Source organism: Vicia villosa, unplaced genomic scaffold (genome assembly GCF_029867415.1).
Source record: "Vicia villosa cultivar HV-30 ecotype Madison, WI unplaced genomic scaffold, Vvil1.0 ctg.000163F_1_1, whole genome shotgun sequence".
Classification (NCBI taxonomy): Eukaryota; Viridiplantae; Streptophyta; class Magnoliopsida; order Fabales; family Fabaceae; genus Vicia; species Vicia villosa.
Window position 1 is genome coordinate 50624 of NW_026705046.1, and position 72089 is coordinate 122712.

A 72089-nucleotide genomic window follows, 5' to 3' on the forward strand; every position below is an offset into this window, starting at 1 on the left:
TCAAATCAATATGGAGGAAGGTATCTTTGGTGTTGAATTCATGTCACATATTGCAATAGATGACTTGGAAGAGATTTTTACGCAAGAACAACTAGGCGTCGCTAATATGCACTCGTACATCCGGTAATATTCACTCATCCGATATATTATTTAATTAGTCGAACAATTTATTTACACATTATGTTTATTATGTTTTTCACTTATCCGGTAATATACACTAATATGCACTCATACATCCGGTTATTCACTCATCCGCTAATATGTTTATAATGTTTTTATTTAAGGTTGTTGCATGACAGAGTGTTGCGCGGGACTGCATTGTCAAACAGATTCCGTTTCGTGTCTTCCGCCCATTGCAGCGGAATGACAATTGCTTCGGAACCGGAATCAGTTAGACAGCGCTTAGTCGATAGATTCATGTCATCCGGCAATACAGAAAGTCTGATTCTTTGGGCGTATAATACCCGACCAGTAGGGTTAGTTTCTCATTCTTGGTTCATTTAATCTTTGTTTCTTTTGCGTAGCAAAATTTTCATATAACCTATTGTTTTAATTTATAGAGCACACTGGTTGTTGCTTGCTATCAACCCGATAAGAGAAGTTGTATATTTTCTGAATTCGGTAGATGGTGAGTGGAGCAATTATCCGGCTATGAAGGAAATTATTGATTTGTAAGTGGGATCGTTCTAAATATTCTTGTATATTTATATATTTAATTATTTGTGAGATTGATCTAAATATATGCTTTTATATTTTTGTTAGATCAATACAAGTGTTCCGAAGTCAACGAGACGCACAGGTATCCCGGACTAAATCAAACAACATTACTTGGATCAAAGTGCAGGTACATTATTTTTCACAATTTTGCTTATAATATTTATGCTACTTGATAAAACAAGACAACTATAAAATCTTATTTGTTTTCTATGTAGTGTCCGATACAGCGGAACAGTTCAGACTGCGGATACTTTGTTTTGAGGTTTATGAAAGAAATCCTTCAAATGAATCAATTAGAGATTCCAATCACGGTATGGATTTATAACTTAATTAGATAACTTCTTATAATTTATTAAATTTAACTAAATCATTCATATTATGTTTTTATTCTGTAGTACTTTGACGAATTTTGTGCTGCTTCTTACACGAGACTTAAGTTGGAAGAAATCAAAGAGGAATTGTGTCAATTTTATATTCATCAGCTATTCATGTAGTAGGATTTGTGTCGATTTGAAGAGAATATTATAGTACTCTAGGATATATGGTTACTAACTTTGTTCATATTGTTGCCAATTAATATTTGAAGTTTAATATTGTTGATGTTAGAGATTTAGTTTGTTTGACATAATGATGTGTGTGTATATATATATATATATATATATATATATATATATATATATATAATTTTGGATATTATAATGGTATTATATTAGTATATATATAGTCCTACCTATGGTTGAAAATATATTGTCGAAAATATATTACAGGTCGAAAATATTACAGGTTGAAAATATATTACAGGTCGAAAATATTACAGGTCGAACTGGGAGGCTGAAATTACAGGCTACACTTTAAAATATCTCATTTAGCAACGACAGCGCTTTTAAAAAGCGCTCTTAAAGGCCCACATACGAAAGCGCTTTGTTACAAAAAGCGCTGCCAAAGATTAAGAAAAAGAAGAAAAAAAAACGCAACCTACCAAAGCGCTTTTGGAAAAGCGCTCTAATAGGGGGGATACCAGAGCGCTTTTTCCAGCAAAAGCGCTCTTATAGGTGGTCTACCAGAGCGCTTTTTCCAGAAAAAGCGCTCTTATAGGGGGATCTACCAGAGCGCTTTTTCCATAAAAAACGCTCTTATAGGGGGAGTCTACCAGAGCGCTTTTTCTGTAAAAAGCGCTCTTATAGGGGGGTCTACCAGAGCGCTTTTAAAAGCGCTTTCGTTACCTACGCCAGCGCTGGCTTTGGCAGCGCTTTAAAGCGCTGTTAAAGGCCAAAAAAAGCGCTTTTGTATGTCTTCGCTGTTGTAGTGTTCGCAAGGCAGTTTATATGAACGAATCATTCATCATGACATCCCGAACAAAACAAGTGTTTTATGCCACTAATCCTTCTAACAATAAATGGTCAATCATTCTTCAAGAAAAACACATTCCTCCTAGTGATGAAAATTAAGATTTAACTCTTGATATTCTTGAGTTTTTATTATTTATTCAGAATTTTTTGTTTGTTATAATTTCTAAGAATTTTTACATGTGTGCCAACAAGCGTTATTCTAACAAGTATTATTATTTCAAATTATAGACATTTAGAGACAAGATACCAAAAGACGTTTGTTCACGTTGTGCATCTTGTTTCCTTTAGAATAATGACTCAAGTGCACCATAATTTTGTATGTTGGTTGTTTTCTAATTTGATATAACAATGTATAAAATGTATGTCATTTTGTTTTTATGTAATAATATATAGTTTTGGTTCATAATATTTGCGATTTTAGTTTCAGATCACAATTGTTGCTGTATACATTTTATACTCATTTTATACTAACTCATAAAAAATTTCACACGCTTGGTTCTTTCAATTGTGGGGAAACATAATCCCCCTATCTATCACCACCGTTAAAAGCAACAATTTTGTTGGAAACCTACTGATACCTAACCTTTAAATTGTGTCAAAATATTATTATTGGATATCAACTTCATGACAATGCCAATTTTTTATTACAGTTGGATATTCTAACGATAGTAAAAAATGGCGTGTATCTAATTTTTCACCTCGGTCACTTAGTGATGATGAAAAATAGCACACTTTCTATCCCATCCTTCATCACCCACAGACTAACAACAATGGTGAAATTCTTTTCCAAATTTTAATGATAGATACATTTTTTAGTAGTACTGCTTACTCCAAAATCTACACATTCCTTCACTAAACCTTCTCTTCTCTTCTAAGATAAAAACTCTGCTCAACATATTGCAATGAATCGTGACTTTAACGAAACAACTAAACAACTAAACATTTTAATACTAATGACTACATTGTTCATCAACAACTTCAAAATTGTCTTTTTCATCTCCTTCCATTACTTTTTCAAATCAACTAGTATGTTTAGCAAATCTTTGAAACAATTGTCATTTTCTACAACTTTTATTAAGATGGGAATATTAAATATATTTTCTCATTTATTCTCTCCATTTAATCTCTATTAGTTAAATTATTTGAAAGTTCAGAATTATATTTAAAAAATATATAAAAAGAAAAAGTATTAAATTATATTCTTAAATTAATTTTAATAAATACAAACCAAAAAAAATCTTTAATATATGCTCCTCAAATCAAATATTTAATTTATATCCTATATTTTCTTTCCAATAAATCATCTGTAGTTATAATTTTTGTTATAAGTTATATACTTATATATATATATATAATCATCTTTTATCGTCATATTCTCTCCGGTCTTATTTATAAGCAAACAATCATTTTTTAGATTTATTAAATAATGAATGTGTCTGATCTATTATGTAGCCCAAATACATTTATTACTCAATGAATTTAAAAAGGAATCTTTGCCTTATAAATAACCGGAGAGGAGTATACTTCTAGCATTGAAATAGGGCAACTAATTCTCAGGACAAACACTACCTAGTTAAAATTACGTTAGTAAAGTGACAAAGTAACTCTGTCACTACAGAGTCCTATCACGTGGCTCTACATTTACAAGCAATAAAACATGTTTACATATTGCAGTACACACACATGCAAATAAAACAAAAATATGTCACATGAATGATAAGGGTGACAAAGATATAACAGAATCTAAAAACAAAGCAAGTCACATCTGAAAAAAGTGAAAACAAGTGGAAATAACAGTAATAGGTAAGGAAACCAATCATAAATAGAATACGGACCAAAAAGTTCAGAAAATAAGAGGTTGCTAAAAATAGTATAGTTTTGTCCCGAAAATCGTATTCAGAGCAGGCTAGACTATAGTGCAAAGCAAAGATGATATTATCAACTACCAATATCAAAGGAGGTAAGTATAAATAAAGAGGTATTCTATGTTATGTTGACAAAACAAAATGACACAAATACTTACACATACACTTTATACTACAATGAACAATATTTTTTTCTAATATTTTTAAATAAAAAATGAATTATTTAAAATAAAAATATTTTTAAATACAAGTATAAAATTGTGTTATTAATTAACTTTATCATTTAATTATCCACAAAAATACATATTTTTAACCACTTATTTTATCAATAATTAATTTTTTATTTTTTATTATTTTATTAACAAACAAAATACATAATATTAACTACTTTTATACATTAAAGTTATGAAGTGTAATAACTAAACTTTTATATTTTATTAAATAATCCAATTTTACAACTTGAAATTATTTTCTATGTTTGATAAACTATTAATCAATTTATGCATTGTATTAACTAATATGTGATTATTAGCTTATACAAATAGAAAAAGCTTTGTATTTTATTTTGTATAGCAATGTATTTCAGGACAATTAGTTGTATAGTTAGTAAGTTAGTTTAGTTCAACAAACTTTATTTACAGCTGTACTTGTATATATAGTAGTTCATTGCTACCTTTCATTCTTAATGAAAAAACAATTATTTTATATGGATTTTTGACATTAATGCTACCTTTCTGAAAATAAATTTCTACAATGTCACTCTCTCTGAAAATTAAATTTCATAATGCCATTTCTTTTACAGTTTATTAAAAAAAAATAAAAAAACCTTATATTCCATATAACTATTACTAGAAAACTGCATCTTAATGTCGGGTATTTAGCGTCGGCCCCCGACACCAACGCTAATAGCGTTGGATTTGTATCTCTCTTGCAGATGCTAAAAGATTAAAATCTTTCTTAAAATATTTAAATAAATTTTTAATGGCAGTGTCAGTTAAGCCGACACTAATGTTCTTAATTATTTTAATATTCATTTACCTGTTTATTTATATATTTATTGTTTTATGAATTTTGTAATTATTTTTACTTCATGTAAATTAAAGTGTTTTTATCATGACATAAAAGCTATTTTAGCTATTCAAAAAAAAATTATTTGTATGAAAGATAATAGCTCTTATTTATTTTGATTAAAGAAATAAGGTTTATAAAAGACGGTGACCATAACTTAATTTTTGGTGATGGTATATGCCCTTATAAAGTAGGTTTATAAGGTTAGTACAATAATTTTTTTTAATTTGTGAGAATGTTTGATTATTATAAATTGCTTTGTTGTTGCCTGTCACATCTTTTCTACATAATCAGTTTTTTTCTCCCGTCACTAAAAGTCTTTTTGTAAAGCATGTATTTTACATGATCTGTCACTAAAGATCTTTTCTGCAAAATTTGTTTTACTATTGTCTGTCACTAAACCTTATTTTATGTATAACTTAGAATCTGTAGTTTGTTACTAACGGTTATTTTCTCTGTAATATCTAATATGTTATTTGTCACTAAAAGTTATTTTCTGCATTATCTCTTTTTATTGTCTGTCACTAAAAGTGGTTTTCTGTACTATCCCTTCTTTATTGTCTGTCACTAAAAGAGGTGTTATTATATGTTAAACCTGTTGTTTTTATCCGTAAGTTGGTTGTCTTAAATCTTTCCGTAGTTTATGTGTGTTGTAGTCTCTATTACTGTTATTTATATATTTAAATTATCTATTCTTTTATGATGTTGACACTAAATATATTTTAAAATAGACTGATATACAATGTTTATGGATCTAAGATAGTTAAATGAATTTGTTTTGTATTAAATAAAATATCATGTGACTTGTTTGGAAGAAAGTGAAAATATCATGACTAGGTGTGATTGAGTACTGCGGATTGAGTTTATTCCAACGTGCTTAAAGAAAATAGTTGGAAATATGAATTGAGGTATAAGTGGTTGTATTCTACGTCGTGTACATCTTTCTTATTGCTTGATGGTTTCATTATTTGACCTCTCTATGTATTTTTCAAATATATGGTTATTTGAGATCAAATTTAACTTTTGGAACATCCAAAGTTAAGAATAAATTGTTAAATCTTTCTAACTCAACTAAGTTGTAAGATATGGATAACTCGACATTCATTCTTAAGGGTTGGTGTATGCTTTAGGTACAAGTAAGTGAAACATTTATATTAACTATGATAAGTCATGTTATTTTGGGAGCGTGAATCAAATATGTTAAAGACTAATGGAAAACTCAGCAGACTCTGAGTGTAAGTTGTGGCGAACATTATGATTGTTGGGCTATGATTGTCTATATCATCATTGTGATTTTGGCTAATTGTTGACAACTTGAAGAATTGATCCACCTCAATCTCTTGTTGATATTAGATAAGATTATAATGAGTGAAATAGATCAACCTTGGCAAATGTTGGAGCATACAAAGTCAATAGAAAATCCTAAGCACATGAGTAGGCGATCAACGGTTCAATTTAACTATTCACTTTTAGTTTTAATTTTAAAACTCCTTGTGATTTATAATATACCATAAATATTTATATTTTACGTTATTTAATATTTATGTTAAATATATTTTCTCTATCTTTTATAGCGTTGCTTTATTTTTTCATGATTTTGTTTAAGAAAAATTTATTTATTTACCTGTGTGATAGTTTATTTTAGTAAAGTATTTTATTCTATATTAAATTACTTTATATAGATTTGATATTAAAATATGTTATTATTGTAAATATTTTAATAATTAGGAGTACTCTCGATTTTAATAGTTTTTTTAAACAAAAATTATTTGAGTTATAAATTTAACGCTCATATTCATTTGAGATCAGAGTGCGCATAGGCAGTGCGACATCTTAATATTTTTATTCGTTTGTTATAAACATAAGTGAATAGTTTACATAATTTTATACCTTCCAAAATGAATTGAAAAGAGTTTACAATTGTGAATTTAAATGAAAAGAATTGAATCGTTTTACTTACAAATGTTTTTTTCGATTTGTTATAACTATTTAATTTTGAGGACGAAACTATTTTAAGAGGGTAAGAATGTAACATCCTGGTATTTTAATATATATATATATATATATATATATATATATATATATATATATATATATATATATATATATATATATATATATATATATATATATATATATATATATATATCATTTAAATTCTTTTGGTAAATTTTTATGATCTATTATTTAAACATCAATTTATATTATGTGTTTATTTAATTATTTACAAGTATCATCATATTTTAATTATTTATTTTATAAATAATTATCATAATAAATTAATAATATGAATTTTCTTTAATTGTGTATCATTATATTGCACTAATTTTTTTAAAAAATTTATTATAATTAATAATTGATACTAAACCAAGCACTTGGGCTCCAGTGGTAAAGGAGCTCCCGCAAAGGACGACACTCGGAGAATATCGAGTTCGATGGCCAATGTTCATACCTTAGTTATTTCTCTTCTTCTCCAGTAAAGAAGTGGTAGGCAAAAGCTTTTGCCTGTTACAGAGCATAGCCGCCCGAGGAAGATTATCAATTTTGGTCTCAATCAATTTTTTAAAATAATTTATCTGTTTCGTCTCAAAATTCAGTATGTTGCTTTTATTATTTAGTTAGTGAAAATTTTCATATTTATTTTATTTTTCATCCCTTTGTTTCTATAATTTAAAATATCATTTTTTCCAATTGATTAACACCGTTATTTTGTTCGTATCTCCATCACCGTAACTCTGATTTGCGCAAAACCAACATCGAAACGATTGGGTGAACATAAGTGATATTTTCATCAAATTGAAATTTTGTTTTGGGGTAATTTTATTTTACCTAATTTTGAAATTGGTATTTTTTGTGTATTTTAATATCGTATTTTTAATTTTTATTCATAAACTAGCAAAAACGAATAGGCTAGAGGATGAAGAATCAAGGGAGAGGAAAAAAATCCTAGACCTTAACTCAAATTATTATCTGAAAGCATGATGCATATAGGGTCTTGCTCGGGTTGATCTTTAAATGCAGTTGGGAAGAAAAAGGTATAATTTAAGGGCATTTTCCCATACTAATTATAACAAAACTAATAGTTAGATATTATAGAATAAAATGATATAATTGTCATCCCCCAAAATTTGCCCATTATATTTCAAGATAGTTGGGCTCAGATAGTCTCCACAGGTTCATGCAATCTCTGATTGAAAGCATGATCACTCTCCTCCTAAGCAATAAAGACCAAAACTAGGGTTTTGTCTCTCTCCAAGTAAAATCAGGTTCTGATAGCTCAAGTTGATTTCATGGCCTCTCATATGCTTCAAAGAATCCTCACACCAGGTTTCAAGCTCTGATTCACAAGTTTGCTCAGTCAGAAGCTCGAATGATCAACAGTCGACCATGCTAGGTTAAAAGTCAACTACAGTTAAAATACAGTCAAAACTCTTGAGTTTTGGTCAACATCAAAATTTTGAGGTGATATTCATCATTTGATCAAGGGTTGATCATGATTCATCGAGAAAAGACCAAAGATCATCAAAGGTCCAAGTTTCTAATTTAGGGTTTCTAGGAGAAAGTCAACTAAACTTTGACTGGCCATAATTATCACATGGTTCATCAAAAATTGTCCAACCAAAGCTCATTCTCAAGTAAATTCAATTCTCTACAACTTTTATGTTGGGTCCAAAGTCAAGAAATGCACCATTTGAGAGATATGAGCCAAAACATTACAGGTCCTTCTAGAAGCTCGCAAAAAGCTGTTTTTTGTCAGGAGCTATATTATCAAGATAAAATCTCCAAATGGAAAAAGTGTTCCAAAGTGGCTTGTAGAGGACATCTTTGACTTTCCAAAAAGTCCTATAACACTTCCTTCCCATAAAAAATAAAAGAGATATGCTTGGTATAAGTTGGTCAATTTTCAAGAAAACCATGAAATCCTAATTGATGAAATTAAAGGTTTTGAATAATGGGCTTAGTTTATGGATTATGGACGTGATGGTAAACTCATTGAAGGCCCAAATACCATTTGATATTTATTTTATGGTTTTATTATATTTAGTTTTGGATTTATTTATTTAAATTTAATTTAAATCAAATAAAATAAAAAATAAATCAAATCAAATTATACAAAATCTTCCATTCATTGAATCAAGACAAAATTATCATCCAAGAGTCATGAGAATCGTGAAAAGATGCATAAAATAGGATTAGACCAAACTTGGAAAGTTTTCATAACAAATTTCAAACAAATCTCCATCACTTGAATTTTTTATTTCTTTCCAAATCCTTTTGACCTAATTCATCCCACATATATAAACACAATATGGCAGTCTCTCAAGAGGACGAAAAAACCTTGCCTCAACGAACCCTATAGCCACCAAGAATTGCATCCAAGTTCCAAAAAATCTCAAAGGAAGTTGAATTTTCGTTCTCATACTTGCAGTGGTTACCAAGCCATACAGGCCATTACAATTTACTCACGAGGCGTTAAGAGGTATGTAGGAACCAAAGCACAAGTCCCATGTCACATAAATACTCATGTTATGTTGTTCATAATGATCCGTTTTTTAAACTTTCGTATTACGTGTGTTCATATGTTTTAATGAGATTTGACTGTGTGTTTGAGCTTATGACATGTTTTAATGAGAGTCATTTCCCTTCATTAAGACCATGTCATAACCATTTATGGACGTCATTTGCACTGACCCGATCTATTGGGTATATGTTCAAATTGATTGGACAGTTCAAAAATTGGTCCTAAACATTCTGTCCATTCCTAATTCATCTAACACGACTCTAAAATATGTTTAGATTATTTTCTTTGAGAAATACAAGCTTTAAAACATGTTTTAGTGTGTGTGTGTGATTCATCCATACTAATTTAGTAGAATGCCCTTGTGTTTCTACAAAATACCAATTACTCAAACGCAATTGGGGCGAGCTTTCACACTTCTTTTCTTTCATATTTTGAATTATTAAGATTTTTCCGAATAAACCAATCATATCAGTACCCTATTGAGTCTTCTTGGAGATGAGACTTGAGATATCTTCAAGTTGGATGCCATCATCGGAGGATAAATATCATCTAAACCCTAGTCTATCTGCTTGATTCAGATGAAAAACTTTGAACAAAATTGTCTTGTGACATAATGCTTGCATCTTCACAAGTTATCATTAGTGAAACCAAGATCAAGTTGTCATCATTAAAATAATCCATGACAACCTTTAGCTTGGATCACTTTTTGATGGTCTTTAAAACAATGTTCCACAATCTCTGCCTCTTTTGTTGTCCTTGGTATACTTAGAGAGTTGCCCCTTCTTGATAAGCCATTAAATTACATTCTTAAGTTAGATGAAATCATTGGTGTTGTGGCCATGAAACTTGTGAAAATGATTGTATTTAGACTAATCAGTTAGTGCAGACTCCTTGACCGAATATAGGTTTCTTATCCCAACATCCTTGAACTTTGTGTTGGAACGCTCTTTCAAGATCCTTTCTCCTGAAGTATTTAACGGAGTATTTGCATCAAATCTCAAATGTGGTATGGCCTCACTCATTTCTTTGGATTGCCCAGAGTCTTTCTCAGATGGGCAACTAGATCCCATATTCTGTGAGACCTGACTTCTTGCGTCAGTCAAAAAAATTTCTTCATAGTTATAAGGTTGCACCTTACTTAGAAAATCTTTCAAATTGTGGGCTTCTTTGCCTCCTAACTTTTTCTGAAATGCCTAGTCTAGTCTGAGGCCTTTTCAAAGATTCGCCACTTTAGGCTTTCATTTGAGTCTCTAATAGCTATTGCCACCTTGGTAAATCGGCCAATGTACTTGTACAATGTTTCCTTCTTACCCCGTGTAACTTTTCTTAACACGACCTTGGTGGTTGGTTGACTTTTCATGGCGGTAAAATGGATAATGAAAGCCTCGCACATACAAAACAAGAATTAATGCTTCCGTTCATAAGGGATTTGTACCATACTAGGGCATATTCAGTTAGGATTAATGCAAATACCTCTTGTCCCGTTGTAACTCTGGAGCTTCAAAGGCTACTCTGGTGACTTCAGGATCCTACTGTCTTAGATTCGGGCAGACATGGAGTTCTTCTTCCACAGTTGAATGTGGGCATCTTCTGCATAACTTTTTCTCTTTCTAGGAAGACAAATTTCAAGAGGAGTGTGACTTCTTCTCCTTCCTTTGGGATCAAAGGAAGGAGTACTGTGCCAATGTCATCAACGACTTAGAGACTTCTAGACCTCTTCAGGACCCCTTCTTGGCTCAAGAATGGTAGTTTTGTGTGAGGCTGCCTTTTATACAATGTTGTTCCTTTGATTGGCTTTGTGTAAGATTTCTTCAATTCCAGTCCGCCTCTCTATAAAGAAATGGGAGTTCTGCTATTGTACCATTTGATAGACCAAGTTCAACAGTTCCTTTGCTCCCTGCTAGCCAAGATTGGCCTGTAAGATTATGGGAAATCGAGAATCTGAAGTCGCAAGAATCGAGAAAAGTTAAATTATGGGAAATTGCAAGAGTGACATGTGATGTTTGAATAAGAAAGAATTTGAATACTTGAGAAATGACACGTTCTTTTATTTAAATAAGATATTTAATTAGTAAATGAACATGTGTGATGATGCGTGTTATGAGATCAATCGTCAGATTAACCTAGTCTGGTTGAATTAAGGCACACAAGGAAGATTGCATGTTCAGGAAAAAAGGAGTCAACCTACTTTTTGTTGGACGTTGCGCTGTGTTGTTATTGAGCTTATGTAACTTTAGGTCTTTTGAACAATCCAAAACAATAATTAACATGAAATTAATTTTAGAATGTTACATGTAAGCATTTAAAAAAATAAATTCGTAAATATATTATTTATATAAATATGCACAGTCAAATTAATTATTGACTTAATATTCCTTTTAGTCCTACTAACATCGGACTATTTTGATCATTTAAATTGATCCTTTAAGTATTCAAAACATCATTCTTTTGATCTAACTAATAATAGATAGAAAATTAAAATCGGTACTAAACTCATTGCTAACTAAACCTTAATTATTTTATCTATCATATAAGAAAAAAACATGTTGATTAAAACCCTTAATTGCCCTTATTAGTCCATAAGTAAGCCACGTGGCTAGGTTAACAATTGATCATGTTTTATTATAAAAAAAAATCAATTTTAATTGTTGCCAAAATCCTTGTAACACATTATCCTTTGTGCAGTTTCTCTTCAAACTTCAACAACCGCCTCTCACTCATCACCCACATTCTTTCATTCCATGTCTCATATCCCAACTCCTTCTGTTCTTTCATTCCACAACCTTTCCACGGTTTTTCAAAAACTGTTTCTCTTCCATCTCAAAAATAGTCCTTCTCACGATCGTATCTCTTTCTCTCTCTCCCACATCTTTCTATGCAACTGATTCCTTTCTCTTTCTTCTCTTTTGCCTCTACCTCTTCTTAAAAAATTCTAACAATAGAATATGTCGTAAGAGAACAATGATGAAAAAATTTGAGTATTCAAGCGATTTTAACAATTTCGGCGGAAACGAGTTTGAGTATTCAAGCGATTTCAATGCTTTGAATAATAAACTGATGATGACACTGAACGATAGCTATGTTTGGTTTGGCGGGAGTTTCATAAAATCACTGTAAAAACTTCAAAATCGCGTTTGTAAGGGCTTTAGACGTGTGTTTGGTGGCTGAAATGCCAAACCAAACAGGCACGATAACGATGATGACTATGATATGGATGAAGATGACAACAATGGGGACGAATATAATGATGAAGAATCTGAGGAGGATGGGACTGAGATGGAAAAGAAGGTATAATCTTGATTATTTGAATTGACAAAATCTTAATTAGTTTAATTTACTTATATTTATTTTATAAATTTGAACAATCACTTTTTATACTTTTTATTATAAATTAGTCCATCCTTTACAAATCAGCACGACTTGAATCAGCGGCGAGTAACAAACGAAATCGGTGCTCGTCCGAAAACTGGTTAATACAAAGGTAGGTTATAGAAAATAGTACTATCAATTGTTAAATTCCTTCTATTTTGAAGTGATTTTTGTTTGAAATCTAATTCAGTTTTGATTGTTGTTTAACAGTTTCACCAATAGCAAGTCGCCGGAAGGGGTGTTCCCACCGAAACCGATGAGCACCCGAAGGTTTACTGCATGAAGCTTTGGCCTACCAATGAGGTTCGTGCCAAATCCAAATTCTGGTACGTATCTAATTCACTAACAAATTGGAGTGTTTTTTTATTGTTTTTATAATGATTTAGTGTTAAATGGGGTTATTTGTTTTGTTTAATAATGTTAATAATTGTAGGTATTTTTTGAGGAAGTTGAAGAAGGTCAAGAAAAGCAATGGACAAGTGCTGACCCACAATGAGGTAAGCTCATCATCAATGATCAGTCGTAGTAGTAAATTAAATTGAAATTTGATGGGGTTTAGTAGGGTTGTAGTTAAGATAGATTTCTACTTAGAACTATTTTGTGTGGAGCTTCTGTTATTGAATTGTTAAGTTTAATTGGTTATTGATTGGCTAAAAAAGTGTTATATTCTGCATTAGAGCACCCATGTAATTCTTGAATCACATATGTCAATTTATTTGGTCACAAAAGTTGTCTAAACAATTGACAATTTCTCACCATGAATATATTGAAACTGTTGATAAAATTAGGATTTAAATTTATTGACTCTAATGTTTTACTGCCCGCGTGAGTGACCTACCCAGGGATGTCGGGTTCAAAAAAGTTTGGAATCTAGCTGCTGGACCAGAGTGAATTTAGTAGTTGATAGTCGAGATGTCAGTGCAAGACTACATCTGGGATACTGAATAAGATACTCTCATAAAACACGTCCCTGTTTTTTCCATGGAATTTAATTTGTCCACCAACCGACGATTATGTTATTGTTGATATTTTTACAAGGAATTCATTGACGATCTAACAAAATCAGTGAAAAATGAAGTCATTCCTATGTGTCGAATTGATGATGTTGTGAGAAGAATTTTGCGTGTTATATTCATGATGGGAATTTTTGAGAACCCTTCTGATTATAGTTTGGTTAATCATCTTGGGACTAAGGTTAGCTGTTTTCCTTTAACTACATTATGTTAACTATTAGATATAACTTATAATTTTATAAAGACCACCCTGCAATCATCTCTTCTATGGTTTTATAAATTCTAAACAGGAACATAAAGAACTTGCTAGAGAAGCTGTGAGGAAATTCATGGTCCTTCTCGAAAATGGCAAATCTGATAAAAACCCTTTGCTACTTCTTACTACAAAGGTTCCAAAAATACTCCGTGGCCGGAAGCCATGCAAATAATCTAGGATATCAGTGTGGTGGTTGGACCATTGAATGGCAAGGAGTCGGTGGCAACGATATTCTTGAAGGTATGATTCATTTTGATTGATATGTACGATCACTCTAAAAACGTTTTACAATGTCAATCAGACATATTCGTTAGATCATTAAAAATATTTGATTTTAAACATAACTCATAGTTATCATCTACCCTTCTTATTCTTGTGAAAATTCTTGATATGATCAGGGATTACAATTCTCGATGCTATAAAGAACACGGTTGATCCAGAGACCATAGTGATCTACGAGGACAAAGAAATTGCCAGACCCTGTCGAGAAAGGTGTCAGTCTTTGTAAATGATCAAGGATAATATAGGGAAATATCTAACAAAAATTTGCCTGTCTGTTTACTTTAGTGAGGCTCTCTCCTCCCTGCAAAAGTATTTTGAAGAAATGGAGTATTCATATCTGTTGGAGCAAGCATATGAATGGGGAAAACGGGTAAGTCTGGATTTGGCTGACAGATTTATATTGTTCTGCCATATTAAGGAAAATATTAGCGCTTCATATAAGAAAAATGTTTCATGATTTTTATTGTTTTTTTTACACCTGTTAACCCTTTCAATAATATCATATTAGTGTGATAGATAAAGGAGAAAAGTAACATTATTATTTTAGTAATGTTATATTTTTTCTATTTAATAATACTATTTTATCATTTATGTTTGACTATTACATGATTTTTTTTTCTCTTATTAGTGGAGTGGGATGGACAATGTAAATTTGACGTCGGATGAAAAATTGAAGTCTTATCAACTAAATGATATTCTTACTGATCAAATGGGTATTCAGAATACAATCCAAACTAATGAATTCCTTTCTCATCTTAAATAAAAAAATCGAATATACATGATAACAACTCTTCTACCAACTATTTCTCTCTATCAATTAATCTATTTCATATATGTTTATTTATTTAATTAAATTAAATTATATCACATTTTTTAAATATTTAATAAAAATTTGAGTTACTATACATAAATGTATATCAAAAAATTTATTACACTTCCTTACTCATGTTTATTTAGGTAATTAAATTAAATTTTATCACATTTTTTAAATATTTAATAAAAATATGAGTTACTATACATAAATGTATATCAAAAAATTTATTACACTTCCTTACCCATCTTAAATCAAAAGTATCGAATCTATATGATAATAGCTCCTCTTTCAACTCTCTCTCTCTATCAATTACTCTATTTCTATATATTAGCTCCTCAATCAATTACTCTATTTCTAGATGTTTATTTAGGTGATTAAATTAAAGGGTTTTTTTAACCTATGCAACATTGCATAGGATAAGGGACCATTAATACACCACTTTTTAATTATAAATTATCATATTGATTATTATTTATGTTGATCCATTAATTGAGTGGGAGAGAGAAAATATAAAAGATTACTTTTCTAAAGAAAAATAATTAATATGATAATTTATATGGAAAGAAATAATGTATTAATTGTCCTTATCCTATGCAATGTTGCATAGGTTAGAAAAACCATTAAAAATTAATTACTTAACATTTATTATGTATTTAATAAAAAATTAAATATATATATATATATATATATATATATATATATATATATATATATATATATATATATATATATATATATATATATATAAATTATACAAAAAAAATTAAAAATGGTGTAGACTGTCCTATAGCGAGTTCTTTTATGGTCAAGTTTAAATCATCTACATTCTTGTAAAAAAAAAGAAGAAATATACAACTTTATTTAGGAAAAGATAAATAAGAGTTTAAATTTTGAGAAGGACCAATTATAAATATGAATTATATATCAATAAATATTTTAATTTTAGTTAGTAATAAAAATTAAAAATAGTAATTTTTAAGATAGTTAAAATATGATTGTATGATTTTTTATTTTTTATTTGTTTAAAACACTAATTATGGGACATTATTATAAAATAATAAATGATCTTTATTATAATTTATTTAAACAATTAAAATATTATTTTTAAATATAAAATTTTAAAAAAGAAAGATATATAATATTGAATTTAGTTGAGTACCTGTACATTCATTCAATTAAATGAAGATATTCAATATCATATTAATATTTAATATTATTTTATTGTTAATATTTAAAATTAATTAACATTAAAGAGTACCTAAAAATATGTCTTTATTTTTACAAAATAGGAATGAAAAAAAGTTCATTAGTAATATTTTTTTAACATACAAATTATGAATGAAAAAAAATTCGTTAATATTTTTTAACATCCAAAAATAACTACTTTTTTTTTGGTAATAAAGCCACCTCACTTTTATGTTCCAACTCACTGTCTCATTTCAAATTCACTTAAATTCTTTTTAGAAGTTAATAAAAAATAGAGTAAAAAAATGTTACTTCAAAAACTGTGTATAAATTATGTTTAATTAATTTACATTTATAAATATTTTTCAACATACATTAAATACAAATGTTTCGTACAAAATCATTTTTTATCCGTGCAGACGCCACGGGTATTTAAATTTATAAATAGCCGACGACTGCACGGAATTTGCACGGGTATTTAAATTTGTAAATAGCTGACGACTGCACGAAGTCTGCGCGGGTATTTAAATTTGTAAATAGCTGACGACAACTTAATATACTACACCATTATTCATGCAAACACACTGGTGGTACTGATATGATACGCACATGGTACTAATATTAAGCTATTGATTATACTGTTGATTTAAATATTTTTATACACGAAAGAAATTATAGAAACCGATTTATTATCTCTTTTAAAAATAATAAGCTATTTTAGTTAGAAATAATTAATAAATTATTTAATTTTTCTTTATTTTATCACAATTCTTATTTCTTCAAATTTGAAAATAACCGCCGACAACTTGGCATACCACAGATGTATCCGTGCGAATACACATGTATTGATATGATACTTATATTAATGGAAACATGAACTTAGTGATCATTTTTTTCCATTAATTATGCATTTAAATAACTTATTTCCAATAACTATTAAAAATAGTGACATTATTATAACATAGCACACAACTACTCGTGCGAACACACTGGTAACACATCAGTACTATATAAAAGTATGGGGTAACCATACAAAAATCCGTGCAAACACACGAGTTATTTTATTTTTTGTACAACGTTAAACTTCATTTATTTTTTTTAGATATTATGTTTTTGGACTTTTATGTAAAATTTCTTTTTTATTGATATTCAACTAATTTTAATTTTAAATATTTATTTGTCTAATTTATTAAACTTTATAAACCTTTTTATTATTACAATTCTGACGACTCTAAAAACATTTTTTTCTTCTATTTTTCACAATTGTCTTTTACAAAGTTTTTCTTAACCATAATAGTTTTTAAAAACTTATACAATTATCTTTGGGTTTATTTTTTTTCAATAATATTTTCATATTTTCTAATTTCTTTGAATTTCTATGACAAAATAATGACAAAATATTTTAATATTATATTTAAAATTAAATATATTTTTGAATAATAAGCTATCTATTATTTGATTTTTATTTTTAGTTTTTAGATTAATTTTTGAATTCAAATGGGCGTAACACAGTGGAACCCGTGCAAACGCACGGGTATCCTACTAGTTTTATTCTAAAATATTAATCTTGCCTACCCCAAAAAAAAATTCAGAAAGCTGGGCTAAACAAAACCAACCCTCTTTTCTCATCTTTACATACAACAATCGAATCGATCAACGCACGCATTTCGGATTGATTCTCTTCAATGGCACTCTCGCGCCTTCGCCACCCTCTCCTCTCTCGTTCCCTTCGTATCCTCTCTTCCTCCACCAGATCCATCTCTCGGTACTCTCTTCAATCCTCTTGCGCTATTATCATTCCTTTTTAATAATTCAACACTAAATATTCGACTTTTCTCTGATTTAACGAGGTTCTGAGTTTTCAGCTCATAGGTTAGTTGCTAGGTTGCTCTTGTTTGATGGACTTGGATTCTGTGATTGTGATTTTAAGTTATTAATATTTCTGATGAATTTGAGTATTGCAGTTGAAGTGTTTTTTGTGATGGTTTCCTTTTGAATTCAGTTTGTTAGTTTGTTTTGTACTCGACTAGATGGTGGTTATAGTGCTGCTGAGTCTGGGCTCTTGTTTGATTTCAAATTGGTTCCTTTTCATATTTGGGTATAGCTCTTATGTGAAGTTTAGAAACTTGGTTTCTAGTTTAGGGTTTTATGCTCCATTATTTGGATGAACCCGAAGTTGAAGTGGTGCGATTGACCATGTAGTGATGGCACTCTGGTTGTTATGTTTAGCATTCACGACTCATCCTGAGATGCTTCTAGCTATTGCTTAGTGGTGTGGGCCTTCTCCCATTCATGTTTACTTTTTCTATTTGATGAATTCATCCATGATCCATACTGAGAATATATCATATATACGATCGTTTGATGGCATGACATCCTTTACTTATGACATGCCATTTCTGAATAGCTTTCGTTGCTTTAGAAATAATGGTAGACTTTTTTTTTAATGTTCATAGAATCTTAATTATTGTAATTCTGTTTTGATGCCTTTTTCTTAGAATGCTGCTTCTATGTTTCTAACACACTGTTTTTGGCTATAATCTTGGCACAGAACTCCCAGTTCAAGGATTTATTCTGTCGGCGGTAATGGGAATCTAAGGTTTGCGTCCATTAACCTGTATTTTTTTCTCATAAGCTACAAACTCAGTTTTTTTTTTTGCTGTTTTTGATGTTGTTGTTGTGTCATTATTATTTATGTGATTTGTTTATACTTTGAAGATGGGGCGGAACAGAAAAATAGGGAAATATCTTACTATGTCTATTAGGATAAAAAATTGTCCCCTTTTTTGACCACCAATCACTATTATGCATAAAATGTCTGTTTCTTTAAAGCCATTTTCCTGGTATGAGCATCTGAAATAAAAATCTGACATCATTCTCTAGTCTCTCTAGTTCATCCTCCTTCCTTGTTTTTGTATGATCTAATTGAAAGATTACTAATGGTGATGTTTATCAGGCCTACATCTTGGTCTGGGCTTACTGGAGTTTGTGATAGACCTTTGAAGTCAAAGGTTAGTATTTAAATCAATAAAAATTTTCAATCATTGCTATGATATTCTCTGACAACAGCTGTCAACATTTTTGGCAGTGGATTGGTGTCAAATTCTTCTCGTCTTCAGGTACTTAATGTTTCAGTTGCCTAATTTTAAAAGCTTCTACTTTTTTAGGCTTTTTGTTTTATGGTTTTTCTTTTAAATTTAGTAGATGGTTAATGGAAGCTCCTACTTTTGGTCGAGAGTTATGATATATATTTGTGTTGGATGCCTCATTTTTTTGTGACATATTAAATATGTAATTACCATCCCCATCATAAATCCAAGAGGTAGCATCATGTTTAGCAACTTCCAGCCTTCTCATTTATGCTTTAGCATCTTTACAAAATTTAATACTAGAGAGCCTTATGTTTAGAAAAGTAAAGAGACTACGGTAATTTGTTTTTACAGAATAGATGAATGTTGGATATTTAGTTGGGGTGCAACTGGAAGTTGATTCCACGGGTGTTAGTCATTGCTCCTTCAAGAGAATTACGATCTATGATTTGCAAAGAGATTGGGCAGTCTTGGTATATTATACCTCTAATTTTTTTCCTTACAAGGTTTTAATAAGGTTGTTTAGTGTCTTTTTATCTTGAGTAAAGAACTGGAAAAATTAAAAGGCCTTCTAGGGTTGTCTTAGGAAACCTATATGTTTTTCTGTTTTCCCATTTGATCATATGAATTGCAGCTTTGGATGCAATCCAACCCAAGAAAGTGCATTTTTTTTTTTGCTAGGAATGTATCCTCTTAGATACCTAAATGTGAAAATATGCCTTATTCCAAGGTGTACCCCATTGTAAATGTAAAGGGTACACAAGTGATTCTCTGTCGTTTCGTTACCTTTGATATAATATTTCGGAAAGAATGAATGATTGAAATTAACATTGTTAACTTTTAACGATAACTGTCTGTGGTTTTTTATTATAATCTAATGTCGATATACAAGGACAAGGAACATTGATAATCTCTTTTTCATGGGTGAACAACTTAGATGCTGCCTGTGAAATACCGACGTCTATTCTCTATAACTATTCTTGAATATTTCTTTGGCCTTCATTAAGGTTGTTTTGGAAACCATAGTACCCTGTTTATCTGATTTACCAACAAAGGTTTAAAATCAATCTTTAGGTGTCTATACTATTTGGGGAAATTAAGTCCTTTATTTTGAATGCTTGTAATGACATCCTTAGATTAAAAGTTTGCATTTAGGTCCCTATATTACAAACCGTTAAGATACCCAAATTTAGAATACTTCACTAGATGATTGGAAATACTAGCTTAGATAGAATTGAGAATGGTAGCATTGGAAAGAGCTGAGGTAGAACCTATTATAGAAATATGGTTGAACCTTAACTTGAATGGTTTTGGCTTTTGTAGAGGAGGCGTATAGATTCCATAGTAATTAAGGTAGATCAGGTGATCGGTAGGCGGTAGCTCAATAGAGGCAGAGGAAGGGCACGAAAAGCTATAGGAAGTGAAACTATTGAAAAAACTTAGAGGTCAATGGTTTTGCGATAGGTATGATTTATGGTAGAATACTATGGATCTATGTTGCCGACTCTACTTAGTGGGATAAGGTTTGATTGTTTTGTTGCAATCTTTTTATGGCACTCCTATTTGTTTGGTTCAGCATTTTTGGTGAATGTTTGGTCTGGTGTGCCTGGTACGCAGATCAATTATTGATGGTTAGTTTCATTTCATTAATGCATTTGCATAAGTAAAGACGCCATTTTTTGTGGCAATAGTCAACCTCTTCTTTAGTAAGGAACATTTGGTTGCAGTGCAACTTTCATATTTTAAGGAGAATTATTTGGCACATCACTTAATTTGGAAAAGATAAGTCATTTGTCATCTTTGTGGCAACCTCACGACTTTTTTGATGAAATTTCACTTACTGATATTTGAGGTTTGGGAAGCTTTGATACACTATTTTTTCTCATTTTCTTGATTGTCTTTTTTGGAGAATTTCTTGCCCTCCATTCTCTTTGTAATCCACATTCTTCATATCAATATAAGTCACCTTTTGCATAAAAAGCGGATTGTTAATTTTACCGTCTTAACTTAATGTTATGATTAAAAGAGGTTAACTGCAAATTAAGTTATGTGCATCTAGTTATATTCTGATCATTTTCCTTTCATTTGGTAGACTTTCCGCATGAAGTCCTTAGCATGCCAGCTTTATCTCCTACAATGGTGAGCTTGGGGAAACAGACAGTTTTTTCTCCCTCTTCTAATCTCTTTTCTTTTATGGCTCTCATGGAATTTTGACTTCTTCTTTTGGTTTCAGACCCAAGGTAATATTGCGAAATGGAGGAAAAAAGAAGGGGATAAGGTAGGTCAGTTCGAAATTCTTATGTTTTGATTGTTGCCGATCACAACTCTGTTTGCTTTGATACTTTTATTTTGGAAATTGATATCTTTTAATGAATTAATCATTTTCTCATTGCTACTATTTAATCTTACAGATAGCAGTGGGTGATATACTTTGTGAAATTGAAACTGACAAAGCTACACTTGAATTTGAAAGTCTTGAAGAAGGGTATTTTTTTCTTCCAAAGTTCTGGATGACCTTTAATTTAAAATTTATATACTCCAATTTCTTACTGTTTAAATGGTAAAGCAACTTGAATGTTAGTTCTTTTTAAGTTCAACATATCCGCCAATAAAATATCAGTTCAACATATCCGTCAATAAAAGAAACAGTTCAACTTCTCTCGGCTGGGCATTTTAGCAACTCAAAGGTTGCTCATGATATGCTTATCTTAGGTCTTCTTTGTTGTACAATTGATAATGGTGACATGATTGATTCTTGTCATAGATTATATCTACGGGATTAGGGTTTCTCTGAAGTTGTTTTGAAGTCCAAAAAGAAAAAAATTGAAAAAGCTAGAACACAAAAAAGTTTATAATACTCGTGCCAGCTGGAACTTATTTTCATCTATTTTTAGCTTATAGAAACAAAAAAAGTTTATGGCTAAAGGAAGAGAGTAGAGAGAGAATAAAGACTTTGAATTGTTATAATGTTTTGATATTATGATTCAAAAGACTAAACACTAACACTTATTCATACTAATACTAAACTCCTAGTTGGTAGCATTAGATGAAACTAAAACATTATAGTCGGTGGCGAAAATCAGACTTTAAGATTACATGATAATATATGACCTTCACAATACTCATCTAACAGATAAGAATGACCATGGAGAAAACCATCGGTGAATTGTAGCCATTCATTGTTTTTCCACGCGACCGTCTTCGGTACTTTATATGCAGTAGACATGGATGTGTCTGTTATAGACAAAATAGTGTATCTGATTCTTTCTCTTTTTTGCTTCTCATTGTTATTTGTTATGCCTATGTGGGCCTTCTTTTATATCTGGTTTACTATAATTGAACTAATTTTAACCCTAGAGTTATATCATATAAAACCTACAAGTTTTAGTGCACAGTTAAAATGTGTTATAGTGATTGGATGGTTCATGCAGATTTCTGGCTAAGATATTGGTACCTGATGGTTCAAAGGATGTGCCAGTTGGACAACCGATTGCAATAACAGTAAGCCAAACCACCATTTAGTTCCAACTCTTGTATTGTTATTTGTTAATGTTATATGGACGAAATAATGTTAGCTTCCAACATTATTTGATTCTGCAGATGAAAGTAGCTTTTAAAGACAAAATTAATGTTGTAATTTGTCCATCCTTCAACATTTCTTTCACTCACTGAGTTTATACAATCCCTTTTAACAAAATTGACTCAACAATTCTTTTCACTGTGTGCACCTTTTATGCTTCTTAAGCTGCTAATGAAAACCTCACGATTTATCAGTTGCCCATTTCATCTAAAACACGATTTGCTTTTACTTCTCTGTCTTCTCAAATTTAATAAAATTGTGTCACACGCTCACTTTTACTGGCTTAAATAACAAGCCATTTTTTATAGAATACTTGCAATAGGAAGTTCGTTCCAGCTTCTATTTGTTTAATGGGAAAATGTAAACTTCAAATATTGTTGTTTTGGTAAATATTAAATCTAACAACTTTTTCCCCCTATTTAATTGTTAACTTCATGATGATTCTAACCTACAATTTTTGGAGTTCAAGTGATATTTGTATCCTAAATATTTGATATGTAAGCTCTAACAATGGGCCTTGACAAGGTTGAGGAGGAAAGCGACATTCAAAATGTTTCTGCTACTTCTGTGGGGGGTGAGAGCAAGGTTGAAGAGAAGAAACCAACAACTCAGGATGTTGCGGATGAGGAAAGTAAACCAGAATCAACTTCTACAATTGATACATCAGATCTTCCACCTCACGAAGTTCTCGGAATGCCTGCTTTGTCCCCAACAATGGTAAGATTATTTTGATGCTACTTATAACCATTTCCACCTTAAATTTCTTTCCATCCATGAAATGATTTTCAATTTTTTTCTGCACAGAACCAAGGAAACATTGCTAAATGGAATAAAAAAGAAGGAGACAAGGTTAGTTATGTTTTTAACTCACGGTTTCAAATGAGATTTCCTTTTTAATGTATTTATGAATATTTTAAAATGAGAAGAATGTGAATAAGTCATTAGCATTCATTTTATTTATTGTCTGTCTTGAATTAACATCTAGTCATGGAACAGATTGAAGTGGGTGACATATTATGCGAGATAGAGACAGACAAAGCTACTCTTGAATATGAAAGTCTTGAAGAGGGGTAAATATCTTTCCTTATACTAAAAGGCATTCATTATGTTTGGTATAGTTGCCTCGTATTGCAACGTGTTGTGTTATTAGACATTTTTTAGGCCACACTGCTACATCTTAAATAATGTTTTCACATGTAATATGTATTTTTAATTTATTTGTTGCATGCATGATATCTTATCGAAGTGTTTACAGACTAATCAGCTTCCTTCAAGAAAGTTTGAAAGAAACCTAGGAATGGTATCTCTTTCATTGTTGCAATTTTGGTAGATTGTAATCTATTTCTTTATAATCTGGCTAATTACAATGTCAAATTGCTAACCAGTTTATTAGCACTAAGCTGGCATTCTATTTGATCTAATTTGCAGACAATCATTATTTGTCTGTTTTCTTTCTTCTTCATCTAGCTGACCAATTTATGTCTGACATTGGGGGAGACTAGGTACCTAGCTAAGATAGTTGCACCAGAAGGTACAAAAGAAGTGGCAGTCGGACAGCCTATTGCAGTAACAGTAAGTATGACAGTGCTTTGTAACTTCTTCTTCCAACACATTGTCATGTTTGAGGTCTAACGATCTGGCATCTACTTTTGAAATACAAACTAAGCAAATGTCCAATGATGTTCGATGAATTTATTGGTTGGTTTACCAAATTGTTACCATTTGCTTTTGTCTTGAAAAGTACCGGGTGTATGAAATACTTACGCTGCCTGCCATTTCACTAGGTTGAAGATGCGGGTGACATTGAAGCTGTAAAGAATTCTTTTAGCAGCAGCCCAGTAAACCAAAAGGAAAAGGCCCCCCAATCCAGCACTAAAAGTGAGGTCAAAACCTCCAAAAACAATACCGCACGAATCAGTCCAGCTGCAAAGTTGCTAATTACGGAATATGGTTTGGATGCATCAACATTGAACGCAACTGGTCATCATAGCACCCTACTGAAAAGTGATGTTCTTTCTGCAATTAAATCAGGAAAGTTGTCTCCAAAACCTGCTTCATCTAAAGCAAAGGCACCACCATCTCAAAGTCATCAAGCTGCGGCTTCAGGAGAGTCAAAGTCTGACTTAAAGCAGTCAGATGCTTATGAAGATTTTCCTAATAGTCAAATTCGCAAGGTAGGACCACCAAATATTCTGTTAAATATGAGAGTTATTTTTGGTAATGAGAGTTATTTTTGTCAAATAAGAATATATGAAAGTTCAAAAGGGATTCAGCCATTCAGGGAAGACATTGTTTGGTGTCTATGGTTGGGAGTTGAGTGCTCAAATCTTATAAGGAAAATCTTTGTTGTTGGACCTAATATGGGTCAGAATTGTTTTTATTGCCTCTATATAGTGCATTCAGCACAATGTTTTGATAATACTTGGCCATTGTTGTAGATGTACAGCTTAGTTTAGTGATGTTTTTGTTTGAGCCTTTCTAATTACATCTCTACTGCCTGAATACTTGGGAAAATTGATAATTAATGGACTAAATTTCAAATTCTTCTTCTTTCCACTAATCCCATCAATTTATATGATTTGCCTGTATATATTTTTGACTGTTTTGTAGGTGATTGCCAAGAGATTATTGGAATCTAAAATAAATACGCCACACTTATACTTATCATCAGGTTTTAATTCCGTTATGCCCTACATATTATTGAAAACTACTCTATTTGGTACTAACCAATTCATAATATTTTATTGGAATGTGACAGATGTTACACTGGATCCTCTTCTTTCCCTTAGAAAGGATCTTAAAGGTATGGAGTGATATTAATTTTTTATTGGCACATGTTAGATGGTATGTTTTTGGTCCTTATCCTGGTTTGTTTTTGATTTTTTATTCGCTCCTTGATTGCAGAGCAGTATGACGTAAAAGTTTCAGTGAATGACATTATTATAAAAGTTGTAGCGGCTGCTCTAAAAAATGTACCAGAAGCGAACGGTAAGTAATTTCCTCTTATTGTTCTATCCATTTGTGTAATATTTACCTTAACTATCTTAGGTGGTAGCAGCAGTGACGGACCCAGAAAGTGCAGGGCAACTCACATATAAATTTATAGCTATTAAAAATATATATAACAATTTTTGTAACAAAAATACTACTAAATTATTATATACAATACTATGAATGTTTCCGAGTTGTTGACTTAGATGTTTAGCCTCCAATACCGCACCTGCAAAGTATGTTTCAAGCAGAATCAAGTAGTATAAATTAACCTGGACTCCCTGAGCTTAATAACCATGTGGCCAGAAGGCTGTTGGAGATTAGTCTCTGATGGTAGAAGTAGAACTAGAAAGGGTTACTGCCTGATACTTAAAGCCCCTATAGTTTGGAACAGTCAGAGAACAATTGTAAGATCATATCAGCAGTCAAACTTGAGTACATGCAAGAAGTGGAGAAAATGACAGTTGCTATAGACGAAAAAGTAGGGCGAACACAGATGACACCAAACAACAACACTTCTTATTTTTGAAACTTAATAGAAGAATAAGAGAATCAGGTCATGGGGGAGCTGTACTGGTGAGTGCCATGATGAAATCAGATTTTTTTGAATCCCCCGAAACAGCGAAACATTAACTTTAAGGATTTGCTGGAAAAGGAAGGGATGAAAGAAACATTATGTTTTACTGATAAAATGTTCGTAAGATATAGTAGTAACAAGCATCAAATACAAAGCATTGACATTTATAGTTGTTGGAAGTTTGCCTTAATTGCAGGTCACTTCCAGCCACCTCCAACATTTTATTCGTGCTAGATATGGTCTAAGTGGTGCTTACGGCTTGAGCGTTCCTCATCTTACAAGCTGGTTTTTGAGGGTTATTTAGGTCTTAAGCCTAAATTCTCAGTAAAATAATAAAATAGGCCAGACATAACTAACATGAATAACCTAACCCAAAAAGATTACCAAAACAACTAGCTAACTGAACATGAATTACCTAGTACTCTAACAGGCTAAATTCAGACAGCTATTGCTTGTTTTACCACAGGCTAAATACAAGTTTCAAAATATTGTAAATTAAATATATAACGGAAATCAAGGGCTCAATACTTGATTGTGTTTTATGTCTTGGTTCGTTTTTTAGGGTTCTTTGTCTGTTATTGCTACAATTTCATTGCCTATTCTTAGAACTGAGTTTTTCCCTATAGAAGTCTCTAATGCTTAAACCTAACTTATACTATGGCAGCATACTGGAGTGATGAGAAGGGTGAAGTCATCTTATGCGATTCTGTTGACATTTCAATAGCAGTTGCCACTGAAAAGGTAATAGATGTTGTTTAACAGTCATTATCATTTTACAAAGCGCTCATAATTTTTATGTGGCTATAGGGCTTGATGACCCCAATATTAAAAAATGCCGATCACAAGACAATATCTGCTATCTCTTCAGAGGTAATTTTATGTCATTGTCGTAGGTTCCTAGTTAATGTCTTTTTTAGTACTCCTCCGCTGTTTGTGTTTAGCCATTTTAACTTAAATAAATTAAAATATTGGAAAGTGAGGTTATTCTTTGTTCTTAATCAACTTAAATTAATTATTGGTACTTTAGGTCAAGGAACTGGCTGCAAAAGCACGTGCAGGAAAGTTGAAGCCTCAAGAGTTCCAAGGGGGGACTTTTAGGTGAGTTTAATACAGTATACATAGATTGTCATGCAAGCTAGAAAATTCCTTATTATCATTTTTTTTTTGCCAAAACCAATAACTACGAGCATTGTAAAAAACCTTGCAGCATTTCAAACTTAGGAATGTATCCCGTGGATAAATTCTGTGCAATTATAAACCCTCCACAGGTATTTACAACATCTAGTTTGCTGGAATATCTAGATTTTAAATTGGTTAACTTTTTACTTTGTATTATGTTCCATTTTGCTTATGATCTCAGATAATTCTACTATTCTTTTAATTCCAATGTTTTTTCGATCATTTTTTAAAGATGATATGATAAACCAATTTATATATCCTTTCACTCGGCTATGTACCATTTCAACAAATGAGCTAACTATCTTCTTGGTGAACCAATGATGATTTTCACCTAATTTGATTTTATTTAAAGAAGAAAGGAAATAATAACTGAAAGATTTTGGTTCTTTTTATATCTTAATAGTCACTTAGTCGCAGACCTTTCGTGAAATTATTCCTGTTCTCTGACTTATTTCCTTATTTTGTAATCCTATCTCGAAAGTTGTGTCATTTCAGAATGCCTGTTTTATTAATCTGAGAAACAGTTACCCAATCCGCTTTGGGGCCTGGATTTTAAAACGATCAGTGTGTTCTGTTGCTCTGGATTAATATAGCTCTTTATTAATTTGGATATCATGTGATGCAGGCTTGCATTCTTGCTGTAGGGAGAGGCAACAAAGTTGTGGAACCAGTAATTGATGCTGATGGTATAAATTTATGAACGATCTTTATGCCACTTAATGCTTAAACTTGAAGTTTGTTTTGACATTGGTTTTTATTTGCTACTAGGAATTGAGAAGCCATCAGTTGCTACTAAGTTGAACTTAACATTATCAGCCGATCATCGTGTCTTTGATGGCAAAGTTGGAGGTACGTGTAATTAAATACTTTAATTAGCCAATGGAAAGTATGGTGTTTTTGATTATATGGTTTAACTCAATTTTGCAGGTGCATTTCTCTCTGCTCTGAAGTCAAACTTCAGCGATATTAAACGACTTCTTTTATAATGACATACACCAAACTTTACTGGTGTTTGATTATTGTGCTTCTCATGACAAATCATGTTGATTAACCACAACCTGGCTTGGAGTTGCATAACATAATCATTTTTGTGCATTTTATTTATACCTTCACGGGAAACGGTTTTTTACCTTTGTCGGTTTTTGTAAAATAATATACTGGGTGTCATTACCCATATCTTGAGGAAATACCCACCACCAATGTACCCATCTAACATTAGGCTTCCAACATATGAGATTCCAGCATGTTGGTAATTTTGTTAATTAGGCAGTTTTTTGCCTTTTGATATTTAATAATTTTGTATGAACAGCTTTGTATAGACTGAATAAATATCAACATTGTTTTGATGAATAAAAATTACATTCATGGGCTGCATGCCCTACTTAAGCTGATGTTACTATTTATTTGTTCTTGGCGTTTTAGTGTTCATCTTAGTTGGGTGCTGTTCTTCCCATCCTTAATCTTTAATGGTGAAGAGCCACTTTAATATCCCTTTTAATTTCAGAAGTACATATTTGGACGCATTTATTCCATACCAAAACACTTTTTAAGTGAGACATGCTTTTATTTTTCTAAAAACTAGTATGGAAGTATATTCTCGAACTCACTCATTCAATGATTTTATTAATCTCACAATTTAGTGACAAATACGAAAGTGCAGTTCTGGATTTGTCAAGCGGAAATTTAAAAAAACACCACCTTGCATGTATTTGGCAATTCGGTGAATAGTTTGGAAGTGTATTTTCGAAATTGTCAAACGGAAAATTTAATAAAACACCACCTTGTATGTTTTTTTCACTCACGATCAATCATACCACCATTTCTTCAAATCCTACCAAAACCTCCTTACACACTCAATCAACTTTTTTTACTTCAAAACAACATTTCTCTATTTTTTCACATCAAAAGAAACAAAAGAAGCTGGAATTTAAGGCAATGTGCTTGTATTTCCTTCCTTATTATTTCATATAATTTGGTTTTCTGTCTGAAAAAACAAATGTCGCGGTTGAAAATGTATATTCGGTATTTTTGAATTAGTTCAATGCTGCATTAGGTCCATTTTTCTCTCCTGTTATGACTGGCCTTAGATATGGTGCAACCTGTTGCTATCCTCAAATCCATTGTATCTACGGATTTCAAATCGGTTGATGCCCAGGTAGCTGTTGGTAAACAATTTACAAATGAACACGAGTTTGTAGTGAAAATATACTCCAATGGATGCGCAAGGTGGTGTCAAATTGAGTTTCGGTGTTGTAATCAGAAGGCTAGATAATGCTTTTGATGGAAGATATGCATTTGTGACATTGAGATGCAAAAGAAGTGACAAATACGTAAAGCTTATACGGAAGTTGAAGCAGGATGACACTGGTTCGAGGAGATGTAAGTGTCCTTTTAAGTTGCAAGGGTACCTTAATAATACATGGATATTTAATGTGATTTGTGGCATTCATGATCATGACACGTGTTACAAATTAGTCGGTCATCTCATTGCATGTCTCCCTAAACCTGAAAAAAAATGAACTTATTTATGACATGTCATTGAACTTGGTGTAATCCAAAAACATACTTGCAACTTTAAAATGGAAAAGAGTTTAAAATGTCAAATATTAATCAAGTATACAATGTTCGTACCCAAAACAACAAGGCGATAAGAAGACCAAGAACTGAAATGCAACAATTTTTAAAACTTTTGGAAGAAAACCATTATGTATTACGTTCAAAGTGTACGAGGATGGAGAAACAATTTGAGATATATTTTGGACTCATCCTGATTCCATCAAGTTGTTCAACATATTTCCTACTGCTCATTATTGACTCAACATATAAGACCAACAAATATCGCTTCCACTTTTGAAAATTATTGGTGTTACTTCTATGGAGATGACTTTTTCAGTCAGGTTTGCATTTTTGAAAAGTGAAAAAGAGGACAATGTTACTTAGGCTTTAGACATATACCGGATTATGTGGCTCATGTAGTAGAAGAAGATCCAATAAATTTTTAAGGTGTCTTGTCATCTATGGATGCAGATTTATGGCAAGAAACTATTAAGGATGAGATAAATTCTTTAGAATCTAACCGGATCCAGCACTTTGTAGACTTAACTCCTGGTTGCAAACCAATCAGGTGTAAATGAGTTTTGATAAGTACAAGGCTCAACTTGTAGGAAAAGGTTTTAGGCAACGAGAAAATATATATTTCTTCTATACTTTTTCTTTAGTCACTAGAATTACACCCATTAGAGTTCTGCTTTCAATTGCTTCTATTTGTAACTAAATAGTACATCAAATGGACGTTAAAAACATCTTTTTTAAAAAGTGATTTAGAAGTAGAAATTTATATGGACCAACCAGAAGGATTTGTGATTCAGAGGCAAGAAAACAAGATTTGTAAGTTAGATAGGATTCTGTATAGTCTAAAACAAGCTCCAAAGTAATGGCATGAAAAGTTTGATAACTTAGTAACATCGAATGGGTACAAAGTGGATGAAAGTGACAAATTGTTTATTACAAATATGAAAATAACATTGCACTATCATTTATCTCTATGTAGACAACTTACTCATATTTGAATCAAACATTCAGGTCGTTAATGATGTGAAGTCATTATTGTGCAACAACTTTGATATGAAACACCTCAGAGAAGGCAATGGGATTCTCGAAATCAAGTTCACTAGATCTGAAAAGGAAATATCTTTGGATCAATCTCATAATGTGGAAAATATCTTAAAGAAATATAACTACTTTGATAGTAAACTTTCTTACACACCATACGACCCTAATGTTAAACTATTTTAAAACAATGGTGATATTAGTAAACAAAATGAGTATGTGAGCATCATTGCCAGTCTTAAGTATGCCATCGTTTGTACTAGACCTGATATTGGAAATGTCGTAGGATTGTTGTGCAAGTTTACATGTAAATCAAATAATTAGCATTGGAAAGTTATTGAGAGAGTCATGTGATACCTTAAAAGAATCATGAATCTTGGTCTACATTATGAGATATTTTTTGATGTACTTGCATGATACAACGATGCAAATTAGGGCTCTGTTTGATAAAATTAGCGGTTGAGTGATAAGCTAGTTGTTAGCTTATAGCTTATGACTGATGGCTCATAGTTTATAGCTTATAACTGGTGGCTGATGACTGATAGTTGATAAGCTAATTAAAGTGTTTGGTAAAATAATATAAATAAGTGATTATTTCGATTAAGAAAATAATATAAATAAGTGATTATGAAATAAGCTAATCTACTGTTCGTCCTCTAACATATCATCGATTACATAATTTCTAAGACCTTTCGATTTCCTTTCGATTACAGTAACAATAACAAGCGTGATTAAAACTAATATATGATTTATGTTCCTAAATTTGAATTAAGCAAACAGATAACGAAAGCACGAATTAAGCAAACGCGGTTACGATTAACAAAATATATATTAATCAAAATAAATCAATCATATTTTATAAATATGAACTTGAATTAAGCAAACAAGTACAACTGAATAAAGCAATCAGAATTATAGATAGAATTGAAAAGAAATTGAAATTGCTTGGAAATTATTAAAACCTCAAAGTTAACGGAGATACGATTACTGCAGATCAACCCTTTGGAATTAGTCCTCCATAAGACTCATGCTTAACAATGTATTTTCGTGAATAGTGAATAATAGTACCATAGCGGTGATTTTTGACTTTTATAATACAAGGTAAATCGGGCGATAATGCCATCCGACCCGAAAGCATAAAGTAAACAGCCAAATTCTAATTATTGTAACTAGTCTGAAACTTCAACAAATTATTCAAGGCTTCTTCACTCTGAATCATATTTTAGATTCAACATGAAACTTGTAGCTCTTTCTCTTAACTTTCCAACACATATCAGAACACGCAAAACGATATTCCGTAGCTTAAATTATGGTCTACACAGTAAAAAGGTATCAAATAACTGCTAATGGTGAAAATCAAATACGAAAATAGATTAGATATTAAAATAAACTTAAATCTAAAAACACAATAAAATAGTAAAATTAATAAAACAAACTAAGGAAATGCTTAAGTACAATAGTAGAAGAATGTGCATCAAAATGCCCTAATCAGAGAGCCTTTATTATAATGGTAAAAGACGTCAAATAAGGAGAAATCACAATATTGTTAGAGGTTGTATTTCTAAGGGAGATGTAAGAGTGAATCATGTACGCACTGGTGAAAATTTAATAGATCCTTTGACGAAAGAATTGGTTAGAGAGAAAGTTCATAATAAATCCAAGAAGACGAGACTAATGTCTATAGATAACTGAGTTACTCACAATGGTAAGTCGATGTAAAAGACTAGAAATTCCAATAATTAGATCCAATGGATAATAACAAATTGTGAGTAATATGAGATGATCATCTAATATAAATAAAGAGAAAGGCCAATCGTGAAACCATAAGAGAATGGGATAGTAGAAACGCTTAATGAGATGTATACTATGTATAAGTGGAGTACATAGATACAAGAGTACTCTTGATAGAATCACTTGTGTGATTGTGGAACTTAGGTCGGTTCCTATGAAATTTCGAGACATAACTCCTTGAGTCTTCACTAAATTGGGATATACATGCAGGGTCATTGAAACACGAGCTTTTAAAATATACCCTAAGAAAAGGTTGTGTGCGAGTTTGATGTCCGAGATAAAGTTTAAGACAATTGTGTTGTTATTGTTGAATTAGAACCCTACATGTTATGCAAAAGTTGAATTCATAGACAACTCTATTTAAGCACAATCTTAGAAACGTTTGATGTTACTTTTGAAACTTTTTTTATTTTAAATTCAAATTGGGGATTGTTGAAACATGTCAATATTTCAATATGCGGATGAATTTGAAGAAAAAAATCGGTAGCCCCACATTGTTAGAAAATTATATGTGTTTGTGTGAGTTGAAAAAACTCTAAGTTCCACATTACTTAGAATCGATTTCTTGGTTAACTCATTTCATTATATAAAGAAGACACGTGTTTCATTACAAAACACCAAAAACTTCTTGAATTTTCTCTTGTTCACTCTCTTCTCTACGTTTTTGAATTTTCGAAACGTCAACATCTCCCTTTTCTTTATACTCAAATGAATTTTCTGAGTACTTTCATGAATTATTTTTAGATAATTATTTGAATTTCTCCTTGTTTGAGAATTTTTTTTTGAGTGGCTAAATGATCATTATTAAACTCTCTTTAGAGAATTATTTAAATCTCTTCTCGTTTGAAAAATTATTACGACTGGTCTTTATAACAGATACTATGAGTGGTATTTATATCATATTTGACTGAGTTTTATCATACAGTATAAAACTTAATTGTTTAATCTTGGAGGCATCGTGAATGTTTGTATGTTCTACACAATTTTGGACAGTGTTGTGAGACGTCTTAAAGAGAGCGATCTAATCCGCGACTCGATCCCGTAATTTCTTCCGTGAGACATTTTAAAGAGAGCGACCTAATTCGCGACAGTGTTGTGAGACGTCTTAAAGAGAGCGATCTAATCCGCGACTCGATCCCGTAATTTCTTCCGTGAGACATTTTAAAGAGAGCGACCTAATTCGCGACTCGATCCAATAATTTCTTCTTGGCAATTTTTCAAAATAGTAAACCAAAAAAACCTTAAGTACAAAATTGATTTTTATTATTATTTTAATACAATACCATTATAGTTCAAAACTATAGTTGCCTCTTGAAACAAACAAATAACAAAGGAGAAGGTGCACACTCATTTTATTACTAAACAACTAGTAGAACTCAGTTACATGACTCTAAATCATCAAAATGAGGGAAAACCACTCTAGTGTGTTCACTGAGTTTTATTACACATTCTTGAAATGACACAATTTCTAATCTTCAAGCTCAATAATCTTCACAACTGATGAGTCGCCAACTTTCTGGCAAACAACGACTCGATCATGTGGCTTTATAACGCCAAAGGCCTTGCCATGGTCTAAAGCAATCTTCAAAATCGATTCATTTGTTCCCGCATTAAACTCAGTCTGCATGCAAAAAAAAAAAAAAAACAAACTCACTGAGTTTAACAATTCTAAAGTGAAAGATGACAAACATCACTGTATCAATCAACACTGAAAAATTCTTACGGGGTGTCGAGGATCTGCCAACATAGGGAAAAGACCTCTCACAATAAGCGATTGCCTAGCCTGTGACACAGTCATAAAATGAAACAGATGGAACCAAAAACATGTTAACTTCAATGTCAAGTAATGTTATGCAAGTCAAGCAAAGACGAACTAGTTGATTATATACCTGAAAAGCGCCGGTGAATGTCCATCGTAGTTGATTTGTCTTCAATTGAGGAATGACAACAGATATCACAGGCATGGTGGGCCTGTACTTTGCAAGCAACCTATGTAAATACACAAAAAAACAAGTAATTATATAACACTAAGATATCAAAATCACAACAGAAGAAGGAGATGGAATGAAATAGAACCTTGCAGCCCTTCCAGATGAGGTGAAGCAAATGATAACAGACGCCTTAACCTTGACGGCTGCTCGAACCTGTAATATACTTCAATTAGTACATGGTCCTTTCAGCAAGTTAATAGAATAACGTTGACAGGAAAAATTAGTAATGCAAATAAGATATGTACCGCGGAGGAAGCTATTGATTCTAGGTGGCTCATTGGCTCTCCCACGTATTTGACAGTCTTCTTAAAATACAAGTCTTGATTGTAAACTTTCTCAGCTTCAGCACAAATTTTTCCTACTGTAGAAATGGTTTCCACAGGGTATAATCCAATAAGGGTCTCTGCCCCAAGGAGAATTGCATCACTGCCATCCAACACTGCATTGGCAACATCGGTTGCTTCAGCACGAGTAGGTCTCAGATTGTTAGTCATAGAATCCACCACACGTGTGACAACAACGGGCTTTCCTGCCATGTTACACTTAAAAATAGCAGCTTTTTGGAACAAAAACACCTGCCAAATTAAACAAAATGGAAACATAGGATAACAACTATTATCTCGCTACAAATTTACCATCTATAACATCAGATTTTTCTGATCAGAAGTAAATGCTGACCTTCTCAGGCGGGAGATCTATCCCTAAATTTCCACGAGAGACAATGATGCCATCCGCTTCACTCAATATTTCGTTAAAATGTTTCAATCCCTATACCGATTTTACAGAAGAAAGATTAATTTTACAATCACAATTGAGCAGTCATCGAAAGACTTTGAACTGCCAAATTGGATCAAAGTTTCTTACCTCTATATTTTCAATCTTTGCAAAAATATGTGTCTGCTTGAGGTTTTCGAATTTGGAGATAAATTCACGGGCCTGCAAATGAAAATTAGAGGTGTTTTTTGTGAGGAATACGAAAAAATGAAAATGATTTACTTCATTAACAGTGTTACACAATCTAAGCAAGGTTAAAACCAATCAAGTATATCCCATACATGGCGAACATCTTCAGCGTGCCGAGTGTACAGCGCAAGGAAGTCTATTTTGTTTTGAACACCCCACGTGCGAATTACCTGAGTTAGCGAATATAATGTCAAGCAAGAGATTCATAAAACTACGAGATAATCATCTCTATTCATGTAAGAGTTCTTTTTGTTACCTCTTTATCCTTATCTGTAAGAGTTGGAAGATCAATACGAATCTGAGAGACATGTAGAGTATACAATGAGCCAGAAAGTGTAGCGTCATTTTTTATGAGACAAGTTACATCATCCCCATTCACCTCGCTGACCTGCATTGTGAAACAGATAATATTTATTAAGCTATATATTAACTTGGTAGATTTATAGGATCTAAACTCTAAAGAACAGTTTGGAAAATGAATTCAGTTTCAAATATATATATACATTTACTTGTCGAGTAGGTCAAAGAAATGTATTGCAATAACATAAGCAACTAAATTTATTAAGATAATCACTTAACCAAAATAAACTATTGTGAACGCACTGAAGATTGAACTATTACTACATTACCTCCAGCCATACAGATGTTGTTTCACTTCCGGTAAACAAATATTTACCGATAAAAATGGTATCACCCTTCTTCACAGCCTGCATAATCACGGATACCTTAGTTAAAGGGGGAATCACATTGCAGTAAACATGCAGTCTGAAAAACTCGTGGAATAACAGAAAAAAAACATGGAAAAAGGTATATACTAACCTTTGATAGCCCGCTATAATTTACCGGTAGTAGATTTGAAGTAGCTTCTTTGTCTTGATCTGGAGTTAAGACAAGCAATGTGCCTGCTTCAAGGGTAATTGGACGATCGGTTTTATTCACAACTTGTAACTCTGGACCCGCAGTATCTAGCATAACCTGAAATCGGACCAAAATTAATGTATAATGTTACAATAATTACCCTTCATAATTCTTATGACACAAGTAAAATAACAGCAAACATGTGGCAGGTTTACCGCGCAGAGTTTTTGTGAGGTTTTGATAGCAGCCCTTAAATTTTCCAATGTCTCTTGGTGGTATTCAGAATCACCCCATGAGAAGTCAAACCTTGCAACTAGCATATGACAAAAAAATAAGAATTAAATGACAAAAACAAATGACTCAGAAGCAGACAATAGACAAAGAAGAAAAACTTAACACAGAAGGGAAAATGTGAGATCAATGTGACAAATGGAAATTTACAATTAATTTCTGAACAGACATCGAAAGGCTTTAATGAAATAATACCAGACATTCCTGCATCGAGGCATCGGGTAATTGTCTCAACCGATCGTGAATTTGGACCAAGTGTGCCTACAATTTTAGTCATAGCTGGAAAGAAACTCTGCAGAATGCACATTATAAACCTTGATCAATATCTTGACAAACATTAAAACAACCTAAAACACGAAAAACACAACACTCATAGCAATCAAAAGCAACAGCAAGAACTGGAAGACCAAAAGCAGATATGTTTAAATCAGAATCACAATACTTAAAAGAAGATCAGCAGAATTAAAACACTACTATACAAAACTACAGTATCAAAATTTAAACTTGATCTGCCACACTAGAAATGGGTCAACAAAAATTCTCATAACCCCAATTGTTTACATCAAGACAAGAATAACATAACATGAGAAAAGAGTTGAAATAAATAAATAAATGAAGATAGAGATAGATAGAGAGAGATGCTGACAGGTTTGGATGGCTCTAGGATGGAAGCCATCCTAATAGGTTCCTCAAGAAGCAAAGGGCTTGAATGCATTTTGATGTTTGTTGTAAAGTGTCAACAGCAGCACAAAACCTAAACAAAACCAAAACTAGTGATGATGAAAGAAAATGAGAGTAAATCTAAGAAAATGTGGTAGTAGTTGTTGTTGTTGTACGGTAAAGTGTTAATGATGATGATGATGAAAGGGAAGAAGAATAGTACAATAATTTTTGAAAGGTGAATAATACTAAACCAACAGTGTGATTGAAAAGGAAACTTAAACTAAACTATAGTACTAAAACTAATGAATATATGTGTATATATAACCAACCATGTCGCGAACACTTAATCAAAAAAAAGGACCATAATTTGAAACTATTGACTATCAAAAACTATCTTTACAAAATAGATTTTATTTAAAAATAAATTAAATGGAAAGTGAATTATGTTTGAACATATTAATAGAATAGAATAGAATAGAAAAAGGTAGTGAAGCTGAAAGGAGTAAATATTATATGTTAGGCACACAGCGTGTCGAATACCGGTGGCGACAGAGTTTGCCTTGGATTTTGGTGGGAGTATCTGACCGCTTAACTAAACAACGGCTGTAAAAAATAACAAGGGATGTATCTGGATAAATAACCGCCGGTATTAGAATTAGTACTAGTATGTTATTTATGACCAAAACCACAACACAAACATGCCTTAATATCTATATGTATATTTGTGACAAAACTAAGGTCAACTACGGTCATTTTCTATTTTTTTTAGTATTTTTTAAAATTTTATTTATTTAATTAACAAATAATCAGAATTATAATCATGTAAGGTCAAGTTTATTAGATGGTTTAATAAAGCTTAGTCTATATCTAATTAGTGTCGTGAAAAATCAATAATTCAAGTGTTATAATTGGTTATTGTATTTTGGCAACCGATTGCAGGATGTAGTATATTTGAAAGAATCCACCAAACACCTAGTGTGCAACATGAATTATGTCTCCAATGAAAGAATTTCCGACTATCTACCAATCCTTGATTCGAAGAATTACGACAAATTGTACAAATAAATGAAAGTGTTGTTTGGCTACCAAGATGTTCTTGAAGTGATCAAGAACACTGTGAGTCCTCTTGTCGAAGGTTCAACGGATGCACAACGAGCAACGCATAAGGAAGAAAAGAAAAAAAATTTCAAGACGTTTTTTTTAATCCATCAATGCGTTGAAGTGGATAATTTCAAGTAAGTCATCGAATGTGAAACATCGAAGCAAGCGTAGGAAATCTTGGAGAAGGCATACGCAGGGGCTAACAAGGCAAAGGTTGTGAGGTTACAAACTCACAAACGTCAATTTGAGTTTATTCAAATGGAGGAAAAGGAGACCATCAACTATTCCACGACGAGAATTACTCGGTTGGTGAACCAAGTAAAAGCATATGGAAAAACGATCACAGAGCATATGTTGTTGCAAAAATCGTGCTTTCTTTGACGGCATGATTCAATAACATAGTCTTAGCGATTGAGGAATCGAATGATCTTGCGATAATGAGCAAAGAGGAGCTACAAGGCTTTCTTGAGGCACATGAACAAAAAATGGAAAAAAGGAATGTTTATAAGCCAAAGGCGGAGACTGCTTTGCAAGTCCGTTTCAATGAGAGAGACAAGAAGACGAAGGAAAAGTGTCCCATGAGCAAAGGTAAAGGGAATTTTTTAAAATTTTGGTGGAAGAGAATCTCAAAATTCCAAGAATTCAACATTCCAAAAGAGTAAAAACAGTGGTAGTAGGTTGTTGGATCAAACAACTCTAGATGAGGCAATCTAAGAGGTAGATATGGAATAATAATGGTTGGCAAGAACGTCGTGCAATGCTTTAATTGTCAAAAGCCTGGCCCTTTTGAAATAGAGTGCAATTCCAACAAGAAAGAATCTCAAGAAGATGAAGCTAGAGTTGCATGACAAGAGTTTGATGATGAGAACACACTATTGGTCATGATCATATAGGGGAAATGCAACACCAGCAGCATGGTTCGGGGTGTTACACTCTAAAACCCCAAATCTTATTTTTAAAAGATAAACACACATGAGATGTTACTTCATCAAAAACATGCATACTTTATTCATGCAAAGTCAACTAACTCGTAGTGGAAAATCAAATTGTAACATAACTTCGAAAACATTAGTCAAGAAAAGTAAAGTTCAACCATTACTCAATGAAAACACATTCACCCATTCCCTAATGTTACAAAATTAGAGCAATGTCCCAAACTAAACGAAAATAAATAGATAAAATGAAGCGAGCTGCGAAGCCATCTTCCAACTCACAAGTTATCACTCATGCTGATTATTTGTACAAATTGCACAAAGGCACACAAAAAACAAAAGAAAAGGGTGAGAATACGCCTTACAATATTAACGGTGAGAATTAATAGTAGAGGGATAAACATAATACATATCAATATATTATTATCACAATAACACAATCACAATTACAATTATAATTCATATTATCTGCAATGCTAAACGCACCAACTCCTTCATCTATATGCACGTGGTACCAGGTTTTAGGATATCAGAGGTGTATTACTTATTTATCCACAATCTCTAGTCTCTATATGAACCAACGATTCCACCAAATGAATCAGAGACCCGCGCCTCTGGTCGCTCACCTGAACCAACAATTCCACCAAGTTAATTTAAGGCCATCACTGAACTGAAGTCTTACCTATCTCCAAGATATATGCATGCATGAAAATGTAGGCAACAAGCATGCAACTCAAGAATCGCCAAAAGTCATTTTAATATCATTCACCAAAAAGGTTTCATATTTGAACCAAACATTTGCCAATAATCAAGCCACCATTATAATTACACCGGACTACTAATCACAATAAAATAATTACTTTCATCAATTATAATTATTAAACTCTAACACACCCAAAGTTACTCTCCAAGATTCTAAAGGATCCCAAAGGGTAACCTTCACGAGTGATAACTCTACTAATCCTAAGGGCTGGCAGTTTGACTCAAAATTGACCCGAAGGTAACCCGAAAGGTCACTAATGTCAAAAATTGCATAAAAATCGGCGAAAAATTCCCCAAACTCAAAACTGCCAAAAAACGCTTGACCCGCTGCCGCTGGTGCCGGATGCAGTCGGACTTCGAACTTCGATAACCGTTATTGTAACACCCCAATTTAAAATTTTGTTGTTTATAATATTTATTTATTAACATTATATAATTATTGTGTTGAGTTGATTATTTATTGGTGAGGGTGTCAGACCATGAGTCAGAAAATATATTAGAAAAATTAAATAATAGTTTATGTTGTTAGTAGTTAAAATAATAAGAAAATAGAATATTTGAACGAGTAGAGATGTTGAGGGTATTGAGGTCATTTCATGAGATTAAGTGAGGGAATATGAGGAAAAACATGATTGAGGGGTTTTTTTAATAATAAAAAGGGAAAATAAGGGAACAAGGGGTCATATTTTCATTGCACATGAAAAGTTGAGAGAAAGGAGAAGAGTGTTAGGGCAAGAGGGGGCTTAAGGAGAACAATCCATCCATAGATATCTTCCCTTGTATTATGATTAGTATAACATAACAAAGAAATATTCACAAGCCAAACAAACATGGGTGTTTGGTGATTCCTCCCCCCACCCCCCCCCCCCCCCCCCCCCCCCCCCCCCCCCCCCAAAGGTAAGATGAGCATAAAGCTAAAAGCTAAACTCAAGATAGTGATCTTTATATGTGGTAAGAATGCAAAATGATTGGAGAATCTTAGGGTTAAAAATTAGGGTATGACACCCGAGTCAAAGAACGAAACAGTTTGTGAGAAACATGTATGGGTCTGCGTCATTTCTTATCATTGTTCTTCTAGTTCCTTAAATGAAACATTTGTCTTTACTGTCTTTAATTTTCATTCTCGTTTAATGTCATTTATTGCACTTTACATACTTGTCATTTACCAAATCTTTTCTTTAATTAAGTTGTGCGTCTATTTTGTCTTTATTCAAATAATTGCATTTAATTCACATACACTATTTTTCATAAAATTACTTTGCACAAATTGCTTCTGATATTTTTCGAGTTAATATTACAAGCACAGTAAACTCGTGATTGTTTACCCAAAACACCGATAAACACCTAGTATGTATATTACGCAAATGGGATGAGGGCTAGCTCACAGTGGCGAGTTGCCTAGTACGGTGGTTTTTTAGGCTATTTTAGGGACCAACTAAGTGAGGTGGGAGATCCTGCTGCTGGCCGACGCTGCTAGGTCGCATGTGGGCGGATGGAGCAATGTTGTTAGGGTTACTTATAGCGAAGCACTCTCCGAGTGATGTTTGAATGTGTGTAAGTAAGTGTTACTTGAGAGTTATCTCTATCCCCTTGAGGGATGATGTATTTGTAGGAATTCCATATTCTTAAGATTTTATTGAAAAAAGTCACTGCGCACCCAGTCAAAAGGTGGTCAATTGAATTCTTATTCTCAAGGGATACGTGAGTCAGTAGTTATCTTAATTTTCCCACTATGCAAGACCCGTCTTATCGCACGTTTCCTCTCCCCAGAGGCGATGAAACGCGTGGGCGAGGCGATATCTCCCTTTAGCGACCTTGCCTCGTCGGCCTTTTCTAGGGCAGTCCCGAGTTGTCACCCTAGGTAAAATTATATGCAAAATATATCACTACACAAGGTATTTAAAAAATATTGATCAAATACTAATTCAGAATTACATATGGACTAAATACATTGATTATTCAAAATTATTTTTGTATACAATTTATATTAAATACTCTTACATAAATATTAAATAATTATCACTCTTAATGATAAACTTGTAAAGTTAACAAATTTACTATACCAACCAACTTTTTTAATTTTCATATTTTTTTCTATGAAATTTAATATTTATGGATGGAGATATAGTAATACTTTTTTCCATATCAGCAAACATGTACCCAACGATTATAGACACTTCTAAAATAAAAGTATTTTTTGTGGTAAAAATAGAGTATTATACTACCATTTCAACCAATTACTCTTGCTTCATAGAATATACCTATTATATTAAAATAAAATAAATAGTTATGATGAGTCATATATTTTGAATTTCTAAACATCAACTTTATGTTTATCTCTTTTCTTCTGCCAGTATTAAAGATTATCATTTTGAGTATTAAACTTATGTTAAAAAAATAATAGCAATTTTTTAATAATGAATTAAAAAATATTTTTCACCATTATTTATTGTAATGTTAAAAAGTTATTGCATGAAAGAAAAATACCTATTATAATTTCTATTTTATTATTATAAGAAAATGCAAAGGAAAAACTAACACAAGTTTAAGTTATATTAAAATGGTGTATCATATTACCTTCATCATCAGAATATAATCTTAATAGATACTCCCTCCGTTTTTTATTATAAGTCGTTTTGGAAAAAAAAATTGTATTTAAATATAAGTCGCTTTACAATTCCAATGAATAATTAATGCTATTTTTCTTATTATATCCTTAAATATTTATTATTCTCTCTCATTTCAATTATATAAATTTATCTTCCACATATCATTAATGAAGGATAATTTTGTAAAAACCTTCTAAATTTCTCATTTTCATACAATAATTATTATTTTCCTTAATCTATGTGAAAAGTCTAAAACGACTTATAATAAAAAACGGAGGGAGTATTGCATAGTCTTACATGATATTGATGAAAATTGGATAGATAAACTAAAAGCATATTAAAGTGTTTATGTCCTAAAGAACGTGTCTTAAAATATAGATATAAAAAACTAATACTTCACGGTAAGAGGTGAATAAGGTGATTTAGCTCAATATAGATTAGCAAGAATTTTTATTTTATTTTACACAACAAAGTTGTAATCTTAGGACCTTTTCACATTGGAATTTGAGTGAGGTGATTGAGCAGGATTTGTACCTATTGGTACTTTTCTTTTAATTCCTGCAACGAAGTTGTAATCATAAGACCTTTACATGATAGGAGGCGAATCAGGTGATTGAGCTAGATTTGGACCGGAGGGAACTTTTCTTTTTATTTCTCGAACAAAGTTGTAAGACGTTTGTATGTTGGGAGGCGAATCAGGTGATTGTTCTGGATTTGGACCGCTTGGAACTTTTCTTTTAATTTCTCCAACAAAGTTGTAAGACGTTTGCATGGTGAGAGGTGATTCCGGTGATTGTTCTGGATTTGGACCGCTGGGAACTTTTCTTTTTATTTCTCCAACAAAGTTGTAAGACGTTTGCATGGTGGGAGGTGAATCCGGTGATTGTTCTGGATTTGGACCGCTAGGAACTTTTCTTTTTATTTCTCGAACAAAGTTGTAAGACGTTTTCTTGGTGGGAGGTGATTCCGGTGATTGTTCTGGATTTGGACCGCTGGGAACTTTTCTTTTTATTTCTCGAACAAAGTTGTAAGACGTTTTTTTGGTGGGAGATGATTCTGGTGATTGTTCTGGATTTGGACTGCTGGGAACTTTTCTTTTTATTTCTCGAACAAAGTTGTAAGACGTTTGCATGGTGGGAGGCAAATCCGGTGATTGTTCTGGATTTGGACCGCTAGGAACTTTTCTTTTTATTTCTCGAACAAAGTTGTAAGACATTTGCATGGTGGGAGGTGAATCCGGTGATTGTTCTGGATTTGGACCGCTGGGAACTTTTCTTTTTATTTCTCGAACAAAGTTGTAAGACGTTTTCTTGGTGGGAGGTGATTCCGGTGATTGTTCTGGATTTGGACCGCTGGGAACTTTTCTTTTTATTTCTCCAACAAAGTTGTAAGACGTTTGCATGGTGGGAGGTGAATCCGGTGATTGTTCTGGATTTGGACCGCTAGGAACTTTTCTTTTTATTTCTCCAACAAAGTTGTAAGACGTTTGCATGGTGGGAGGTGAATCCGGTGATTGTTCTGGATTTGGACCGCTAGGAACTTTTCTTTTTATTTCTCGAACAAAGTTGTAAGACGTTTGCATGGTGGGAGGTGATTTCGGTGATTGTTCTGGATTTGGACCGCTAGGTACTTTTCTTTTTATTTCTCGAACAAAGTTGTAAGACGTTTGCACAGTGGGAGGTGATTTTGGTGTTTGTTCTAGATTTGGACCGCTAGGTACTTTTCTTTTTATTTCAAGAACAAAGTTATAATCGTAAGACGTTTGTATGGTAGGAGGTGATTCCGGTGATTGTTCTGCATTTGGACCGTTGGGAACTTTTCTTTTTATTTCTCGAACAAAGTTGTAATTGTAAGATCTTTTCAAAGGAGAAGGTGAGTATGGCAAATGAGATGGATTTGAAATAATAGATACTTTTCTTTTCATTTGATAATTTGTATGATGATCACTAACAACAAGAGAGATGAGTAACATAGCCATAAGGGCAATCAAATAAATCTTAGAAATTTCCATCTCTTTGAGTTTGAGTTCATGTGTTACAAGGATTATGTATAAATAACAAGGGTATGGGGTATAAAAGTTATTTTGATCAAAATACAACTCACACTAGTTGTTTTAATTAAAACTTAATTAGAAACAAAATTGGTAATACAACTCACGCTAGTTGTTTTAATTTAAACTTAATTAAAAACAAAATGATATTTTATTTATGCAATTAAGAAATGTAGACGTGGATATTTCCTCAATTTGGAAATAAACAATTTTTAATCCATAGTTTTTCAAATAATTTATTTTAAGATTTTTCCTATATTACACTTTCTAGACTTTATTATCTAGTTTTTTAAATGAATATGCAATGTTTAATTAAAATCTAGAACATCGTATTATTTTATCAAATTAATAAATTTTGGACAAAATTATTTTTAAATGAAGCAACTTTAAATGAGGTGTGCCTTTGATTGAGGTGTAAACATAATTTTTATGGTATATGCGAGTTTTGTGATTTTGCATTTCCCTATTTATAAGAAAAACATGTACACAAAATTTTTAAACTTTGTCGATAATATAAAACACTGAAAACATATTTGTCAGTAAATAAACATAAGATAAAGGCTCAAATATTTGTCCTTGATAAATATTATAAAATGACAAGAACTATTTATTTTTGAAAAAGTACAAAAATAAAGGATATAAATAAATATGAAAAAGAAATTGTTATTGATCTTGCCAATCTAGCAAAACCATTACCAAAAATATGTATAAGGGGTGGAAAAGCAGGTCGTGGTACGCTGGGAAGACCACAGACTCGCTAAAAAATGGTGGGTAGGATTGGAATTTTGGGTCGGCCGTCCACCAAAGCTCGCTCCATCAAAATCTGTCGCCCGCTAAAACTTGTCCCACTAAAATCCGCCACCCGCCAAAGTCTGTCACGCCTATTCGTCCAGCTTCTCCTGCCTTAAACCCGCCCTTTTTTAATTAATTTAGTAATTTCAATTCTTGATGGTTTTATTTTATACATTTATTTGTGAAATTGTGCAATATTTTTTAAGTAAATTTTGTTAAAAATATGCTTTATAAAAAATTATTCGAAAAAATTTAATTGAAAGGTAAAAAAAAAAGGAGGGCTTGCCAATCCGCCATCTTAGCGGGGCGTGTTAGGTTTTTATGTCCATTTTCACTTGGCGGACTTATTCGCCCTGCTCTTTTTGACTTAAGGCGGGGCGGGACAGGCAGCCTGTTTTGCTACCCCTAATGTGTGTATTTGGGACAAAACTAAGGTCAACTACAATCATATTCTAATTTTTTTTAATATTTGTTTAAAATTAATTTTTTTAATTATTTAATCATCAGAATTATAGTCATCTATCCTATAATTATATCTGGTCAAGTTTATTAGATTTATTAATAAAGATTAGTCTCTATTTAATCAGTGTCGCGAAAAATTAATAATTTAAATGTTGTAATCGGTTACTGCATTTTGGTAACCACTACTAATATGAAAACAAAACTTCTAATTTCACTTGAATTAACCATTATCTCCACTTTTTCTTTAAAGGCACAACTCCTCTCTCTTTTTTCAATCTGATACTGCGTTTTCACTTTTCATCTTTGAGTTATCTTCTTCTCATAATATTTACTCAACATACTGTTTTTCTCTTTTAACATCTTAACTTTGCTAGTATTTTTGCAGTTTTATAAATTCAACAAGACCACAATATTTTCAAGACCTTCAAAATCATATTTCCTCATATTAATTAATATGCACCATTCTGTTTTTACTTTGAAAAATGACAACCACATCCAACTTATGGAACCGCCCAAATCACCGATTTTCCTGATTTCTTTTGATTTCTTTATGATTTTCTATTTCATTTCTCGATTATGTGGTATAATGGTTTTCTAGACATATTTAACCAGACAGATGCCCAACCGGTCGAACCAGCTGGTCCGGTTTTCACTACCTTGGCTGTAACAGATTACAAGTTTGTTGTAATCGATCATTGTGACCAGTTACTGTAACTGATTGCCATTGAGTTGAATTTAATTGATGAAACAACTATAACCGGTTACCAGTGAGTTGAATTTAATTGTTGAAACAGTTGTAACCAGTTATCAGTGAGTTGAATTTAATTATTGAAACAACTGTAATCGGTTACATATTCGCTGTAACCGGTTACAGATTCGTTGTAACCGCTTAATGTAGCCTATTAACACTGAGTTGAATTTAATTACTGAAACAGTTGTAACTGGTTACAGGTTCGCTATAACCGGTTACCACTGGGTTGAATTAAATTGTTGAAAGTGTTGTAACCACTTACAGGTTCACTATAACTGATTACTGAACCAGTTACTATAATCAGTTACTACAATCAATTATAACTAAGATAAATTTAATTGTTGACACAATTGTAACCGGTTATAGGGTCGCAATAACCTATTACAAGAAATTAATTTTAGTTTTTCTATTATTTTAGTTTGTTGCTCGTGTCCCAAATCATTGTACTGGTATACATATCTTTGAGGTATCATTGTATACTTAATGCAAAACGTAAATGTTGTATGAGCATATTTTCACCTTCAATTATACTCTATCTAATTCTCTCTCTCTCTCTCTCTCTCTCTCTATCTCTCTCTCTCTCTCTCTCATACACACACTCACACTTTGTCTCTCTCTCTCTCCATACTCAATTACTCAATTTTCACCAACTTTGTGGTTCAAATTAGTTCTAACATTTGGCATTAAGATCCAGGTTCGATTCCGCAAACACCTAGTATGTAACATGAAGTATGTCTCTAATGAAAGAATTCTTGCAAATTTACACATCCTTGATGCGAAGAATTATAACAAATGGTGCAAGCAGATGAAGGTGTTATTTGGCTACCAAAATGTTCTTAAAGTGATCAAGAACTGTGTGACTCCTTTTGTTGAAGGTGTGACTGATGCACAATAAGCAACCCATAAGGAAGAAAAGAAGAAAGATTTCAAGGTGCTGTTTTGAATCCATCAATGTGTTGAAATGGATAATTTCGAAAAACTTAATGATTAATATTCATCGAAGAAAGCGTGGGAAATCTTGAAGAAGGCATACGCAAGGGCTAACAAGATGAAGGTTATGAGGTTAGAAACTCACAAACATCAACTTAAGTTAATTAAAATGGAATAGAATGGATTATCAACAATTTTATGACGAGAATTACTCGGTTGGTGAACCAAGTAAAAGCATGTGAAGAAACAATCACGAAGCAATATGTTATCCTGAAAATCTTGTGTTATTTGAAGGCAAGATTCAATAACATAGTCGTAGTGATTGAGAAATTGAAGGATCTTCCAAAGAGGAGCAAAGAGGAGCTACAAAGCTATCTTGAGGAACATGAGCAAAGAATAGAGAAAAGGAATGTTGATAAGGCAAATGTGGGGATCGCTTTGCAAGCTCGTTTCAATGAGAGGGACAAGAAGACAAGAGAAAAGTGTCTTATTAGTAAAGGTAGAGGAAATTTTCAAATTTTTGTTGGAAAAGAGTCCCAAAATTCCAAGAATTCAACATTCTAAAAGAGTGAAAACAATGGTAATATTATGATGGATCAAACAACTCTATAGAAGGCAATATAAGAGGTAGAGGTGGAAGAATAACGGTTGACAAGAGCACCGTGCAGTGCTTAGTGTCAAAAGCTTGGCCATTTTGCAAGAGAGTGCAATTCCAATAAGAAAGAACTCAATACGATGAAGCTAGAATTGCAAGTCAAGACTTTGATGATGAGAGCACACTCTTGGTCATGATAACAAAGGGGGAATGCAGCAGTAGCAGGCTGCAGGATATCAACAACAATTTTGGAAATCCTGGAGAACTATGTTGTAACCGGTTACCTAAATGTTGTAACCGATTACCTAAATGTTGTAACTGGTTACATGCAGAAGAAAGTGCAATGTTTACTTTAAAGGAAGAATTATAGTGCATCGATCAATGGTATTTGGACTCCATATGTTCAACGCATATGACAGGGAGGAAATATTAGTTTGTTACAATCAATTGTGCCATGAAGAACAAAGTGACGTTCGCGGATGATACCACTCTAGAGGCATAAAGGATCATATAAGTATGGAATGCACCTAAGAGGGGGTGAATTAGGTACTTTAAAATTATCTAGTTTTAAGATAAAAGTGTGGTTATTTTTATGGTTTAAGGTTAAGTGGTGAAAGCGGTAAATGCGGAAAAATAAAGAACACAGAGGGATTATACTAGTTCATCTCATAGTCCGAGAGTACGTATAGTCCCCTTACAACATGTAGAATATTTTAATAGTTGTTAGAACTTTGTACAAGTCTAATCCTAGACTTCTAGATACAAGCTTCTAACCAATCACTAAGGAAAAACACCTTATGATTTAACCAAGTAGAAAAGAGAACAATCCTCTCCTTTTCCACTCTCTTGCTTCCAACAATCCTGGACAACAAGGTATCGACACCAATCAAGTAGAAAAAGGAAACAATCCTTTCTTTTTCAGTCTCTTGTTTCCAACAATCCCGGACGACAAGGTAGCCACACAATTCTGGATTTTTTAAAGGAAGTTTGAAGATGTAAGATGTTTATCAATTACAAGAATTGATCTTCCCTTTCAAGTAGCTAATTCACAATATGATACACAAGTGCTCAAAAATAATGTTAAAACTTTAAATGATGCAATGAAAATTAAATGCAGAAAGTTTCATACAAAGATTTTATGACATATAACACTTGTTTGAAATTTGAGAGAAAATGAGTTTGAATTGAATTGAAAGAGGTGAAATTTTGAAATCTAAAACATATGGTATTTATATGTGCATCATACCCTTATAAAAGAGTATAATATGATGTATCAACACAATGATTCATGGATGAAGTTTAAAACACATTTGAGTCAGATTTTTTCACCAAAAAGTGCCACTGCTTCAGTGGTAACCGGTTAACATATCATTGTAATCGGTTACAGCTGAAGCAAAGCCTGAAAATTGAAATTTTCGAATGTGTAATCGGTTACCAAAAAGTGGTAACTGGTTACCACTAATACTTTTTCAAAAACAAGGCAATTTTACAAACCAATGCGAATTTTAGTAGTTTAAAGTGTTGTTACGGCTTGTTCGAATGCCATAATTTACCAAAAATAGAATGTTTGAAACAATCTTCTGAAAAACCAATTAACCAATTGTTGTAACCAGTTACGCCTATTATAAAATTGAAAAAATACTAAAAAAAAACGGTTTGTATGCAAATTACTTGATGTTTAGAAACAAGTTATGCATAAGGATGAAATTAACACAATAGATTTGAGCACTATAGTATAACATATAATGGATTTGCAACTTGTACCAAAAAATGTTGATCAAACTCCAAAGAGGTACAAGTTCATCTTCATAATGTTGTTTGATATACAAGTTTTGATTCCATAGCTTTGACTATTGATGCTTTTGCTCATCCTTCAAAATATGCATAAAGTCTTGAGATATTAAAGTTGTCTTCATTAAAATGCAATGTTGGAGAAGCTTGACTTCACAAATTATTGATGTATTGATCGAGACAAGGGATGATAGACATTATTTGATAAATGATGTGTTGTATATTCTAGAAATCAAGTGTAACCTTCTAAGCATTAGCCAATTGCTTGAGAAGGGTTACAAGATTCACATGGAGAACAAGGTGATACTCATTATTGACACAAACATGGTTTTGGTCCTAAAGGCTCTTATGGATCCCAATAGAAATTTCAAGGTTAATTTTAAGGTTATGGAGCATAGATGTCGTGCTATAACAGCTAGTCGAGAAGAGTGGACATGACACTATAGGCTTGGGCATCTCAATTTCTGAGATCTCAATGCTTTGCAAAAGAACCGAATGATGATGAGGATACCATTAATCAACGTACCGAATGAAACTACTGAAGAACGTGTGCAAGTGAAGCAACATAAAGGGAAAATTAGTAAGGATATGAGTTGTAGAACCATGCATCACCTTGAGGTCGATGATTGAAAGGCAAAGCGATTACAAGCTCAAAGTTCTCAAAACGGATGGTGGAGGAAAATATGTCTCAAATGAGTTTGGTAGGTTTTGTGATCAATAAGGGGTAATACATGAGGTAGTACCTTTAATGGCTAAAGAGGGCGAGGATCATGTAACACTCGAGGCCGAAGAGGGGGAGGGGTGGTCTTCGAATTCACATTAAATAAGAGGGTTCCTGAGGTTGTGCAGGGATAGGACCGCATGTTTGAAGGAAGACTTATAAGGATTAATTGGTACTACATATACCAACAAGATGCATCTTCTTTTTCAATAGAATATCAAATAAAAACTTAATAGTTAACTGTGCTTGACTTTGAGTAGTATTTGGATGGATGGCCTTCTGGGAAGTTTCCTGGAAAGCGTCTGAGTGAGGACAAAGCATGTTGAAAAAACCTTTGTTGGTTTGTAGGGTCATTCGGTAATCTTTGCAGCAGTCAGGGGCGTTACATAGTGGTATCAGAGGAAAATATATCCCAGTACAATATGGCTCGAGGATAAAACAATTCAAAGTTAATGGACATGTAACACCCGAGGCCGAAGAGGGCGAGGAGCATGTAACACTCGAGGTCGAAGAGGGTGAGGGGAGGTCGCCAAATTCAAATCGAAATGAAAGGGTTCCTGAGGCTGTACAAGGATGGAACTGTATGGTTGAAAGAAAGCTTATAAGTATTGATTGGTACTATCTATACCAACAAAATGCATCTTCTTTTTGATGGCCTAACGAGTAAGAACTCCATAGTTAAGCGTGTTTGACTTGGAGTAGTTTTTGGATGGGTGACCTTCTGGGAAGTTTCCCGAAAAGTGTGTGAGCAAGGACAAAGGATGCTGAAAAGACCCGTGTTGATTTGTGGGGTTAGTCGGTAATCTTAAAAGCAGTCTAGGGTGTTACAAAAACCACCCTATACACCGCAACAAAAGGTGTTGTCGAAAGGAAGAATCGATTGATTATAAACATGGTGAGAAACATGTTAAAATGGAAGAACTTGCTGAAAGATTTATCCACGTCTGCATATTTTTTTTAATATGTGTTCAACAAAGAAGCTTGAGAAAATAACACCAGAGGAAGCATGGTCTAAATTTAAATCAAATTTGAATCACTTGAGAGTTTTTTGTTTGATAGTGTATCGACATATGCATGGACAACTTAGAAACAAGTTGGATGATAAGGCATAATTGATGATAGTTGTAGGTTATCACTCTACCGGTGGTTAAAAGTTGTATGATGCAACAAATAGAAGAAATGTGATTAGCCGATACATCGTATTTTACGAAATCAAGCAGCTAAAGCAGCCTATAACTAGTTACCAGAAAGCTGCAATTGGTTACAACAATGGGGAAATAGTTCTGCAGTGCTTGATAGTGTAGAAACATTCTCCGTCGAAGCTTAAAATGGAAAAGAATGTGAGAAGATCAACAAGACAGAAAGGTTTGTCTCTAAGATCCCAAGATTGTGAGTTTTTCTGAGATAACAAAGTCAATGATGATGGTTATTTTGTCCATTTTTAACTTATGGCCAAATATGAACCCGTTAAAATTAAAGAGGCCTTGAGTGATTCAAAATGGGATTTTGCTATGAAGGAGGAGCTGTAATCGATTAAGAAGAACAATACTTAGGAGTTGGTTGATCTAATGGAGGGAAAGAAGAAAATTGTTGTAAGATGGGTGTACAAAGTAGAGGCAAATTCCAAGGGTGAAATAATCAAACATAAGTCTCGATTAGTTGCAAATGGATTTTTGCAAAGTGGAGACATAGACTTTGAAGATGTATTTTCACCAGTGGCTAGAATTGAAGTTATTAGGCTAGTTGTTGGTATTACAAGTAACAACAATTGGTCATCTATCAAATGGATGTTAAATCTGCATTTTTGAACGGACCGCTTGAAGAGGGAATTTATGTAGAATAGCCCCTGGTTTTTTTGTGAAAAACCAAGAGTCAAAGTTCTAAAATTTGAATAAAGCATTGTACGATTTGAAACAAGCTCCAAGAGCTTGAAACAAAAGGATAAATGGTTTCTTAAAGGAGATTGACTTCAAGAAGTGTGTATCCAAACATGGTATGTATGTAAATAAGGATACAAATGAAGAGGTGATAATCCTTGTCTATACATAGACAATTTGTTGATTACGGGTAGCAACAAAAAATGCATTTCTAATTAAGTTCAAGAGTTAGATTATGAAGGAGCTTGAGATGACCAACTTTGGCCTCATGACATACTTCCTTGGCATTAAGTTCCACAAATCCAAGAAGGAACTGCTCATGCACCAAAGAAGGTATGCACTTGAGATTTTTATAAAGTTTTAAATGGAGCATTGTAATGTCGCGATTACACCAGATGGACCGAGGTTGCGGTTGTAGAAGAATGAAGATGAGCAAGATGTTAATCCAAGTCAGTATAGAAGGATGATTGGATCCTTAGGTTACTTGTGCAATACACGGCCAAATTTGGCGTTTAGTGTCGGTGTTGTTAGTAGATTCATCGAGACACCAAAGGTGTCTCACTTGGCGGCAGTCAAGAGGATTCTAAGATACGTCAAAGGATCCATTAGTTGCAAAAAAAAATTCCCACAATGGAAACGGGTAGAAAATGCAACTTCTATATACACTTCTCAAGGTTTATTCTTTTCATAACATTTTTAAAAGATTTTAAGTGTATGTGTATGCTTATAGACATCTACTTCTATAAAGAAAGACTTTTACGTTTACAAAAGTTTTTCACTCACTTACTAAATTGGCATGACTTCCCTAAGGCTGTGACTGATGTATTCATTGTGTTGATACTTGAGATCTCCTGAGGATTTTGATAATCACTTTGTTTTCCTTTGTTTGAACACTTTATCAACCCTTTATCAAACCTATGGCTTGCATCTTTAACTGCTTAAGTGTATTGGTTGACTTTCACAATGGTTACATCTTTACTATGCTGAGTGTTGATCTTTTTTGATCTTTTACAGTTGACATCATGTTGCATATTTATCATGCTGAATATCTTATTCTTGTTCTTCACAATTGTCATCATGTTGATGTTACCTTTCTTGTTTGATCTTTTATAGTTCTACAGAGTTGCCATCATCAAAACAAAAACATATTACATGCAAAATAAGGTTCCACAGGAAGGTGTTTGTTGTGCTTTCCCAAAAATACAAGGAAGCTACCAACATGTTTTGGCAATAGGGGAGACCTACTTTCGATAGCTGAATCTAGTCGTTGATCCCCAAGTTTTTCAAGATTTAGGATTTTTGCTTTTTAACTTTCTTTAGCAAAAAAGGACAATCTCAATGTTTTTAAATAATGGACAAGAGTGAAACACTCGAAGGCTATTACTATCATAACCTAGTTCAATGGGGTTCTCTACTTTGATGAAGGGTTTATCTTTAGACTCTTTCGCGTCAGCTGCAGGTTTTTCCTTAGGTTTTTTTGTCTCATCGACGAGTTTAGCCTTAGAGGTTTTGGTTTGGATCGCTAATTTTGTGCTAAGATTATCACCACTAACCGTTGACCTTTTCAACCTAGATATAGGCTTCATGCAATGATAAGCAGGGAAAAATTCCCTCAGTTTCTCAGCATTTTCTTTAGGGTTAGCAAATGGACCCATGAGTGCATGATTTTTTCCAGAAATAAAGAAGGGGTTTAGTACCTAAGATTTGTAGATACGCAGTTTTCCTTCTTGAAGAGGTGGTTCAGGAACATGTGCTTGGTTACCTGAGATGAGGGACCCAAAATCTTAGTAATAAGAGGTAGAGAATCCTTTGAGCTCTTGGAACCTTTGGAGTCCTTTGATTTGGAAGCAACCATGGTAAAAATGGTAGTAGAGTTAGAAGAAAAGGGGTGATTGCTCGTATTTTTGGGGAGAAAATTCAGAGAGCTTGAAGTAGATGAGAAGCTGAAAAGGGATGAAAAAGAAGAAATGGGAAAAATAAAGAATTTATAGAAGAAAGAGGGAAATTTTTTAGTTTATTTATTGACATTTGGATTTAAATCGTGGGACATGTGTGTCCCGCTTAGGGGTTTAGTAAGATGATTTCTTTTTCAATGGCCTACGGTCCCCTTGAAAATAGGAGCCATGATTGGCTTTTTTGAACTTTGCATGTCTCGAAATGATGTTTGAGAAAAGTGGTCATGATGACCATGACTTCAATACAGTGTTGGTTACAACATCGAAGTGTTAAAAAAATGTCTCTTTCTTCCGTTGGTCGAAATGTGACATTTTTGGGGGGTAAATTGTTAGCTGGGATTTTTGACATACCTTTAATATCAACATATCAAGAAGATTGAAGAAACACTTAGTAGAATTCGGACGGTTCTATTATTTCAAGGAATGTGCCGAAGGTCTAATGCACTCAGTAGTGTTTGGTAATTACTAATTTTCAAGAGCGAAATGAAGATTATTTCAACAGAGTCAGTTGGAATGCGGAACATGGCTAAATAACTACTTTTTGGACTTATCTACATTAGAAGGACGCGTGGAAGCAAGTTTGAAGGCGTAACACATGCAAATGAAGATGTATCAATTTATGGAGAAAGGATTGTTTGTTACAATTATTTATATTTCAGTATAAATAGGAATTCTAGTGTTAGATTCCAGTGTGTTGAATTTACTACAAAATTCAATATACATGCAAAGTGAGAAACGAGTTTAATTGAGTGTAATGTATGTACGCAAACACCATTTTCAATCAATGCAAAGTATTTTATATTAAAATTACTTTTCTACATTGACTTTCATTTCTTTTAATTTTGACCATTGTCGAAGCCCTTTTATAATTCCTGCACCTTTACTTTATTTCATTTATTTTACTTTAAAGATTTTGCCTAGGTCGAAATCTTTGTTTTTTACACAAAATCATACAAACTCTAGAAAGCTTTACGCACATATGTCCTAGGATCATATAGTCGATCCTGTAAGTAACCTTTTGGAAGGTTAGCGCTTGTTTACTAAATTTCACGGTAAACAATTATTTTGTCACTTTTTCATAGTTACAATTCATGCATCGTAGAATATTTTGACCATCTACTTAATATAAATCCAAGTTTGTGATGATGGCAACCTTGAACACAACCCTAACCCTAAATCCATTGTGGCAGCATATTAAAATTCTAATGTTTATGTGGCATCATATTAGAATTTAGAATTTTTATCACTATTTTTTTTTATTCTTAACACAAACTCCAATTCAATACCATGATTAATAATGATATTAAAATAAGAATAAATAATAATAATATTAAACCACCACCACTATTAATAATAATAATAATAATAATAATAATAATAATAATAATAATAATAATAATAATAATAATACAATATCTAGCTAATAATAATAGTAAAATAATATAATTTTAAAAAATAAAAAAATGTCTAAAGAATATATGATTTAAAACTTTTTATTGGACTTGACATTGAATAAAAAAAATCTTAAATTTTTAATATATAGATTAAACACTAAATGAATAATTGAAATTAAGATTAATCTACTCTTATATGTATTATGAATTTAATGTTAATAATAAATAATATTGAAAATATTTTGACTAATTTTATATAACTAATTAATTCTAAAAATTGATTAGAGTCAATACAATTGTCTATTTTCAAAACATTTATAGTTTTTTCTCAAAATAAATATGATCTTTTAATTTCTAAATAAATAACATATTAATAACAATTACATACTGATATTTTCTCAAATTTATAAAATATAAATATTCTGTATTATTTTTTTAGTATTATTAGTTATTTTGAAAATATTACTATTTACGTAAAATGTATTGTTTAAAAAAATTAAACTACAATTATATTGATATTGATGTGTAATTTTTAAAAAATTTCATACAATTTATATAAATCAATAATTCAAATAATATTTTATTTAAGGGTTAAATGGCTTTCACCCCCCTATAAAAAAATTGTTTCCCATGAGAATTGAACCCATGAGAACATGGATATAAACCAACCCCAAACCACTAAACCAATTCGTTTTAATTAAAATAAGATTACTCCTGTTATACTATATGTAAAGCTGAGTTTAAATGAATTATTTAAAGCTGTACATATATACTTAAAAAAACTGTATGTTAAATAATTATAAAAAAACATAAATTAAATATTTTAAAGTATTTTTTTATAATTATATAATATAATATATATAAATGTTAATTAAAACGTTTTTTTTAATAAAGTTGAATAATTTTTTTAAAGTTGAATAAAGTTTAATAATTAACGTTTTTAATTTATTTAATAAACGTTTTTTTTAATAAATATGTCCAGCTTTTTTTAAAAAAAATTAAATAAATTTAAAAAAAACGTTAAAATGTATTATTTAATTATATAATATAATATATATAAATGTTAATTAAAACGTTTTTTTAATAAAGTTGAATAATTTTTTTAAAGTTGAATAAAGTTTTTTTGAATCAAAGAAGAATTATATTGATAGATTCAAAAAACGTTACAAGACCAAGTGATCCAAAGGGATCCAACATCTCTAATCAACAAGGAGACTGTAAAAAACAAGAAACCTAAGGCATAAGAATTCTACTCAACGTAGTACGCAACTTCGGATTAGCCCAACACCGGTACACCGTAGCATCTATTATCCTAGAGACCACAGTCAATTCACTCGGTTTCTCCCCAAAACAAGCTTGGTTCCTATACCACCAGCATTCATAAATCGTCTCAGTGAAAGCACAAAGGAGAATCCTGTTCTTATTCCCCTTCTTCTTACATTGCCGGTTCATCCATGCAATTTCACTATTCCATGCGGCAGGCCTATGATCTACACCCAGCCACTTTAACATATGTTCCCAGACTGTTCTTGTAGCATGACAGGCAAACAGAAGATGTTCCATAGTTTCCACTTCACTACAAAACACTCAATCAGAATTATCCAGTAGACCAAGCCTAACCAGTCTCGCTTTCGTTGGAATTCTTTCATGGCACGCAACCCATAATAGATGCACCGCTCGAGACCTCGCAGTGTTCCCCGTCACAACCTGCCTCCAACCAACATCCGGCCCATACTCACGAAGTAGGTTATACACTTTGCGCGTGCAGAAACTCGGTTGTGCCATAATACCATTTAAACCCTGAACATTCACAGCCTCGTCTCTCAAGTGAAGTATCGCCTTTATAATCCAAGACATCGATTGCTTCACCTGAGTATTCATGATAAAGTTTAATAATTAACGTTTTTAATTTTTTTAATAAACGTTTTTTTTAATAAATATGTACAGCTTTTTTTTATATTTATATTATTAAAGTTTTTTTAATTTATATAAACGTTTTTAATAATTTTATTTATATGTTTTCTTCAGTTTTTTTATAATTATATAAATGTATTATTTAATAATTTTAATAAATGTTTTTAATTAATGTTTTAATTATATAAATGTTTTTTTATAATTATATAAATGTTTTTTTAATTAACATTATAATTATATAAATGTATTTTTAATTAACGTTTTAATTATATAAATGTTTTTTATAATTAAAAACGTTCTAATTATATAAATCTTTTTTTAAAATGTTTTTTAAAAGTTGAATAATTTTAAAAAAGAGCTTTTTTATAATTATGTACAGCTTTTTTAATTATATAAATATTTTTATAAATGTTTTTTATAGTTATATAAATGTTTATATAAATTATTAGAAAAATTATTAAAAACGTTTATTACATAAAACATTTAAATAAAATTATTAAAAAAAACATTAATTAAAATAAATTTAAATAATTTATAATTATGTAATTATTAAGTAATACATTTATATAATTATTTAAATATTATTACAGTTTTAATTTATATGTTATTGAAAAAGAATGAAGTATTAATATATAACACTCTTTAGCAACAATAAACAACTAAATATGCATGGTGTGGTGGTAAGCTTGCAGCGTTGTAGCATAAGTAACCTGGGTTTGAATCCTAGTTTTGCAACTTATTTATTTTCAATTTTTCCAACTTTCCAAAGCAAAGCAGCCACGTCAGCCAAACAAGGAAATCAGGCGCCCAGTCAGCAAGATTCTCCCAAACTTTCCAAAGCAAAGCAGCCACGTCAGCCAAACAAGGAAATCAGGCGCCCAGTCAGCAAGATTCTCCCAGCCCAGTCAGTCAAACATGGAATAGGGGAAGGAAATCAGGCGCCCAGTCAGCAAGATTCTCCCAGCCCAGTCAGTCAAACATGGAATAGGGGAAGGGACAAATTTTTTTTTTAATAGGGGGGAAAATCAAATCTCGCTACTATTGCAGGGGGTGAAAGTCATTTAACCCTTTATTTAAAGCATTATAACTAATTAGTTTAATGTGTATCGTTTTTATATTGTTAGAGCTAATTATAACTAATTTATTTTAAATCATTATAACTGATTCATTTTAAATCATTATAACTAATAATTTTATGTGTAACGTTTTAAATTTTTTAAATATAAATAATATAATTTACTATTATATTTATATTTATAACAGACCAATACTTTACCACTAAATGATATTTTATTTAAAGCATTATAACTAATTAATTTAATATGTAATGTTTTTATTTTATTAGAGCTAATTATAACTAATTTATTTTAAAGCATTATAACTATTTCATTTTAAATCATTATAGCTAATAATTTCATGTGCAACATTTTAAAAAATTTAAATATAATCAATATAATTTGTTATTCTATTTATAACTGACCAATAATTTATGATATTTTATTTAAATCATTATAATTAATTAATTTAATGTGTAACGTTTTTATTTTATTAAGCTAATTATAACTAATTTATTTTAAATCATTATAACTAATTCATTTAAAATTATTATAGCTAATAATTTCATGTGTAACGTTTTTAAAAATTTAAATATAACTAATATAATTTGTTTTTCTATTTATAACTCACCAATAATTTATCAATATTGAGTATAACTTCTATAGAAAATTATATTATAAATAAACTGTACCTCCATTAAATGTTTTTATTGTGATGTTTTTTTAATCTTTTCAATTTCTTTAATATGAAATTTTTATTCAATATAAATAGGTTACATCTACCACCCAACCCATATACAAATGAGATATACTTTTTCTGTTGTATTGATATTTTGATTATTTTTCTTGAGCTCTCACTTATGTTTTAACTATTTTTTAATTTACGTTGTAGGCTAATGACTTTGATTTATGTTCCAGGTTAATGACTCAACTTTATTTATCCTATAAATTATTTAAATATTTTATCTATGGTGTTTTGTAATAATTTGTTTTGAGCATCAATATAATATTTCGCTATCCATTTTTATGATTTTATCTTCTTTTTATTGTCTATTTGAATATAATTATTTTTGTTATGTGAAGGAAAAGAAAAGATAAAGAAAACTCATTATTTTTGCATCTTTATTACTTGAAAATCATGAGAAAAATTGCAGCTCAGGTATATTTTTGAGAGAAATGTGTTTTGATTTAAATTTATTTATTTAATTATTGGAGTTCTTCAATAAACAAAAATAAAGAATCTAATAATTCAAAAAATGTATCATTTGTCAATATTTTATTGAGAAAAATGTATTTGTGATTCACTTGATATAATGAGAATGATAAAAATGAATTTTTTTTATTATTAAAATATGTATCTAATTGATTTTAAAATGTTTATAAATGATAGTCATTCTTAATAAACACCCTAATATGTTATTTACTAATTTGACCCAATATTAAAATAAATATATAATAATAAATATATAATAATAATAATAATAATAATAAATATTTTAGCACTACTATTAACAATAATCATATAAATAATATATAATAAATATATTTATATATATAATATTATAATAAAATTTATTAAATTAACACTATATTAATAATTGATAACAACAACAACAACAACAATATTATACGATAACTGTTATAAAATTGATAAACTTTTAGAAAATGATAGGTCATCATAATAATATTAATAATAGTATACGATAACCGTTATAAAATATTATGTCTTTTTGTATTATTGCACACCTTTATAACCACCTTTAATCCTACCTTCATTATTTACTTATTCTTTTTCTATCTATTTCAACTATTCATTCTTTTCTATGATTTTTCACAATTGGTAGCAATTGATAGGAACTCTAATCAATAAGAGGTTTTTTTTTCTAATAACTATTTGCGTATTTGTTTATCTTATTATTAAATTTAATACTTAATTATTCTATTTTCATGTAAAACACATTATATATTTTTGCAAGCTTAACAAAAATAAGATATTGCAAATATAAATAATAACAATTATATTTACTTTGGAACAAACACTTGCAAGAGATTTGAGAGAAAAAAACTAGGTCAAGAATGATTCAATGCGGCACTACTGGGTCTAAAACATCTAGATAAAATTTCTTGTGATCTCAGGATTAATGGTCAAATTGTAAGTCACTTAACTTAAATCATTGGGACTTGAAAATAATAGTCAAATTATAAGTCACTTAAATTAAATATGATTTACTCCCATACATACAAGAAATGAAATGGATGCGCTGACAAATAGAAAAACCAATGACATATCCCACAAAACTTTACATGATGGAACACATTACCACATTTTATTTGGAAGAATTTCTCAAGAACCATTTTGACCTCCCAGATTTAGATTTTTCCTAATTTTAATTTATCTTTTTAGCTTTTATTTGTTTTGTATTATTTTTAACATTTATTTTATTTATTCTTTCATTTGTTAATTTAGTGGGTTAGGTATTGCCCAGTTGCCCTCCCATAATTGTAATTTTCTTCACTTTTTCCATTAATTTAGATTGAATTTATAGTTAAATAATATTATATATTTTGTTGAAAATATATGATTGAATTTATTATTAATTTAAATCCAATTGAAAAAATGACAACAACTCATGAAAATGTTGATATGGTCTAAATCAATTCAATGAATAAAAAATTATATTGCCAAAATAAATTCATAGAATTGGATATGTTTATAATATATTTTATTAAAGATTTTTACTCACTTTTTAAATTGATTGTATCGAACATGATATATATATATATATATATATATATATATATATATATATATATATATATATATATATATATATATATATATATATATATATATATATATATATATATATATATAATTATTAAATTATTGTTAACTTTTTATATAAAAAATATATTCAATATAAAATATGAATACAAATAAATTTTATATTTATCGATAACAATTTAATAAAACTTATCCGCGACGATGCGCGGTAGCCGTCTAGTTTTCACAAATACAACTAATCATCTCCCCAACTTTCTTCATAACCTAACCTTCAACAAATGATCTCGTAATCCTAAGAATAAATGGACATTATTGTTTTTCAATTTTGGTTTTAGGATATGTCTTCAAAAAAAATCAAAAATTATGCTCAAAGGGGTTACATGTGATCGCTCCTCACATGTAGGCTTTATGGCCAGTAGCTTCCACTTAAAATCAAAACATTGCCTTAATCATATTCATGGTTTTCAACAAGTCAAGCAATTAAACTGATTCAATCAAAATGAAAAACAATAATGTGAGATTTAGAACACTTTGATGATCAAATTATTAGAAGTTGTAAGTGTGAGATTTAGAACTTAGAATAGTGTGCCCCATTATTTAGATTCTATAGTGTATAGATTTAGGGTTTAAAAACCTTATAACCTTCTTTAAAAGAACTATCTCAATAAATATATGTCAGAAAATTTTGTAAACTATGTCATTTTATGGTCTCTAGAAGTCAATCAAATGTATTCTTTAGTCCATTGTATTTTTAATCCTGGGTGATCAGATTTTAAACGGATTAAGCCTTTAGTCACTTCGTAACATATCTATGAATTTAAAGTCACTTACTTTTAGATGATAAATATCAACAAACAGTTCAATAATTTAAAGTCACATACTTTTAGATGATAAATATCAACAAACAATTCAATAAAAGTAAAATCCAAAATATTATTAACCATAATTTTAAAATTGAGTCAAACAAAGTGTACCAAAGAAAGAATTTCTGTAATTGAACCGGTCAATTTGCAACACAGCCTTTCTAGTTATAAATAAATTATCCAGTAAGTTGGTTTAGTGCATGTTTGGTTTGGCTTTTGAAAATGCCAAAAGCAATTCTAGAGGTGTAGAATCAATTCTGGGTGATTTTAAGATGTTTGGTTTAACAAAAGTAGAATTGATTCTGTCTCCAGAATTGATTCTACTTGAAGCTAGAATTTGTAGCTTCTGCCTCCAGAATTGATTCTGGATGAATTTTACACTGTAATTTATTATTCAACTCACTTTTACAAAAATGTATCCAAACATAAATCAATTCTGTTAAACTCAATTCTGTTAGAATCAATTCTACCAAACTCAATTCTACTAGAACCAATTCTGTCCACCGCCAATCCAAACACACACTAATTTTTTAACCGATTTGTATTAGGGTGGCAAAACAGATTTGGCGAGCGGGGAAAGTCCGTTTTGTCCGCATTTTTTCATGGGACAGGACAAGGTTTTTAGTCCGTTCTCTTTAATGTGCGAGAAAAACTTGTATGAATACGAACATAAATCACTAGTGTTAGGAACAACCAATCAGAAAAGAGAAACTTTTAAATTTATTTAAAGTTTAACTTCTTTTTTAATTGGATTCATGGGGTGGTTGTGATTGAGTAGGAGAGAGAAAAAAAAATATTTTTGTTTTTTAATTAATAAAATTTGTGATTGGTTGTTTGTAAAGCCACTTGTTATGTTTGTGTTAATGCAAGTATTTTTCTTAATGTGCCGGCCCCGTTCCATTTTTTTGCAGACATAAACTTTTTATATAATTTTACTATTTTAAGGCTTAAAAGCTTCAATGTCCGCGGACTTTATTCATCCCGCCCTCACTTTTTTGCAGGAAGGAGCAAAATTTTATACATACACTCTCAAATATATCTGATCTGTCCCGTCCCGTTTTTTTGCGGGGTTTTACTGGGCAGGCCTAAACGAAACAGACATGTCATTTGCCACCCCTAATTTGTATTAATCGTAAAAAAAGTCATGCTGCAAATTACGTTCAGATACAAGGATGCAAGTTCTAATTATAGTGTCTTGATAAGGCTATCTTAGTAAAAGCGCGCAATTCCGTGTCATTGCCACTAAAAAGAAATGATTCATTAAACACCAATTGCAATTGCATTACTCAATCGTGTTTTAACTTTCAACACTTTATCTTCTCCGTCGACAAATTGACCAGAACTTTCTAACTAATTTTCTTTTTGGAAATTTCAACTAAATATTAGTATATTACTAATATACTATTTCTTATTTTATTAGTTAAAAAAACATTCAAATCGCTAAAATATATCTAAAGCAGCATAAATTTTACATTGTACAAATTAAAATTTCATTATGAAAACAAACTCAAAACAGTTATTAGCAAAAAATATATAAATATAATAAAATTAAAATGACTGAAATACTCGACCATGTTTTTAAATCTATAATATTGGTGTCCAAAACTTGTATTGATTTTGTTGCATCGAAAGATAGAAAAATAAATAATGTCTCGTCGAGATAATAAATAAAACAATGTTGCATTCAAAATGTAAAATAACATCAAAACATGATATATTGCTCGAATATTATGTGTGTTTGTTTGTGTGTGAATTGGTTCTAAGTCTAGCATTCTTTGGTATATACATGCATGTAGGACTAGACTAACTAGTATATGTGTGCGCGCGAATTAAAAAATTCTAAATTTCATATAGTTTAGTTTGCATAATGAAAAAGTTTTGTAAAGTTCTTAAAACTTAAAATTTTATTGAGAAAGTTGAATTTTCGGTGGATTTAGATGAACACAGATGGTTCGCTTAAAAATATTCTAGTAACAGGAGGTGGAATTGCAAGGGATCACTAAGGGGATTTTCGGGGCACCTTTGCAGTCAATATTGGGAGTGTAAAATATTTCCAAAGCGGAATTTCTTTCAATTATGCTAGTGATAAAGAAGGTTAATAGATGAAGTTGGTTGAATGTTTGGATAGAAACAAACTCTGAAATTGCATTAAAATGCATATGAAGGAGGAATACATACCTTGTGATATTCGTAACAGATGGTTTAATTGTCGACGTCTTTAGGTTTATAAGGCATATACCCATATTTACAGAGAAGGCAATACGCGTGAGGACATTTTCGCTAATCACGTTCATGAGATTGCAAATTTTACGTAGTAGGAGACGCTGGTTCAGTTTATTACGGAGATATTTTTCAAAGATACATTGAATTTGTCGAATTTAGATTTGTTTAAAGTTGGTTATCGAGGAGTGGTGATTTCATAGTTATAGAGGTAAATAGATCCAAGTTTTGAGTCATTTTTTTTAATATTTTTTTCTTAGTTTGGTTTCTGGGCCAGGTCTATTCCCCCCACCCCATGTAAATATTTTTGTTTTTCCATAATAGTATTTATTTTATTCAAAAAAAAAATGTTAGTCTCAACGTTATATAATTAGGAATGTGAATAGGTCAGGTCAATTAACTGAGGCTTACGACCTAACCTACACAGACTCGGAGCTAGGTCAAGCCATGTTTTTTATTAAATAGAAAAGGTCTAGACTTTTTTTATAAGCCTAATTAGTTAAAAGGCTAGACCACATGTCATAAAAAAAAATCTTTTAAACCTATCACGGTGACATATTTAAATAAATATGAATGATTTTAATATTATTATTATATTGTATTTGTATTTTGAATTAAAATACAAAAATTTGAAGAACTTATGAAAATAAACTGAACATGCATAAACAAATTCAGCAACCACTCTGGAATAGTCACCAACTGCATCAAACCCAACAACTTCTAATGCTCCACTTTTGATTTTTGACAAGTCAAACACGCGTAAACAAATTCAACAACCTTCTTTTTCATTCCAAACCACCAAAAGATCCTCTTCAAGTCTTGATACATATTAGTAGCTGTTAGCTGAAGATTTCGTTTTGTAATATTTGTCCTTCGAAGAAATGGAAAATCGAAGGAAAGATGGTTACTGATGGCCATCCCTTAAAAATAAAAGAATGGCTACTGATGGTCATGCTTCGAGAATAAAGATTTCTAAGTTCGCTATGAAGATAATGAATACTGAAAGCTAGTGAAAAGTATGTATCTTCGGGGACTTAGACAAAATTTATAAATATATTCAAGTATTACTACTTAGCGTGTTTTCGTAGTGTTTTAATACACTGCCACGCGTCGAAGACGGACTCAGGCGGGAAGATTTGAAATTCGAAGACGGTTTCGTAACTGTCCAAGTAACAGATGGCGTCGCTAGAAGTTCTTATGAGAAACGTGGCAGCAGATTAGTGTAGGACCGTTAAGGTCGAAACTAGTATAAATAGGAGTCTTAATGTTAGGATTCTGTGTGTTCATTTTGTACAAATCACTCACATATTTACTCAAGTATCAAGCGTTAAGAGAAAGAGTTTGCTGAGAAAATGTACGTATGACACCACCACTTTAATACATGTGTATTATCTTTTGTTTTCAAATATCTTCCAGAATTACTGCATTTCGTTTACTTCTTGCCATTTACATTTCTGTATCTTTACTTTAATGTCATTTACTTTCGAATTACTTTCATGTTATTTACTTTCAAAGTCCTTAACGTTTCTGCAGTTTAAGATTCTTTACGTTTTAATAGTCCTTTTAATTTTATATGTTATGTTACTTATCTTTTCGTTGAAGTCACATTTATATATAACAAAGTGATTATCAAGACTATTTGTTCTTTAATCGAACAACGCTTATTGAAGAAGACAAATCATGAATATGGTTCGAATGAACGTTGATAACAATCTTCTTGACTATGTGTCCTAGGATCAATCTAGTTGATCCTGCGAGTAACCAAATCATATTTATTATAGTTTGGAAGACTAGCGGTTGTTTATCGGAAATCACCGTAAACAAATTGGCACGCCCAGTGGGACAGTGTCAAGCAGATTGTTTTAATCAATTGCTTTATTTTTGTCTAGACAATATCAAGATCTTGTATGAACCTTAGGAACGGTAAATTAAAGAACAGTGCACAACCGATTCCCAAACGAAGGTACAACAAGAAAATGGTCGTTACGGCCAGTGCAGGGGGTGATCGAGATCCCCCACAAGGTTCAGGATCAGGAGCGGCAAATTCGACTTCTACTCAAGGAACACGAGACGCAACGGGTCCAAATGGATCGAGACCTGCAGATAATTCTCAGGCTTTGCCTGAAAATAATACAGGGCCTTCAGGGACTATTCCAGTTTCAGTGTCGACAACCGCACCCTCATCCACAAGCGCAGAGGACGTATTGTTTGCCTCGACAAATGCTGCAAATAATTTGTCTGGTCAAGGCACGAATTCTGCTTTCGAATGGAGACCAAATAGTTCATATGGAATGCCATACCCATATGGAACAGGCGTACGAGGGGCAGGATCTATATATGCCCCAACTAACAATGCGACATTTTCACCGAATGTTAGTTCAGTGGGTCGAAGTGCACATAACACTAGTTTTTCTACCCAGGTGCCCCACTTTACCACAAATAACCAAGCAGCATTTCGACAAGAAATGGATGCAAGCAACCATGATATGGTAGGGGTTTTGGCCAGAGAATTGACTTCAGTTTTAAGCCCACTTATGGCAAATGTTACTACTACAAATAGAGAAAACATGGAGACTTTCCAAAAGATATCATCTCAAATGAATCGAATGGCGGAATTCATGGGAATAACACCACCTAAAAGGAAAGACAAACAGCCTTCGAATCAAGAAGAGAGGCCCATTTTGGAACGTGTACAAGATATAGTTCCGTCATCTAGGACAGCCACTAGGGATGTAGGCCCCTCACGAAGAACAGAGATGTTCGAAGGAACTCCAGTAATTAACTTAGAAGCTTCAAATCAAAGAGCCGTCCCCGTTCGACAGGAAACGGAGGAGGAACGACCCAGATTAAGGATTGTGGGTAGGAACGAACACCCAAATGAGGTTGTTCAAAGAGTCAGAAGAGAAAATCTGGCTACAGAAAATAACTTAACTGCCATGATAGAAAGGGTTATGGCCAATAATGGCCTTAGTACTGGACTTAGACGTCCGAATTATACATCCCCTATATCAGATTATATCATGCAGACAGAATTGCCTAGGGGCACTAAGGTACCCAAATTTACAAAATTTTCAGGCGAAACTAATGAGTCAACGGTGGAACATATTGCTAGATATTTGACAGAAGCAGGAGACTTAGCGGGAAACGAGGATTTAAGGATCAAATATTTCCCTAGTTCGCTGACAAAGAATGCCTTCATTTGGTTTACTACTTTGCCACCAAATTCGATAGATGCATGGGCATACTTGGAAAGGCTTTTCCATGAGCAATTCTACATGGGTCAAACTAAGATAAGTTTGAAAGAATTGGCCAGTGTTAAAAGAAAATTCACATAAACAATTGATGATTATTTGAATAGGTTCCGTTTGTTGAAATCAAGGTGTTTTACAACAGTCCCAGAGCATGAACTTGTCGAAATGGCTGCAGGTGGTCTAGATTATTCAATAAGAAAGAAACTAGATACCCAATACCTTAGGGACATGGCCCAATTAGCAGACAGGGTTCGACAAGTCGAACGCTTGAAGGCAGAAAAAGTTAGGGCGAATAAAAGTTATAAGAAAGAAAGAGTAGCGTACGTCGAAGCCGAGGACGCTGATGATGAGTCTTTCAATGACTCATATAGCCCTGAAGAAGTCGAAATAGACTTGGCTGAATTGAAAGAAGCGCCACCTTACGCCTGCAAATTGCTAAATCCTGCAAATGGAAAAAACCCAGTAGAAAACGATAAGAATGATAGGTTCCCTAAGAAAACTTATACATTTGACATTACCAAGTGTGATGAAATATTTGATTTATTGGTAAAGGATGGCCAAATGATACTACCTCCAAATTCAAAAATTCCTCCGTTGGAACAACGGAAGAAAAGAGGTTTTTGTAAATATCATGGGTTTTTAGGCCATAAAACTTCTCAATGTTTTCTTTTCAGGGATCTAATTCAAAATGCTCTCAATGATGGAAGGTTGAAGTTTGCTGACAAGACCAAGAGTCATATGAGGGTCGATACCAATCCCCTGAACATTGCTGACGCTAGCCTCTGTGAGGTAGAAGATATCAACATGGTGGAGGCATCTGAAGTTGAAGTTGTGGAAACTAAAGCAATGTTCAATGGAAAGCAGGCTACTGAAAGCCTAAAAGGTGACATAGTCTCCAACACTGTTGTTGAAAAATCTTCCAAGACAGAAATAACTGAAGCATCAAAGGAAGAAAACAGTGAGGCCACTGAAGACCTCAGGATGAAACTCCAGAAAATCCAGATCTCTGAAGTTCCTCCAGCAGCGGTTAACATGGTCAGCGCCAGATGACCAGTATCTGAATTTGGCGAACTAGAGACATGGCTGACGAAGCAAAATGGGGGCATCGAAGTTCCTCCAAGAACCGAAAGCCTCAAAGAATATCTCTGGAATTGCCACGAAAGAAATGGTGGTAAGCAATGGATGTGCCCAAGGTGTTCGATCATGCTAAATCGAAGGGTCGAAGCCAACTTCGAAAGGGTTCGACGCGAAAGATGGGAACACCCAGGAAAAGAACCAAATCCCCTACTACAACTGTACCCAAAGATGGAGGAAAGCTTGGTAGGATTTTTGGTCAGATGCCACAAAGAAAACACTGAAGTTGCTCTGTGCCCAAGATGTGGGGCAGTCTATGATGAAATGCTAGCACGATCATTCGAACGTGTGTACTGCTACATGAGTCGAGAAACTCAGGGGTTGCGTACTAACCTGTACGGTTTCGACATATGGACTCCAACAAAGAGGCCTGATAGCCCACACCCCAGAGCTCGAAGGGTAACTTTCAAAATCCCTGCAGATGCACCAAGGGATAGGTGGGTGCAAGCTGATGCAAGAACCAACAAATGGCGAAGTTGGGACCAAGGTGGTAGAACTGCAATGGCATATAGGAAACAATTTCAAAGACCAAATCGAGAGGCGTATCGATTGGAGAATTATAAAGGAAAAAATCCTATGTCTCGGTCCCAGTGGAGAAGGCATCAGAGAATAAAAAAGGCTCAGAAGGAATACAGGCCAAGAGAAGCTGGAGAATCTAGTAGCAACCAAGTCCCATACCAGGGGGCAAAGTCAAACAAACCTCCGGTGGAACGCAGATTATTCGAAGCTGAAAAACTCTTGGATGAAGAAGAAAAGATGCGTTCAAATTCCTGGAAAGAAGAGGATAGAATGACAAATGATTTTGATTCTGATGGAGTGTCATCTATAAACTTGAATTGCAATGTTGTTTCCGTACTCCCTCACGAGTTTAATCAGGAAACTAAAGTGGAAGACTGTGAAGAGGCTGATATCGAAGAAATGACAAAACACAGACCTGTGTGTTACTATGTGCTGAATAATGGTGCAGTAGAAGAACAGAATGCTTTCTTCGAAAGGCCTGATGAGGGTATGCGAAATCATTTGAAGCCGCTCTATATCAGGGCTAAGATTGAGAACGTTGGCATTAATAAAGTCCTAGTTGATGGGGGAGCAGCAGTAAACCTAATGCCTCAATACATGCTAAAAAGAATTGGTATGTTCGATACGGATATAAGGCCACATAACATGGTTTTATCTAACTACGAAGGCAAAATAGGACAAACACTGGGAGTCGTTCAGGTCAATTTGACAGTAGGCTCAGTTACCAGGCCAACCATGTTTATGGTTATACCAGCAAAAGCAAACTACAACCTTTTGCTTGGTAGGGAATGGATTCATGGGGTAGCAGATGTGCCCTCAACAATGCATCAGAGGGTGACAATTTGGAGAGAAGATGGTATAGTGGAGAATATCGAAGGTGATCAGAGTTACTACATGGCTGAAGTCAACCAGGTGAACAAAACCAACTTCGATAGGAACCTGGCAAACATAGGCCCTTGTCATGCTGCAGAAGAGATGTATACCCCAAATAAAAATGCATTGTACTATTTAACTTTACACCCAAATGGATTCCAATGGGATAGAGAGATCATGGATGGTCCACCAGATACAGCACCATTGGAGAATTATCCGACAGTACGGCCAACAGGCTGGGACGATGACATTAATCATGTCTGAGTCTTCGTTCTTCGAAAAGATTTCGGCCTATGTGGCCGAGAACAAAAGGAAGGCGGCTCTCGAAGCCGAACTATCAAATACAAAGATAGATGCAGTTCTAACCAAAGAAGGAATAACAGAATTGGAGATACGTACGAGTTTCGAACTCCCTGAACACACGGCTCCAGACGAAGAGATCATAAGAGAAGAACCAAACCAAAGGTTGGATGCAATATACGACGAGGAACCTTTGGGATTCGAAAAAGACCCAATGGCGTCGAACATAAAAATGTTGGCCCAAGATCCACTTGAAGAAGTAAATCTTGGAGACAATGATCAAAAAAGGATAACATATATCAGCGCGAAACTAGAACCAGAATTGAAAGCAACGGTCATCAAAATGCTAAAAGAAAACAGAGATTGTTTTGCTTGGGACTATGATGAGATGCCTGATCTAGGAAGGGATTTAGTCGAACTAAAATTACCAA

The 72089-nt window shown here is 32.2% G+C and overlaps 3 protein-coding genes across 6 annotated transcripts; 1 reads left to right on the plus strand and 2 right to left on the minus strand.

Annotated features, from left to right (window-relative positions):
* Positions 1 to 18021: 18021 nt before the first annotated feature.
* On the plus strand, positions 18022 to 29242 carry LOC131624834 (dihydrolipoyllysine-residue acetyltransferase component 1 of pyruvate dehydrogenase complex, mitochondrial-like). Its single transcript, XM_058895751.1, has 23 exons — positions 18022 to 18205; positions 18992 to 19039; positions 19397 to 19451; positions 19529 to 19559; positions 21622 to 21668; positions 21763 to 21807; positions 21941 to 22014; positions 22961 to 23030; positions 23635 to 23826; positions 23914 to 23958; positions 24106 to 24179; positions 24612 to 24681; positions 24894 to 25283; positions 25720 to 25780; positions 25868 to 25912; positions 26014 to 26097; positions 27342 to 27418; positions 27485 to 27547; positions 27705 to 27775; positions 27885 to 27945; positions 28482 to 28542; positions 28625 to 28705; positions 28784 to 29242. The coding sequence occupies exons 1-23, from the start codon at positions 18126 to 18128 to the stop codon at positions 28840 to 28842; spliced, it is 1884 nt and encodes a 627-aa protein (XP_058751734.1). The 5' UTR covers positions 18022 to 18125; the 3' UTR covers positions 28843 to 29242.
* A 5339-nt stretch (positions 29243 to 34581) lies between these two features.
* Positions 34582 to 38597, minus strand: LOC131624811 (pyruvate kinase 1, cytosolic-like). 4 transcript variants are annotated; one of them, XM_058895728.1, is made up of 15 exons: positions 38563 to 38597; positions 38006 to 38113; positions 37555 to 37651; positions 37284 to 37381; positions 37030 to 37185; positions 36840 to 36917; positions 36467 to 36598; positions 36303 to 36380; positions 36112 to 36183; positions 35926 to 36015; positions 35493 to 35822; positions 35333 to 35400; positions 35146 to 35245; positions 34980 to 35039; positions 34582 to 34877 (listed from the first exon to the last, which is right to left on the minus strand). In XM_058895728.1, the coding sequence occupies exons 2-15, from the start codon at positions 38072 to 38074 to the stop codon at positions 34725 to 34727; spliced, it is 1581 nt and encodes a 526-aa protein (XP_058751711.1). In that variant the 5' UTR covers positions 38075 to 38113; positions 38563 to 38597; the 3' UTR covers positions 34582 to 34724. The 4 variants fall into 4 exon arrangements, with proteins under 4 accessions (XP_058751711.1, XP_058751710.1, XP_058751708.1 ...); XM_058895727.1 differs by lacking the exon at positions 38563 to 38597 and adding an exon at positions 38352 to 38459; XM_058895725.1 differs by lacking the exon at positions 38563 to 38597 and adding an exon at positions 38243 to 38352.
* A 5415-nt stretch (positions 38598 to 44012) lies between these two features.
* On the minus strand, positions 44013 to 45404 carry LOC131624784 (uncharacterized). The gene has a single exon (XM_058895699.1). The coding sequence runs from the start codon at positions 45402 to 45404 to the stop codon at positions 44013 to 44015; it is 1392 nt and encodes a 463-aa protein (XP_058751682.1).
* Between the last annotated feature and the right edge of the window lie 26685 nt (positions 45405 to 72089).

Excerpts from the sequence above, each read along its gene's own strand:
- LOC131624834 (XM_058895751.1), top strand. The coding sequence starts at position 18,126 with ATGGCACTCTCGCGCCTTCGCCACCCTCTCCTCTCTCGTTCCCTTCGT. Across the intron at positions 21,808-21,940 it reads GGAAAAAAGAAGGGGATAAG|ATAGCAGTGGGTGATATACT; the intron begins GTAGGTCAGTTC and ends TTAATCTTACAG. Across the intron at positions 27,776-27,884 it reads TTCCAAGGGGGGACTTTTAG|CATTTCAAACTTAGGAATGT; the intron begins GTGAGTTTAATA and ends AAAACCTTGCAG.
- LOC131624811 (XM_058895728.1), bottom strand. The coding sequence starts at position 38,074 with ATGCATTCAAGCCCTTTGCTTCTTGAGGAACCTATTAGGATGGCTTCC. Across the intron at positions 35,246-35,332 it reads TCATCTGGAAGGGCTGCAAG|GTTGCTTGCAAAGTACAGGC; the intron begins GTTCTATTTCAT and ends GTATTTACATAG. Across the intron at positions 35,040-35,145 it reads CATTCACCGGCGCTTTTCAG|GCTAGGCAATCGCTTATTGT; the intron begins GTATATAATCAA and ends ACTGTGTCACAG.
- LOC131624784 (XM_058895699.1), bottom strand. The coding sequence starts at position 45,404 with ATGGCTATGTTACTCATCTCTCTTGTTGTTAGTGATCATCATACAAAT.